We start from the raw sequence: 72,089 nt of genomic DNA, 5'->3' as shown, positions 1-72,089 counted from the left end.
CTTTGGATATGCTTTAATTTTGGGCGCATAGCTTCAAATAAGCTTTGAAAAAGGATGGACAGTGTGGATAGGCTTCACAGACTCACTAGGAAGGTCAGTGGTGGCAAGGTTACCATGCAAACTTCCGCATCCCAAATCGTTCAACCTCAAAGCTGCTTGTAAGTTTAATTCCCGCTGGAATATGGAGAAAGCACAAATACATCAATCTAATCCAAAACTTCTATAGCCCTTAGAAGGATTTAATGCCGGCCGTTCAATCCCCACATTTTTTTCTAGTGTGCTCACTTCAGTTTTCAATCTACCTGATTTTTTTATGTCAACTTCCTGACATGTGCTGGTGCATCGGATGAACGAGATAATGAAGTGAATATAATACAAACATTATATATGGTGGACCCGTAGAGTTTAGGGTTACATAGGATTCCTGTAACGAGGTTACAAGTAAACCATGGTCCTACTCCGGGGTGCCATTTGCAAGAAAATGTTTCCATATATTAGCTTTTATTTGACAAATTTGATATATGGACAGCCTAACTTCCTTTTACTTGGAAGACATGAATTCCTCGACTTAGTTTTCCACAAGCAGCCGTACGTTGAATGAGATCATCCCACTAAAACACTAACTTCCTTTTTGCAATTTCACCCAGCAATCTCTCTATAAAGCCCCACTCCTCCCTTCTCCCTCTCTCCATCCATTTCCCAACTTAAGCTTCTCATCTCTCTCTCTCTCTCTCAAATACCATAAAGATGATGAAAGTCTTGTTCATGGCAGCAATAGTCATTTCCTTATTCATTACTCTCACTATAGCAACTCCATTGCAGGAAGACGATCTACTGACAGAGGCTCGCAACCCTCTTGGAGGGCCAAACCGCTTCCTGGCCCAACAGAGGTCTAAGGCCAAAATGACATGCGATAACTACCCTAGAATATGCCGCACTACGGGAAGCCCGGGGCCTGATTGCTGCATGAAGCAATGCGTCAATGCGTGGACAGATCCTCTAAACTGCGGCATGTGTGGTAACAAGTGCAAGTACACGGAGACATGCTGCAGCGGTCAATGCGTGAACATGTCCTGGGATGAGAAGCACTGTGGTAGCTGCAACAAGAAGTGCACCAAACGCAGTTCATGCACATATGGGCTATGCAACTATGCTTAGAAAGTGAGATTGGAGCTGCATTTTGAAGGAATAGGTTACTGTTTTGTTTTACGTGCATGTAAGTGTGATTAAGGCGTCCGTGGGCCAATGATTTTATTAACACAAGATCATTAGAGCCACTAGAAAGATTGTCTAGCTATGTCATGCCCTTCAATAATTCAATGAGAAATCGTTTTCCCACACAATGTGGCCCACATGCTGAGATGGTACAATGATTTTCACTATTCATATTCTCTTTATTACATAGATAACCTATTGGTGATTGTAATCTTTGATTTTAGAATTGGATGCTATTAATTTTATTTTATTTTTTCATTTTTTAATTAAATTCATTGGTAGATAACAATGCTTATAATAATCAGATGTGTAGGTTTCTTTTGGTGGCCCGTAACTTATATTGATCCACAAACATAAACTGTTCAGATCATCAAACTACTTAGCACATAGGCTTGTGGGTCGAGACACGTGATCCTAAGTGGTCATGGAGGGGTAGGACAAAGTCAAGGACTGTCTCATGCATGGCTAGGATCGAAAGCAATCGGACTAGAAAGTTCGATTTAAGGGTTCATGCGCATTATAGCTTTTGACAGCCATACTTTTTTGCAACGGTTACTTGTTTTGTGCCTATAATTTATCTTCGGAAAACTGTACACGTTCGTCATTGCCAAAAAGGCCATTAGCCTTCATATGGTTTTTCAAAAATATGTTTTTTTTATAGGTTAATTTAAGTTCTAAGCTAAAATTTACTGATTTTAGTAAGTTATGAAATTTACTAAATTGTTACCGTGTTTTAGGATTAAAAAAATAAATAAATAGAAATATACATCAATTTAAGAATTTGAATCAATCTAAAAGCCATTTTCCAATAGGTTTACCATTGTAGAAACATCTAATATTTGCAAGAAGTTTTGAATCTAGGGTTCAAAGCTTAGGTAAGTTCTATAAAAGGTCTTTGTAAAAAGATTTTTCTTCAATAATATTAATTTTAGTTATTATTTTTAAATATTTTATTTTTATTTTTTTGGATTCAAGGGCTATCCTTGAGTAGAAGATAATGATCTCCTCTTTTCATCACACACCCGAAGTTATTAGGTATCAGAGCCATTGCGTTACAAAACAAACTCTTTTAGTGATATATGATGTCAACAAAACTAAGAAATTGGAATCCAAATTACCCATGTTGGATGATTTCTCATAGGGACTGTTTGTAACAATCAGAGCTGTTCATCCAGTGGATCCCGTGCAAGATTAGCTGATGCCATCAAATCTCTTTGATTGAACGGTTCTTATCATCTAACTAGCGTCCTGTAAATGAACGGTAACAACAAACTATCTGGCATGACACGTTCGACGGGCAAAAGTCCATATACTAGACGTTTAGCATTATCCAATACCACCCGTGAATGGTGGAGATTGGGGAAGACCACCAATTCGGATGGTTTGGAAGACTATATACACCGCTGAATTAAGGAGTCCTGATGCATTATGACGTAATTATTTTATAATTCAGTGATTTCATACTCTTGGAGCCATGTTTCCATGATCTAGACCATTGATATTATGATAAATATATATACCAAAGCGGATGACCAAAATCATTTCTAGATTTGAAGATTCCAGTCATCAATTCTCTCTCTCTCTCTCTCTCTCTCTCTCTCTCTCTCCTGAACCGTTGCCGTATATTTTACCAATCCCTCTAGTTGTGGGCCACTGATCCAGGTGTTATGAACCACCAACATGGGATTCTTTTTTGAAATGTTACATCCACCGTAGGGCCCATACGAGCAACGGTTTGGATACCCGAACAATGACGCTTGAATTTTCCATATTTCTCATTGACCCGTGATATTAGAACAGGATGTAAGTCAACTTTCATTAACGTCAAAAGGGGTTATTTGATACTCTGGCAGAATATCACGGATCATATGCACGCACTTACATGTGTACACGTTGCATTTACGTAACTCGAACTAAACAGTTCCAAACCACCTTGGGCAGGTTATAAACCTAATGTAATATTAAAAGAACCATTTTAATATTTGACTTTTGAAGGTTCATTTGTCTAATTCAAACTGTTAATTAATATTCATATCTACTGTCCATCAAAATCAACTAACTAATCAAGGCACCGAATCGCTATAAATACTTTCACATAAAACCATCTAAATTGGAGTCTACTGTCTGGACAGTTTAATTTAAGTTACAAATATGCTAAAAGTGTGAAACTTTTAACTGCATGCAAATCATATACTCGAAGGGCAAAATATTCATGCATTTAACTTATAGAATTTAAAAGGTATTTAGATAATTTGCAAGTAAAGCAGTAGTCTGTTAAATTTTGTATCTAGAAAACATATTGATGCCCTTTGGCACACATGCACTAAGAAATAGGAAATGATAGAATAAGCCTAAACCGTTATATGATAGAACTTCAACCATAGAAGGACAATTGGTTTTTAAAAAGCATTTTTTTACTATTTTATCTATATTTTTTTTCCTTGAAAAGTGCTTCTATGATGGTTTTGTTTCATAATTTGGGTGTAACTCTACACAAGAATTTGTAATTATGTGAATTAGGGTAGAGCACGAAAGTTAAGACATTTTAGAACATGAGAGAAGAGCTAGGGTTTTGAGAATGGTTTTTTAATTTTGTTTTCACATTTGTAAGTTTATTTTATCTCTTGTAATTGATTTTCATAATAAATTACTCGTCACTTTGTTCCGTGGCTTTTTTATCTAAAGAATTTTTCTACATAAATGTGTGTGTTTTCTGTGGTTACTTTCTTTATGTTTTCCTATTACCTCTATGATTCAACTCTAAAGATGCTTGTGCATCTCCAAAAAGATTATTTTCTTCTTTTTAAGAATAACCCTTAAATCTATTAAGAGAAAAAAATTTTAAAAAATGAGAAATAAAAATGATATTATTGATGATTTGTTTATAAAGCCATCTTATATGAGTCTTGAACTCTAAACCTTAATTTCGAAACTTTTTAAGATAATAAACTTTCCGAAAATAATAAACAACTCTTAAGCTAACTCAAACTCTTTTATATTGCGCAATATTTTACATTCAACTCTACAAATTAATGATCACGATAGTCTTTTACATCATATTTATTGAATGATGTTAGATTGACAATCTCAAATGGAGGGTCAAAATAATCTCTCCGTCTCTACATGTGGGGCCCCATTGGACGATGCATCGTGGCGAGATGAGTCGCAACTCATGGTAAGCAAGCCGGTTGTGGATTTCAAACTCATATTCATTTTTTAATTGGCTTGTTTGGAATGGGAATTTTCTTCAAATCAAAGGGAGATGTTCTGTTCAACGTAATTCATACTGTTCGTCTACACGGGTTCGGTGCAAGTGGCATCCAAGCTGAAATAACGTACAACAAAATGTCTTTAGCTTTTGTGTGGTTTGTACAAATGCCTGTAGAGTAGGAGAGAAATCCGGATCGAGAGAAGTCAGCGCTCGTGAATTACAGAAACGGATTAGCTAGTGATCCTGCCACTAGCCAATTACTAGGTCGGTGCTCTGTGGGCCCATCATGATGTTTGTGTTTCATCCATGCCATCCGTCCATTTTTCCAGATGATGTATGTGTTTTATCCATACCATCCGTCCATTTTTCGAGATCGTTTTATGATACGTGAGGTAGATGACCACACAATGTTGATTGAACGCTTACCATTAAAAACTTCTTGCGAGGCCACAAAAGCTTTGGATCAAGCTGATGTTTCTTTTGTCCCTTCATCCAGGTATTTACGACCTAATCAACAGGTTGGATGTCAAACAAACATTACAGTGGGCCCTAGGAGGTTTTTAATGGTGGAAATTCAATCACTACTATTTTCTGGTGGTGTGGTCGATATGAATTTTAGATCTGCCTCATTTTTGGTTTCAAGCACTAAAATGATCTTTAAAAATTAATACACGGCGTGGATAAAACATATATATTGTGGTGGGGCCCACAGTGCGTCACTAGCTAAACCGCGTCCGTGAATTACAAGCTTTGTTAACGTGCTGTGTACAATTGCAAACGACCAGCGGCCCATTGACCGGGACTCTAACCCGGGGTTACACGGCTACCCTGCAACCCAAAGCTCTGTGGAGCCCACCGTGACGTTTGTGTTATATCCAGTCCGTCCATCCATTTCTTCAGCTCATTTTGAGGACGTAAGCCCAAAGTGAAGCGAGAATAAAAAAATCAAGTGGGACCCACCCCTGTATGGAGCTTATATACAGACCTCAATCCGAATGGAAGTGCTCCTTCACCATGGACGGAGTGGATGTCACATAGACATCGCCGTGGGTTCCACACAGATATGATTTATGGACGCGGTTTGGCTAGTGACGCCGCACCAGCCAGGTAGCTAGTGGTCGGTGCTATGTGGACCCCACCATGATGTATGTGTTTTATCCACTCTGTCCATCCATTTTAAAATATAATTTTATGGATTCATATAAAAAATGAGGTACATATAAATCTCAGGTGGACCACACCATGGGGAAACAGTAGTGATTGAATGTCCACAATTAAAAACCTCCTAGGGCTCACTGTAATAATTATTTGACATATAACCTGTTGATCAGGTCATACAGACTTGGATGAAGGGACAGAATATATATAATCTTGATCCAAAACTTTTGTGGCCCCAAGAAGTTTTTAATGGTGGGAATTTAATCAACACTGTGCGGTCCACTTGAGATTTGGATCGACCTAATTTTTGGGCTTAAACCATAAAATGATCTGGAAGAATAGGTGGACGGCATGGATGAAACACATACATCATGGTGGGGCCCACAGATCACCGACCACTAGCCATTGGCTAGTGGCAGGGGGAGTAGCTAGCCAATCCCTTTCCGATTTACATGGGCTCCCTGTATGTGGGTAACACGCAACTCGCGTCCTTGCTGCACGGGTGCCCTGCAACAAGTGTTGTACTTGCAGGGAGTTGGCGTCTGCTTGCATTTGTCTCTCCATGCGTCGCGGCCACGTACATTAGAATTCTTAAAAGAGACTAATAACACCCTTTTACTTGAATCAACATATTGATATTTACTACAATAAATCATAGAAATGGACGCTTCTCCCGCGTCAACTCTTCCCTTTCAATTCCCCCCTATAAAATCCCAACCATCCGTCCATCTCTCAACCCTCTCACTCCAACACTACTCACACTCCCTCTCTCCTAACCACCATGAAGTTACTCAATTCCATCTTCATCATGTCCACATCCATGGCTCTAGTAATGGCCATCACCATCGCAGCCGTTGAGAATATAGAAGCAGCAGTAGTACCCTTTGATGGGCCATCCAACCCGACGGCATCAAGCCATCCACTGCCTGAAGTCCAACCACATTCTCTCCGGGGGATACGTCGCTTCCTTGTCCAAGACGAGAACCCGAGAGCTGTAACGTGCCACAAGAACGAGAACATTTGCCTAGCGGCCGGCAGCCCTGGCTCACAATGTTGTAAAAGGAAATGCGTCGATGTGGCTACAGATCACATGAATTGTGGGTCATGTGGGAACATTTGCAAGTACACTGAGGCATGTTGCAGGGGGCAATGCGTGAACCTTTCGTTCGATAAGCGGCATTGCGGGCGGTGCAACAACAGGTGCAATAGAGGGGATTTTTGTATATATGGCATGTGCAATTATGTTTAGTAGAGGCCGAGATTCTTCGCTGTTCGATTCTTAAACAATTAGAGGCTACCGTTTGATGTTTGGGTGGATTTCAGTGAGTTCATGTACACGCTTCTCTCTGGGTGGCTGTCTTATAGTGTGATACATTCAACGTGTGATTATAATTTAATTTAATACACATATATTAAGCATTTGTTTTTACATGTTCTTATTCTTCTAGTGGGGCCCATGACATGATGATCTGGACCCTTGATATGATGTGCCCAATGTGGTTTCAGCCTGCCCACCCATTCTTTGGTGCCCTTTTTTCAATCAGTTTTGGCCCCCAAAATAATCTGATCTAATTATCGTAACAAGAAGTTTGAGGACTAATCATGCAAGTTTGATACTGCAAAGACAGCGTCAATCGCTTAGGTTGTGTTTGGTCTGCACTAACTATCATGAAATTTCATGGATATATAGTATAATTTGGTGAAATCTCATGAAATTTAGTTCAACCAAACACCCTTTTAAGTCCTAGTTATAATGGACTAATTTGGCCAGCCTTTGGGCTCTAGGACCTAAACCTTTTAAATATACGTAGAAAATCACACATGAAATTATAGAGATCATGGTCTTGGCATCGACGGAGTAAAAGTAAAAAAAAGACGAGAAAAAGCAGGAGAGGAGAGAGTGAGCTAGAGAGAAAAACCTACTTAATGAATAAGAGAAGAAACTTTTACATTTGTTATGTAATGGCTACCCTTATCTAGGGCTCTCATTTCCTAATCCTATTAACATCATACACTCCAAAAAACAGGGCAACGCCGACGGCTAAAAGCCGTCGGCAATGACCTTCCCCGACGGCTTTTAGCCGTCGCATGGTCCGTCGGTAAAGGATGCGTCGGCAATGCTCGCCAACGGATAAAAACCGTCGGCATTGTCGGCAGCTAAAATTCGTCGGTGTTGTTGGCGGCTATAATCCGTCGGCGTTATCGGCGGCTAACATCCGTCGGCGTTATCGGCGGCTATAATCCGTCGGCGTTATCGGCGGTTATAATCCGTCGGGGTTGTCGGCGGCTAGAATCCATCGGCGTTGTCGGCGGCTATCATCCGTCGGTGTTATCGGCGGCTAAAATCCGTCGGTGATTCTCATAAATTTAAAAAAAATAAAAATTTTGGATGATATATATGATTTTGATTTCTTCTTTTGTGTAGACTTTTCCTACTCAAATGAGTTAGTTCATTGCTTTGGAAAAATTGGCATATCTAGTTATGGATGTGAATTAATCAACACACACATCCAAAACTAAATATACCCATTTCTCCAAAGCTCTGAACGAACCAACCTATTGGAGAAGGCAAGTCTACACAATAATAGAAAAGGAAGAAATCAAAATCAAATATATCATCCAAATTCCAAATATTTGGATTGGATATATGCTTTAAAAAAAAGAAACCACATATCATTTAAGTCTTTGTTTTTTTTGCTACCAGACCTGTGGGGGTTTTCTTGAAGTCTTTGGCTTTAAATCTAGAAATGCAGTCCACATTCAACTGATGGGCCCTAACATGGATGCCACAAAAAACTCACATACGCTTCAATTCTGATACAAAGAGTACAAGTGGGGGGCCCATAATTTTAGGGACGTGCTGTTGATCTGATGGACCCACCATGCATACTGCAAGAACCTTCCAGGCACTTCAACTCTAATGATCTATGCAAGTGGGACAGATGGTTAAGTGATCTGGAGCATTGACATGATGACCACATGGACATCACAAAAACCTCAGGGACAATTAGGCTGTGATGTGTCACAATACATGCATTTTCATTTCTTAAATATTTCTACTAAACTTCGACAACCTGATGGACACTTTGATTCTGATAACCCACATATCTGTTTCTTTTCATATTTCTCATATTTCTATATTTCCACAAAATGTCTCCAGAATAATGCGTATATATTATAAAGCGTCAAAAGCTTATGGACACTTCATCCATTGAGATTTTTTATACCTGTGTCAATATGCATACTTTCTATTTTATCATTCCACTCATCGTGCAAATGACGTGTATGTTGTATCCATGTGGGATGTACCATGTTCTAAATTTGAGGGCAATTTCCTCGCTGTGAGTACTAAATGAAATATTCACAATTCAATTAGCACGTGCATCGAAATGCAGGGTAAGCTAATAAATATAATGAGTATTGAAAGCTCGAGTAGGAATTAGTATCAACAAAAATTACCGTCATGTCCATTTGTGCTGACTGCTTCTGGAATTCTTGCATCACTTTGGCCTGCTTTGCTGGTGCCATTCGCTGAAAACACCAATGTATTTGGAAGGTCATAAGAGAATGTACAAGAAACATTCTACTACCCTAGGGGCCTGTTTGGCCGGCTGGATTACACGGGCTTAGGTGGGATGGAATTGCATCTGGTCACGTGACAATTCCACTCTATGTTTGGGAAGAGTGGAATAGCTTGGAAGTAGGTTAGATGGAATCGTATTGGGTCCCGTGCCAATTTCACTCAATGTTAGCAAGTTGTGTAGGTCCCATCATGATGTGTGGGCTATCCACACCATCCACCCATTTTTCGAGATCATTTTAGAGCATGGGCCAAAACATCAGGTAGATCTAAAGCTCAAGTGGACCCCACTATAGAAAGCAACGGGGATTGAATACTTACCATTGAAAACTTCTTTGGGGCCACATAAGTTTTGGATCTGCCTCATTTTTAAGCCCATGCCATATAATGAGGTTACAAAATAAATGAACGGTTTAGATATAACGCATGTGTGTTCTTCTCAATAGTTTCAAATGATGGTGGGTATATCCTTTCAATGTACCACCCTATTCCAAACAAAGCAGGCAATTAAGCTTATCCAAAACTTGTGGCCCACAAGAATGTTTCTATGGTAGGAATTCGATCCCCACTGTTTCTGGGGTGTGGTCCGCTTGAGCTTTGGATCTGCCTCATTTTTCGATGCATGCCGTAAAATGAGCTGGCAAAACGAATAATGGCATGGATAAAACACAGACATCAGTGGGTCCCACAGAGTCAGGTTGGGTCACTCAGCAATCCCGTCCCTACGAGAGGTGGGACCTGCTTCAATCGGACCTCCCAACCCACGCAGGAGAAGATTGTGGGACCTGGTTCAAGAGAACCTACACACAATCAACTTCCGTACACGATCCAAAGCTGGTGTTATTTGATATAATCACTGGCAGAATGCACTCCCAGCCGTTGTGCATTTACAAGTAATAAATCCAAACCGTTCAGTTGGTGGGACCCAGTATATGCAATTTTGTTCAGATCCTGAGCCCTGGTTGGTTGAAGCTGTTTGTACCATCTGACTGTTGACAGTTTTCCATTTCAACCATCATTACAGCATCCGTGGGGTCCATGACCACTATCAGAAAATTATCTAAAATGCTCCTCAGTCCCTTGAAAAGACAACTTAGAATATTTAAAGAACATGATAAGACATTTTAAAGGAAGTTGAGGTTTGCTCCTGTTGTTTAGATTTCACCTGTAAAAACCCTACAACGGCTTTAGATTTTCCTGCATCTTTTCCTCCTTTGATGTGAGTAGACAAGCCATGATCTTTGCTGCACTAAACCAAAATATAAGCACTTCTCTAATCAATGCTAAAGATCTACATTTTTCAGTAACTGAGTTACTATACATATAAAAAAATAGTCTAGAGATGGCCAATATGAAAAAAAAAAAAAAAAAAAACAAAACAAAAGATATTAAGAATTTTGAAATTGATTCCATGCGTGCTCACATTTATGCTCCAGATAACCAAACTACATCAAAATGTGATTAACCATTGCCTTGATAACCAAGTTGCATCAAAATGTGATCAACTAAAAAAGGAAGCTAATAATTAGAAAAGCTTGATTTTTTTAACTCAAAGTATCAAGATTCAAGAATCACATTTCATTGGTCATGGTTTTTAAAGGTATTGAATACAGTTTTTTTTTTTTCTTTTGAGGAGGGCTTTCATACATTTTCTTTTCTCATGAAAGGGATGACAATTCACAAAATGCAATATAAATGTCTTATCTGAATAGGTAAGGATTCTGCTCAAAGCCGACACTGATTTTGCCATTCCTTCATCCTATAGCCACTTATACATTAAATACCTATGTAACTCAATTGTCTTCGGTAAAATCAAATCACTGTCTTAAAAGAAATGCATATTTACATGAGTGATGACTCTTGTTTCAAACATGACTGCTTGTCTTGGTTTCTACTTTTTAAGCTGAAGTGATTAAGTAATCTTAAACCAAACTCCCGAGAGACTACCTCGAGCAAGAGTAAGGATTCGTCGACAGTGATGTTTAAATGCCATACGTACAGTTCATAACCTCAATTCCATTGAGATGAAATGAGAACACAAATATTACCCTAATTCAAAACTTCTGCAGCCTCATGAATATTTCATCAGCAGACGTTCAATCCTCACATTTTTCAGCCCACTTGAATATTAGATTCTGCTCATTTTTTATCCCATGTCCTAAAATAAGCTAACAAAACAGATGGGCGCATCTCCAACTAGAACAGTAAGCAGCTTTGAGTGGCCACCATGATATATGTGTCCTATCCACACCGTCCATCCATTGTTTAGCATCATTTTAGGATATAAAAACAAAAATCAGCCAGATACAAGGATCAAGCAGACTACACAATGGGGACTAAACTCTCACCGTTGAAAACTCTCAAGCAAACTACACTGGTCTTGTTTGAAGGAAAACATTCTGCTAACATCAATCTTACGATTAAAAAATTGTAGATTTTTGAGAAACTGGGTTGATTACCTTGAAATCTTCATATCCTACCTCCATTGCATCTTCAAGTGCAGAAAGACCAGGTTGCACCTGCAAAAAGGGAACCCAAATAGCATGACAAGGATTTCAATACTCAAAAAAGGGTAGAATTACTCTAGTGATGAAGAGAGACGGCAAAAAATAGATAGCTCAATGCAGGTTAATAACTAGTATTTCTGCTAACAAGGTGTTTCAAATCCCAAATGTGTGTACAACCTAAGCTCCTTCATGCAACCACATATGGCAAATTGACATGAGTTCAAGATTCAGAGAACTTACAACTTAACCTACTGGGAACCGTCATACACTGTAATATCTTACAGCAGAGCGGGTTCTGAGGAGTTACAAGTTGAATTAATACAAATTATACCTGATGAAGCAAGTTCTTATCTGCAGCAAGAGAAGTGAACGTCTAACAAATAAGATTATATTCCTGAAACAAAACAAGCACCATCTTTCAGTTCAAGCTATATCAAAACATCACAGATATATGGTTGATTTGATTAAAATGGCATTTAGCATTCTATGGAAGCATTTAATGCACCACAGAATCCATTACGTTGTCAAAATGCATCATTAATATTTGAAATACGTTGACCACTACACTAAAAAGAAAAGAATTAGGGATGATTTCTTTTTTTTAAAGAAGTTAGCACTAAGAAAACATATTTATCTCAAAAACACCATACACAATCTAACATATTTGTACTTCATGTGTAAGAGCTTCACCTAAATGACCCAAGTCGTGCTATTGTGTATGTAGCTTGCCTAAGCAATCCAGCCGACAACCCCTGTAAAAAATAAAAAATAAAAAATAAAAAATAAAAAAGAAAACCACTACATCTTAGACACCTTAAAACAAAAGGCCTTAAACAAAAATAGGATGTAATACTCTTGGAGGAAGGGTTCTCTCCCTTAGCATGAATTTCTTGAATGAACTTGTTTTTCGGCAATATAAATGTACATGTCATGATTGAAATAAGATTTGATGCCAAAAAGTCCCTCTATGATTTAAGAACCATGCATTTAAATGAGGTCCATTGATATTTTTCCCTTTTACCATCCTACCCAGTGAGAAAGTTTGGATGAATCCCTCTAGCAAAACATTTCCCTTTTAGTTTCAACCAATGCACATGGACTTTAATGAAGGAAAATGGAAAGGGCAAACTAGCCTTTTCTAAGATCACATGTTATTGGTACAATGATTTGAAAACCTCTACTGTGGAAAAGACCCCAAGGGACCCAAGTCAGCCTTCCAAAAGGAAGTAAAATTTTAAATACCAACTGGGGAAAACTGGTTTATCCAAACCTGTTTGGGTAGAGAGAATTCAAAATATGGATGTTGAAAACCCCTATGAAATCTTCAAGAAATAGAAAATTGCAAAATCTATCAATAATTTCATTGTTTGGTTGTTTTCTATGACAGTGTCAAAAGGTCAACTCAAATTATATAACAAGTGAAAATTTACATTTAACAGTTTCCAATACTAATTCCATTGTTTGGTTGTTTTGTATAGAAATGTTAAAAGATCAACTCAAATTGTCCACTTAACAAATCATCCAAGTCTTATTATTGACGAATGTTAAATGGAAATAATCAAATACATGTGTACCATATACCAGAAAAAAGGAGAGCTGTCTGTGTTAACATGTGAACAGATATTAGGAAAACCTTGTTACAATTTCCAAGTATCAAACAAAACCATGATGTCGAAGAATAATTATAACCCCTAAAGGTTTTTGGGTACCATATTTGCATTTTCCTTTCTTGATTTACCTTTTTTCCTTTTTGTAACTCAATATGGGTTCTTATTTGAACCCAAAGAAAAAAAAGCGGCTTGGTCATCCAAGTTGCCCTCTCGTTAACACTGGAAAATTATATTTCTAGAAGTTTTGTTAGCAGAAATTTTTTTTGCCAAGAAAAGAGTCAAACTCTACTAATATGTTGAAGAGAAAGGATAATTCGTTAAACACATCAGGAGAATGATTGAGAACCATCAACTGATTGTAGAAGGTGATTCAAGGAATGCAATTTCCTTGGCATGAAAGAAAAAAGAAGAACAGCCAAAGCAGATTAGAGAATTGTTAGCTTAGGTAAGCACCAAATTTAACCTCATTCCCTGGGAGGCTAATGATCAGGCAAATAGGGTAGCAAAATAAGGTGCATCTCAACTATGTTCATCTAGGCATTCTTCTCCATTTACTTGATGGATGTTGTATGATATTTTTCTTCTTTTTCTTTAAATAAAATTCATGCTAACCATAGAAAAGAATGGATCATGCATGTGTATAGATGTGTGTATGTGTGTATGCATGGATGAATGGATCATGCATGTGTATATATATGTATGTGTCATTGTATGTATGCATGCATGCATGAATGATTGCATGGATGGATGGATTGATCATGAATGTGTGTTTGTATCTATGCATGTGCATGCATCGTTGGATGTATGGATGGATCCACCAATTTTCCCATGTTTCCCCAATGTTTCCTCGAATCAAAGACGCATGCTTTTACTCCCCCCATTAAAGGGAAATTTATCATTTGATCCCTAAATATACAAATTTACTTATTTTTTGCTATTATTCGACTCTTAAATATGCAAATGTGTATGTTAGCATCTCCTAAACTATCATTGAAAAATTCCACCATTTTTTCCATGTTTCCTTGATGTTTCTCTAAGTCAATATGACATTTGAAAATCTACATTTAATGGTTTATTTTTTTCTTTTTTCGCTTGTGTGTGGAAATGATTTTACTCATTTTTTTAAGAAAATCTAGGAAACAAAATTGATTACCCCCCTTTTTTTGGTTTCCCAAATAGGGAAAACTGTCATATCAGGGGAAATTATTTTCTTTTCCATGGTTGTCCACCTTCCTACACAAATGCCATGCTCTGGCTAATGGCTATGTTGTTGCCTACTCAAAAAAATAAAAATAAAAATAAATTTACACATATTCTAAAAAAGATGAACAGTCAAGATTCAGAATCTTTTATATGCCTACCATGTGTGTGGTGATTAAAGGTTGAATAACTAATTCCGTATTCGGCGTTTAACATCTAATACATCCTCATACTGTAGCAATCTAATCCCAAAGGAAAAGACACATGGTTGAAACAACATTAAGATTACAACATTTCTGAAGTGGCAGGCCGAGTGTTGCAAAACTGTTTCAAGTTTTCAGATTGTTGGAGTGCTAAAATGTGGTCCCTAGTTCATTGATCCCAATAGTCGAAATCAGGGGCTGCACTATGGATGCCCCATTCAGCAAATCTCCCAGATTGGAGAAATCCCAACCCTTGTAGTAGTTGCCAACAAATAGGCAGTCAAGAAAGAATTACTACTATCCTTCACATTCAACCACAAAAAGGGCCAAATAACATAGTTCTAGGATCTCCCAATCTGTACGTATTAGGATCTCCCAATCTGTACGGATTTTTATCCCATGGGCCATCCACGGTGAGGCCTGCATATTTTCCTCATTCAACAAACCTCACAGCTATATTTAGCTAATGATAGCAAACTTGGCTGCATACTAGTGAATTACAACATCGGTGCCAGAATCTATTCACAGAATGCAAATATACCAAATGCTAGACACAACAATAAGTGATGACAGAACGTAACCAGCTCAATGAAATGTCACGATCTTAAGCTCCTATGCTTGCCTGCTACTGAATTGATTCTTTGTGCAAATTCTTTGAGGGATCCAATGCCAACAAAATACTGACTTCACTAGTTGCAACCACATCTACAGAGAGACCCAATTTCCCAAAGATGGAAAAGCCCATGTTCCATCAAATCAAAAGTAAAGTAAACAATGGTGCAAAAAGGTGAGGTCACAGAGTTTTGGTTATTCACATAGAAGCTCTGGCCTCTGGGTAAACAAGTTGAGAGAGATTCTGAAGGTTTTTGCAATTTAAATTGCTTTGTACATGGCACCAAAAGTCTAGCAACACTATCCAGGAGCACAAGTGAAGTCACTTACTCTTTCAGATCCAAATCAAGCAACTCAGCAACTAGTTCTGACCGCGCCACAAGTTCAGGGTTCACCAGTTTAGCAGAAGGCAAGATTCACCTGCAAACCAAAATAAAATAACACCAACACATCAGTCAGGTTTCTCAAGTCAGGTCATTGAGGATAAATATTCCTAGCCACAGATTGGCATATGCACAACTATCCCACCCATGCCTACAACAGCACCTACATGTAGTTCCACGCTATTCATCATGCCGGCCCCATGATGAATGTTTAGTAGCTCATATTTTTGCCTGCTGATCATCAAGCAGCATGTGTACAAGACAGTGGATGGTTAAAAGGGGCCAACCAACAGCCTGTTTTCGATGTATATGTGCACCACCCAATTTCAAGTCGACCATCAGGTGGATCCCACAAGATATGATGCCCTCACCCAAATTCAAGGCTAATAGATTGATCATGTGGGCCACAGTTTATGAAACAAATGGAAAGTCACAGGGAAAAAAAAAACTTGGCAAGTTTTTCTACGCTGTCTGCTACTTTCTAACATTTTGGCCCACATGACAGTTTTTTTTTTTTTTTGGAAGGTGACGATTTTATTAGACAACAGCCAAAAGGCAACAAAAAAAAAAACAAAAACAAAAGCAACTGAAAAGAGAAAAGACTACACTAAGCTAGAAATACAGCCAACAAGCTCAAACACAAGCCCTCCATGTCAGGAAGCCCACTTCCTGATGAAATTAGAAACCTATCAAAGAAGTCCATGGGTGAAAAGCAAAAACCTATCGGGGAATCTCATCAGTCCGTGAATCTCCCAGCAACTCCCGCACAGATCCCAGTTTAGATCTTCAATCTTTGATCTAACGCTTCCATTGTTGAGATTTGGATCACATTTGGAAGATAGAAACGCAAGCAGCTCTAAGAGGGACCCGCTCGATGAAAATGGCAAAAAGAGAGCTCTGAGAGGGACCCGCTCGATGCAAATGGCAAAAAGAGAGCTCTGAGAGGGACCCGCTCGATGAAAGCTCGATGAAAATGGCAAAAAGAGAGCTTTGAGAGGGACCCGCTCGATGAAAATGGCAAAAAGAGAGCTCTGAGAGGGACCCGCTCGATGAAAATGGCGAAAAGAGCAGATGAGCGCTCGTTATTTCGGAATTCCTCTTCTAAATCGGATAAACAGTTCAAATCCGATATTCTGTGCGTCTACCACTGTTTATAACAAAACGCCTGTTAATAGTCGTACATGCAAGAGGGACCATTTTCTGGATGCCTAAAATTATATTATATAACAACATTATAAATATTAATCACTTACAACCAAACGGATTATTTGAATGGTCTGGATAACTCTATATAATTACCATTATTTTTATAAAGGAATCACCACTATTTTAAATTCTGCTTAAAACTCACAGTTTTTACAGAAAGCAAAAAACGGTAAACATACCTTTGGAAAGGGGAGGGATCTATGGGCCCCACCATGATGGATATACTTCATCCACGCCGTCCATACATTTCTCAACATCATTTTGGGCTAGACCACCAAAAATGAGAATTAAATAAGTCTCGAGGCGACCACAAAATGGGAAAACGGTAGACGGTTGGACGTCCACCATCCAAAACTGAAGTTTCCCCGACGGATTATCGATTTTCACCGACGGCTAAAAGCCGTCGGTGATACCGACGGATATTAGCCGTAGCCAAAACCCCCCAAAGTCCGTCGGCTTTGCCCCTTTTTTTGGTAGTGATAGTTCTAAAAAAGAAATTCTTAATAAATCATTTTTTTAAAAAAATTGATGTAACAAAACTCGCTTAACAACTAAATATCTAAATTAGGAGTTAGCAATCAAGTTAAAATGGGAAAAGAAAGACGCATTTTGAGACAGTTGCAAGCTGTCTCCAAAATCCTTTGGTTTAAAGATGGTTATAACCCGTCCGTAAAATTTCAGATGGATGTTAACCATCTTTAATAAAAAGGAAAATCGTCTACAAGTTGTGGATTGTGCAGTGACCGTTTCCAACAGTCAAAATCCGTCATTAATTACAGATAAAGGCCACAGTTGGCCTGTCTAGAATAACCAACTGTCATTAACCATCTTATATGCGGACAATAAAGACAGACATACACTGTTTGTATTACAGATGGTCCAACACTCTCTACAATTTCCACCGATTTATGATGCACACATTTTCACTCGTCCCACCCAAAGACTCATGTACACCCCCTATGGATTTCCCTCTCCCTCTCAATTTTCACTCTCCCTCTTGATTTCCCTCCCTCTTGATCTCCCTCTCCCTCTTGATTTACCTCCCTCTCTCGATCTCCCTCTCTAACAAAATACACCCTCTTGATTTCCCTCCCTCTCGATCTCCCTTTGCAACAAAATACAAATACCTTACGCTCTCGATCAAACCTAGCTAGGGTTCCTCTCTCTCTCTCTCTCTCTCTCTCTCTCTCTCTCTCTTGAAGCACTATGGGATGCCATTGCTGTTCGCTGCAACCTAGATCTGGCTATATATATATATATATATATATATATATATATATATAAAATAGTCGTAGACAAAGCTTCATTGTCAATTGTCTTCTCCAGCAAAGGTACGCAGCACCCATCAGAAACTATATTCAGAAGTTTGGTACTAATGCCACTCCATCTCTCGATGCCCTATTCTCGATTTGTATGATTTGATGGCGGATTTAGTGTAGTTAATGTTTGTTTGTTCATGTTTTGTTGATTTCTAGGGTTTTGATGGCCGATTTGGAGGATATGATGTTCATTTGCTCATGTTTTATTGATTTTCAGGGTTTTAATGGCCGATTTGTAGGTTTTGGTGTTTGCTTCTATCTTTTTTTGAACTTCTTGAGTTTTTAGGACCGATTTGGAGGTTTTGATGTTCTTCTTTTTATTTTTTTCTCGATTTCTAGGGTTAATGGTCGTGATACCCGGGGGGTGGTGGGGCCCCATTTGTATTTGTGAACTACTAATTGTCTAGTATTCATGCATTTAGCCGTGTTGGGCACACATGAATCTATGAATGCTTTTGTCTTTAAAAAAAATCTCCTGTTGTGTAGAGAAACTTCTATAGGTTTGGTTTATTTGGAAATGACATATATTGCAATGGGCCCCATGGATCCCCTTAAGAACCGTCGATCTCTTGTAAAGGTCCTAGTGGGGGTAGTAGGTTTTACCTACAGATTAAATTTGTAGCACACTAGCTAAAGTTAATATCCATAGCAAAAAATTTGCATAGTCCATAAACATTACTCCATTTTTTAGTAGTGAAGACCAGATGATATTTTCTATTTTAAACTTGTTGTCGCTGGATTTTAGCCAACCGATGCAATCAATCGTGAAAGTACACCCACTGATTGACCTGCAAAGGACAAGGGAGATGTGAACAATGACGGGTGTTAATGGCCGGCAGTGGACTCCGATGCCTAAGTTAGGCTAATATATTTTGATCAAAGGCTAGAGTCTGGATTTTGAAGCTTACCTTCCTTCGTTTATAATAGCTGTATTTATAGGGTCCTCGCGTCCTAATGAGACATGTTGGAGAGTTCTTTACACACACACACACACACACACACACACACACACACACACACACACACACACATATATATATATATATATATATATATATATATATATATAATTTTAAATACGGGAAACTACTCCTGGAAATATCATCGAACCCACCTCGGTCAGCGTAATCTTTGGCCGAGATCAGGTCGGGCCCTCCTTTTCTGGACCTGGGGTGTAATCCCCTCCGAATTACTTGTACCGCTCTTGCGGTGTGTTCAGTCGGGTCAGCTTGAGGCATTAAGTCTCAATCTCCATCCCACGTGGGTCTCTTACCAATGTTATAGACATTCTAGGTGAAGCGAGTCCCCTCTCACCAAGCTCTGTCCTCGAATGGCTTAGCTCAGTAGCACAACTCCATGTCGGAAGAACTGCTCGTCCTGTCTCCGAGCCCTATGCTCTAACAGCTCAGCTCAAAGGCCATGTTTGGACCTTTGGTTACCCCAGTTCAGATGCACACCTTTTATAGTTAGATGGTCGTTGTTCTCCCCGTATGAGGGACCAATTCTAATTTTCCCACAATAAAATTCTCCAATAAATGTCAACCAATTCGATAGTTAGATAATTAAATAATTAGCTACATATTTGGTTCATGATAGATCTAAAGTCTAAAATAATAAACTTAATCTGAATGGTTTTATTTGAATCACATGCATGCCATGTTTGCAATTCCAAAGTAATTTCTAGTTGCACCTTTAGCTAGCGAGTTGGTTTAGCTATTGCCATATCTAGTTCAACTGACACTGCCTGCAGAGGCATGAAGTTTTCGTGCCTCGTCATCTAACAGGGCTGATCGATTTGAATTTTCAGGTGAAAGAAAAGGTTCGTTTGAGAGAGAGAGAGAGAGAGAGAGAGAGAGAGAGAGAGTTGGAAGGAAGTTAAGTCGTCTGTTAGCCAAGTTGATTAAGCTGCATCCAACGATTGAAATTTCACCTGCGGAAGTCAATTGATGGTTGCAAATGTGAGATGGTGTAGCCCATTTAATGTGTTGATAGGCCTTATCTTTTTTCGCAGCCGATGATCTTCAAATTAGGCCATCCTTTTTGAAGGCTTGGATGTCGGTACACAAAATACCCTTGCGTTTTGTGCTGACGCGGTTTGGATAGTGATCCAACCTAAGCCAGCTTGCTGATGTCAAAGCTCTGCGGGCCCCACCATGATGTATGTGTTTTATCCACGCCGTCCATCCATTTTAACAGCTCATTTTTGGGTGGTAACAATAGTAAGATCCAAATCACTAGTGGACCACACCACAGGAAAAAGTGGGAATTGAATGATTACTATTGAAAACTTTCTTGGGGCCAAAGAAGTTTTGGATCAAGCTGATATTTATGTTTTCCTTTCCTCCAGGTCTTTGTAACCTTATCAACAGGTTGGATGTAAAATAAACATTACAGTGGGCTCTAGGAAGTTTTTAATGGTGGACGTTCAATCAATATTGTTTTCTTTTGGTGTGGTCAACCTGTGATTTTAATCTTCTCATTTTTGGATTCGTATCCTTAAATAAGATGGGAAAATGGATGGACGGCCTGGATAGAACATATACTCATGGTGGGGCCCACAGAGCTTTCTCACCCGATAGCTGGCTGGTGTTGGGGAAACCGCGTCCGTTTTGTGGAAGCACGACGTGCATCGGGACTTCATAGATTCACCGTCCATCTCTCTCGAAAAGCCCTCCAGAGAGATTCCGTATCTGTTGCAAGGAAAGCCATAATATATTGTTCTTATATATAAATTTTAGTGCCTACGTGTACAACATCACATTCTTCCACCGTATCCGATATCCATGCATCAGACTCCACCATGGATTGGCCACTGAACGAATCGCCTTGAGCGGATGATCCTAGCCGTGCGAAGATTTTTCCCGTTGAATGTAAACCGTTGAAGTTTTGTCTTTCTGTCTGTCTACCACCAGTTAGATAAAGTATGGAAGATCTTGGGGTGCGTTTGGTCGCAACGAATATTGATATTTTCTAATTAAAATAAGCGGGCGGATTGCGTACTGAGTAAACTCTGTGGGTCCATCGTGATTTATGTATTTTATCCACTCTGTCCATCCATTTTAACAGATAATTTTAGGTAATGAGCCTAGAAATGAAGTATATCCAAACTCAAGTGGACCTTACAATAGGAAACAGTGTGAATTGAACATCCACTGTTGAAAATTTCTTGGGGGCCACAGAAGTTTTGGATCAAGCTTGTATTTGTTTTTCTCCCTTTATCCATGTCTGTGTGATCTTATGAACAGGTTAGATGAGAAATAAACATTACTGTGGGCCCTAGAAAGGTTTCAAAGGTGAAAGTCATTATTCCATCTGTTTCCAATGGTATGGTCCACTTGATCTTTGGGTATGCTTAAATTTTGGTCTCAACCCCTAAAATAAGATGGAAAAACAGATGGACGGCGTGGATAGACCATATACATTCACGGTGGGCCCAACAGAGTTTACTCAGTACGATAATAGCGTACTGAGTAACTCAGTACGCAATCAGATTTCAAATAAGCGTATTTAGGTGAAAAACTACACGACATTTGGTGCAACCAAACATTGCTATAGATCACCACAACATTTTAACAGAACAGATTACATACAGGCAACGGTACGACATTTTACCGTACTGTACAATCTTTCCCGCCAGCATGCCAGGATATCAGTACCGTGAAAACGGTAGGCCCACTGCGAAGATCACACTTTCTGAGAATCAGGCTCATGTGGCTCATCCGATCAATGAGTGGGCCACACTTGAATGACAAGTCAGTCAGATCATCGGTTGCCCATTGATTCCAATAGCGTGGACCACCTGATAAGTGGGACGGCCTGAATTTTTTTCTCAGGTGAGCTTCATGGCAGGTCCAACCGTTTTCATGGTACTGATGTCCTACTCAAATGGCTTGTCGTAAGGAAAGATGGTGCGGTACCACGAGTTGTGGTACCTTGTCTTAATCTCATTAGTTCTTCTTTCCAAATGGTAGCGTACAAATTCGGTAATCTGGATCATCCAAGCCGTGGAGCCCATTGGGTGGAGGATAACCCAAAAATCACCCACGTGGCCAACAAATGTTTAGTTAAATAGAGAATGGTCTGGTCCAAATTCAACCGGCCAAATCAAACGGTTAAGATCATCTGATCAGTTTGACTTTGAGGTTATGATCCACTCAAATGGCCATGATTTGGATGATATGGATATATGTAGGAATTAAACATATCACACATGCTAAATGGGTAAGCGTGTGGGGTATCGGAGCTGGTAATAAGCTGGCAACAACTGCGAAGATGGTCTAATGCCCAAAATCAGGCTGGTTCAAGTGTGCCATACATTTTCCTTGAATCTGGACCATTCACAAACTCCTTTGAAGCGGATTGCGTACTGAGTAAACTATGTGGGGTCCACCCTGATTTATGTATTTTATCTACTTCGTTAATCTATTTTATCAAATAAATTTAGGGCTTGGAGAAAAAACTTAAGCATATAAAAATCTCAAGTGTACCACACCACATGGAAAAGTGTGAATTGAAGGTTTACCGTTGAAAATTTATTGGGGGCCACGGAAGTTTTGGATCATGCTGATATTTGTATATTCCCTTCATCCATGTCTATGTGATCTTATGAACAGGTTAGGTGACAAATAAACGTCATTGTAGGCCCTAGCAATGTTTCAACGGTGAAAATCATTATTCCCACTGTTTCCTGTGGTGTGGTACATTTAATATTTGTATATGCTTCAAATTTTGTCTCAACCCCTAAAATGATCTGAAAAAAAGGATGGACGGCGTGGATAAGCCACATACACTCAAGGTAAGCCCAACAGAGTTTAGCCAGTACCATAAAAGTGTACCGAATAACTCAGTACGCAATCCGGTTTCCTCGCATGGGGGATGGCCCATTTAATCAGTGGAACATCCTCAGGATGGATTATGATCATTTTCAAAGTGGGGCGACCTTATGCACTTCTCAGATATCCCAAACACCATCCAAGTTGACATGCGTGTCTACCGGACTAGAATAACTCACAAATATAAAATGCTTGACCAGATTCAATAAACCAGAACTCGTGCAACCACGTTCCTACAAAATTCCAAAAGACGATGAAAAGAAAGCAAGGGTCGTGGGCACCACATACACCAAAGCATAGACCTTCACCTCTCCTTTTAAGCTATCTTCCGTTGCAACCATAGCCCTTCACCTGCGCCATGGCTACACTCACCTTTCATTTGATCCTCTCTTGTGTGCTCGTATGGTGGGCCTTTCAGGCCTACTCACTGGACTTACCCAAGACTTCAACCTACTATGGAAGCAACCTGTGGCCCACCTATGGGACGAAAGTCATGAACAAGATCGATGGTTGTTGGCGGTCGGACCCCAACTGGGCATCGAACCGTCGTGCCTTGGCTGACTGTGCTGTGGGCTTCGGCAAGGATGTGCTGGGTGGGAAATACGGAGCGATCTACGTCGTGACCGACCCATCTGATGATCCCATTAATCCCAAGCCTGGGACGCTTCGCTATGGCGCCATCCAAACACAGCCATTGTGGATAATATTCAAGAAGAACATGCTCATTACACTTGAGAACGAGCTCATGGTGAACAGTTTCAAGACAATAGATGGACGTGGGGCCAACGTGGAGATTGCTTATGGACCGTGCATTACAGTGGCAGGTGTGAGCCATGTCATCATCCATGGGCTGAATATTCATGATTGCAAGCCTGGAAAACCTGGCCTTGTTCGTAGCACCCCGACGCACTTGGGCCGTCGGCAAGGGTCTGATGGGGATGCAATCAGCATCTTCGCATCATCACATATTTGGGTGGACCATTGTTCTCTGTCCCACTCAACCGATGGCCTGATCGACGTCATCCACGCTTCCACTGCCCTGACCATCTCTAACAACTACTTCTCCAACCATGACAAGGTATGACCATGATCATCTTCTTCGCCCCACATGCCCATGTACAGATGATCCAGGCCTTTCATTGGATGTGCCCCACCATCAACGGAAGACTGTAGAAAATTGCACTGAATGTAGAAAATTAATCGCATCGAACAGACAATCCTGGTTACATTGGACATGCTATTCTAGACCATCCATTTTGAAAGTTTTTAATCCCATAAGATTTCCCAACCGATGCTATTTTCACACATCGCCCATCTACTGAAGGTTCCATGTGATGTATGGTTCAGATCATCTGTTCATACAGCTCAGTGAGCTCCATTCATCGATCAATTGATCGATCAAGCAAAGGATCGAAGTGGGCCACCCTTCTTAATATTTGATTAGAGAGTGCTTAAGGTTTTAACGGTCACATTTGCAGGTGATGTTGCTAGGGCATAACGACAATTACGCGGCCGACAAAGTTATGAAAATTACAGTCGTCTTCAATCATTTTGGTCCAGGTTGCATAGAGAGAATGCCAAGGTTAGAGTGCATTGATTTAAAACTCAGAGACTCGAGCTGACTCATCCAGTCTCGAGTTGAGTCATGACTCAACTGTCAGTGGTGAATCAGCCCGACTCACTGAAGTGTCTGGTGACTCGCCTTGTTTTTACTCTTTCATGCATGCATTGCATTCTTATATTTCTTCTATTCTAATCAAATGCATGCAGAGTTCGGTTCGGGTATGCGCATGTCGCAAACAATCGCTACGACGAGTGGGAGATGTATGCCATAGGTGGGAGCGCTAATCCGACCATCTTAAGCGAAGGCAATTACTTTGATGCTTCTAACAATCGTTCCTCGAAGGAGGTAAAATCAGCCTACATTTCAACCTTCATATGTTTGCAATATCTCAGCCATTAATATGGAGGGTGCTTTGGTACATAGTCATTGGGGTGCATACAAACCGGTAGAACCGGTTAATCGGACCTGAACCGACTAGACTGCACGGTTTGGTCTGGTCTAAAGTGCATCGGTTCCGGTTTTAGTTTCGACAATCAAAGAACCAATTAGTTTGGTTCAGTTCTCGGTTTGGAGTTATATAGAACCGAACCTGACCGTAAAACCCGAACCCCTTGGTCCATAAATATTAAAATTTTTTTTTAAAAAAAAACATAAAAAAAACTAAACCATTCATTAAATGAATCACGACACAAATAGACATTGGCTGCAAAAATCATTTTGGGAACACGAAAGTGTCATAAAAACAAACCATGACTAGATTACTCTTTGTGAAAATTTCCAGTAGAGGAGCTTGGGCTGCATTATAAAAAAATAAAATAAAATCATAAAATTGGACTGTATTATAAAAACAAACTATGCCATTAGGCTAGATTATAAAAAGTCCATAATCATAGAACCAAACTGTTTTTTTACGGTCTGGTTCCAATTCGGTTCTAAGGTGCAAATGGTCCAGCTCCAGTTCTAGTTTTTCCGAAAATATTGGGAATGGTTCAGTTCCAGTTTCACCCCAGAATCGGACTGAACTGAACTGAACCATGTGCACCCCTAATTAATAGCCATGATGCCTCACCAGATGACTGGCTTAGATTACTGAAAGATGGGCCCCAACAGTAGCATTGCTGCAGGGTCCATCCTCTTCTATGAATTCACATTCTCTGCTCCATGTGTCAAGGTAACTAAGCGGGAGAGCAGCGGGTGGAAGAACTGGAAATGGAGATCTTCGATGGACATGTTCTTAAACGGCGCCTACTTCATTCAATCTGGTTGGGGGAGCGCAGCCCCGGGCTACTCCTCGTCTCAATCATTCACTGCTGCACAAGGGTCGATGGCGCCTACTCTCACAGCCGATGCCGGCACACTCCAATGTTGGGCTACAAGACCTTGTATAAGTTAGTATTTTGTTGCAATCTTGTATAATCATGCAAGCTGAACTTCTCATGAGCATTACGTGCTATTTTCTTCTTCATACGCGGCCGTCATTAGTCAATAATAATGAGATTGGCATGTCTTTAATTTGCATTTTAATCTTGTTAAGAGAGAATAACGTGTAATTAAAACCGTAATATGTGATCAAGGAAAATAACTCAATGCTTTCAGCGCACTCTAATTAGTGAGCATTGTTGCATTGGGACATGGTCCAGTCACCCTATTTTGCATTAATTGGGACATGGTCCAATCAATCCATAAATAAGAGTCTATTTTTAAATATCTATTTATAAATCAGAATCTACTTTTAAAATATTTTAAAATATTTTTTTACTTTTTTTTTGGTCATCTTAGTCATATTCTTACTCTATAGTCTATGGTAGGAATACATATGAGATAATATATTTTGTAATTTTTTTTTAAAAATGCTCTTTTCTTTTTCTCTTTAAAACCCCTTTCAACATTTTCTCTCATCCTCGATCTCCTTGGAAACTCTCTCATTCCTCTTGAAGGTTCTCTTGCTCTCTCCTCTCTACCCTTCTCTTTTTACTTGTGCGCAGCTATGCATGATGGTGTGGTTGGTGGTTGTGCAGCTGATGTGAGAAGATGCGCTAGCTTGCGCTTGTGTCATCTTTCTTGTTGCATTTGTGCTTGTGTGCATCTATGCTTGTGTCCTCTTCTTTGTGTCTCCTCTCCCCTTGTTGTTCTCTCCCTCTCTCCTCCGTCGGTGCATACTCTCCATTCCGTCATTATCTCATAGATTGTTTTATTTGTGAGTTTTTTTCTTTTTCAGTGCGGAGATGTTAGAAGCAGGCCTCTACACAATCATCTATAATAGAGATCTTCTCACTGGATAACATAAAGAAGCTTTTGCAAAATCTAGAAAAACAAATTACGCCAACATCTGTAATAGAGATTTTCTCATACAAACTTTCCAAAAGAAAGGAGACAAATTAACTCATATCCTTATTGTACCATTATGAAAATCTTCCATCTAACCAAACAAGAACCCATGCTACAATTATAAAGAAGACTAAATGTCCAAATACAAGCACCAGAGATTTGTTTTGAGAGTGCTTCTTGATAAGGGAGAATCGAATGATTCTCCATGATATTTCCAAATATCATGGAGAATCATTCGATTCTCCCTTATCACTACTTATCTCCATAATCAGCCGAATGCACTTTAAAAGTTGACCTAAAACCTTTTTTTGCCCAACTTTTTGTAATAAAAGGAACACCATTTCGGGCAGCCCCTGGCTTCAAAAGGGGCCAAGGGCCGCCTATCATGTACCCCAGCTCGGAAATGCCTACAACACCACCCCACCAAGCCCTAACTCTCTCTAATGGCTCCCAGCCCCACGCAATCTAGAAAGAGGTTCCCCTAGCGACGTGGGGGAGATCCAAAGGCGACAGAAAAATCTGATGCCCTTGGGTCTTGTTACTCAAACGAGTCAGGCCATCTGCTATCTTGTTGGCTTCCCTTAGAATGTTGACTATAGTGGCCTGGGCCTCCTGCTTGAGCGAATATACCTTGGCCCACCAATACCAAATTATCTTCATCTAGAGGGGGATTCTTTGTTTAGAATCTTCATAACTACTTTTTTCTTTATATATATATATATATATATAATTTATTATTATTACTTTTATACACGCACACACACCACCGCACACTCACGCCGTTAGAGGTGGGCATCGAGCCGAGTCGAGTCAAGGTGGGCCAAGCTTAGCTTGGCTTGTCCATGATGTACTCGAGTTTGAGCTCGTGCTCAAGCTTGGCCTCGAGCTCAACATTGAAGCTTGGATTGTTTGCCAAAGCTGTCGAGTCGAGTTCGAGTCGAGCTAGTGGTTCGAGTCGAGTTGAGTTTACCTCGAGTCGAGCTCGAGCTTGTTGGGTGAGAGAGTAATGGATTCTGTTCTTGATCCTCCTCCATTGATGAAAAATTCAAAAATCTTAAAAGAATCAAAGCAAAAACCCATGAAAAAACCAAATAAAGCTTCGAATTGGATGAGGAAACCTGTAAGAACCAATCTGTTCTTGATCTTCTTCCACCGGCATAAATCCAAGTACTAGAAACGAAACAGAGTAGAACACAGATTAGAAATCCAAGTAAAGAGCTCTAGTCATTTAGATCATTAGATTTTCGTAAAGCTCTAACAAACCTGAGAAGAACCCATCTCGAATTTCTTGGGTTTCTTGCCTAAGAAGTAGATGTCAAGAGATTGAAATTATATTATTGTGGAGCTGAAATGAAAACTGGTGGTGGTTGGGGCAGGCGTGCGGTTGGCAGTGGGTAGAGAAAGAGAAGAAAGGGAAAGGAAAGGGGGTGCGTGCGGTCAGGTAAAGACTCTAGGGTTTGTTTTTTATTTTTTTATTTTTAAGTTTAAACTTAAAACTTATATTAATATAATATATATATATATATATATATATATATATATATATAATATTTAATGTTTAATATATTTATTAATCGAGTCGAGTCGAGTTCAAGTCGAGTCAAGTTGAAATGCCCCCTGGTTGAACTTGGCTTGAACTCACCTCGAGTTTCAAATAATTAGCTTGGCTCGGATCGAATCAGTCATTCAAGCCGAGTCAATCCGAACTGACTTGAGCCGAGTCGAGCGAGCTTTTCGAGCTAGCTTGACTCGTGAACAGCCCCTACACACCGTAGTGGAATTTCACCACCTATGGGTACTTGAACCCTCGACAAAGTGTTGAAACCACCGGAGTAAGAGTAAGGACCTGAATCTTCATAACTACATGTGAATCACTGATTAGAATCTTCGATTGCATGCCATGAGTTGTTTGGATTGAGGTAATGTAAGGGCTGTTTCGATTAGGGTAAATTAAGGGCCTGTTTGATTTACCGGTTCAACTGTAATTACCATGTAAATGGGTAATAATTATTTACCTATGAATTATCCATCTTTACCAACTTGCTTTTTAACACTTAAATGGAGAAATTTATGAAATCAATGTAGGGCCCATCATGATATATGCGACTTATCCACACCACTCATTTGTTATGTCGGCTGAATTTAGGACATGAGATAAAAATTGAGGCAGATCAAAATCTCAGGTAGACCACACCACGGGAAATAGTAGGAATCGAATGCCTACCATTAAAAACTTGTTAGGGCCCTTAAAAGTTTTGGATCAAGCTGATATTTGTGTTTTCCCTTTGTCCATGTCTGTGTAACCCTATGAATGGGTTAGATGATGAAAAAACTTCAATGTGGGCCTAGCGAAGGAAATAGCTTTAAACGTCGCATGAATTAAGGCCAATGTTTCCTTTCGTGTGGGCCATTTGGGCATTGGATCTGCCTCACTTTTTGGCTCATGCCTCAAAAGGTTCTAATAAAATAGATGGACGGTGCGGATATATAATATACATTTCGGTGGGGACCACAGAATTAAGTCAACACTTTTGTATCAATTTTCGAGGTGGAATTACTCTCACATTTTCAAACAAGGGGAAAAGGTAATAATTACTTATTTACCATGATTTACATGTATCATGGAAAATCAAATTTCCAATGGAGACTTCTTTGATTGAGAGCTTCTTCGATTAAGGTAATTTAAGGGTTATTTCAATTGCGGTAATTTAAGGGTTGTTGAATTTGGGGGTTGTTTTCATTGGGGGTAATTGTAGGGCTCTTTTAATTGGAGTTTCTTTTGATTGGAGTAATTTAAGAGCTTTCTGTATTGGGATAATGTAAAGGCTGATCTGATTGAGGACTATTTCGATTAGGATTTAGATTAAAGGCTATTTTGATTAGGGTAATAATGTATGAGCCATGTAAAGGTCGTTTAAAATTTTAAAGGCTTTTAGGATTGGGAGTTGTTTTGATTGGAGTAATTTAAGAGCCTTTTGAATTGGGATAATGTAAGAGTTGATTTGATTGGGGGTTGTTTGGATTACAGTAATTTAAGGGCTGTCTGGATTAGGGTAATGTTAGGGTTGTTTCTATGGGAGTAATGTAAGTGTTGTTTTGATTAGGGTATATATAAATATTATGGTTGTTAAAATAATTATGGGTTGTTTGGATTAGGATAATATATAGGATGTTTCTATATGCGGATGGTTTAGATTGTGGGTTGTTTGGATTTTGGAAATAGTGTTTTGTGTGTGTGTGTGTGTGTGTGTGTGTTATAAAATGTTTGAAACACAAATTTTAACCGGTGAGTAAAGCATGCTACCTTTCCGGCATAAATAGTTCATCCACATTTTTCTAGATAAATACCAACTGAATAGCCATGAATATTGTATTTAAGTACTGTAATATTGTTAACATGTAAATACAATTGATGAAAAAAATTATTAATGAATGTTTGTTTAATACTAAGTGTGTTAGTTTTGGTATTAGCTAGTTTTAGAGTTAGTATCCAGAAATACCAATCTACACCTTGATCCATTGGCCAGTGGATGTGATGGATTCGATCACAGTTGTTGATCTTAATGACCTTGGGTCCTTTTGGACATGTGTTATATGTCTCGGATTGATAGATATAGTGTTACCTTAACTTTATTCTTTATGGGTTGTATTAAGATAACACAATATACTATCCTCTAGTCCTTAAGAATGTGAGATTGGACACGGAGGTCACTATTGATGACAAAATTTGGACCACCCTCCACTCCACCCGATGTACCTCTGAGGAATCCTGGTCCTGCGCAGAAAGGTTAGCAAAGGAGACCCTGGCTAAGCCGAGGGACCCTCCGATGCCTAAGTCAGGACAGAGGAATCTGGGTCTAAGTTGAAACGTAGCAAGAAGTGCAAGATGTTCCATCCCTGTAGCAATAGGGTCTCACCGTATTTATACCTGACAGTAGGATGATCTGAGCCCCTTATAATCCCGAGGGCTAACGTCATGCTGACTCGATCGGGCGGATGACTACCAGCTCAACTCAGACTATAAGTGCGGACACTGTTCGACGAAGGCTTATAACCACTCTGATTGAGACCTTATCTGCCAGAAGGTCCAAGCCGAGGCTAGGGAGAAACGTGGGCTGAACTTAGAAACTACTATAAGGGGACGTGACCGATTACTCCGCCCGCAGATACGCATGATGCAATGCACGATCGTTGGATCGCGCATGATATCCCCACGATCCGAAAATCTTCCTGATTGAGCGAATCGTGCCGAGATTAACGGACCTAGACCATCCTACTGTCAGGTATAAATACGGTGAGACCCTATTGCTACAGGGACGGAACATCTTGCATTCTCCTGCTACTCTTCAACTTAGACCCAGATTCCCCTGTCCTGACTTAGGTATCGGCCCCGGCTTAGCCAGGGTCTCCTTTGCTAACCTTTCTACGCAGGACCAGGGTTCCTTGGAGGTACATCAGGCGGAGTGGAGGGTGGTCCAAATTTTGTCATTAACATTTTTGGCGCCGTCTGTGGGAAACTGATACAAAAGGTCAGGTTCCTATTCTCAAGGACAATGGCTAGAGGGAAGAAGAAAGCGGTAGCTGCCGAACCGAAGCCGAATGAGCAAACTCGTTCCTCCTCACTATTTCATGCAGAATCAGCCCCGAGGCCTTCCCAGCGTTCTCGCAATCGGGCAAGTAAATATCGCACCATGCAGGGCGAGATACAAGCCCTACGTGACGAGGTGAATAGGATGAAGCAACAACAGGAGCCACAACCACGCCCAGCTCAGGAGAATCCTATTCCTGAAGCAGTCGATCTGGTCGTGGAAACTCACTCTGTGCCGAGAAGTATGATACCCGAGGCACCTCAGCACCCTCAGATGCCTGTTTCAGGGCAGAATCCCCTTCCGACCCAAATCCGAGACTCGGTTCGGAACGATGCCACTCGAGCTCCAACCAACGCTTCAGTCACTTCAGCCCTGGCGTTGACGAATCTCCGCCATCGGCTAGAATGAAAGAGGGGAAAGAGAACTCCGGAGACAGAAAACACCCAAGAAATCATAGCAGAAAACAAGGACCCATGAGAGAAACGGTTCGTGGAGCTCAACAAAAAATTCTTAGCCCTCGAAAAGAAACAACATCTGACGTCAGTCCCTGCCACCGTTCAGGCAATGATGGAAGAGACCGAGCCTCCCTTCACCTCCGAAATCATGAGTGAGGTGATGCCCTAGAGGTTCCGTATACCTCCCGTTATCCAATATTCTGGGCCTGGAGACTCATCCGAGTATGTGGAAGCTTATCGCTCATGGATGCAGATCCAGACAGCAACGGACGCCATGATGTGCCAGGGGTTCTTGATCACGCTTACAGGTTCCGCTCGGAGTTGGTACCGGCAACTCAAACCAAATTCCATCAGTTCTTTCGCGGAGTTGAGTCGACTATTCCTTACCCAATTCATAAGTGGTAAGAGAAGTCAGAAGCCCAACACCCATCTGTTCACTATCAAACAAGATCCGAAGGAGTCATTGAAAGACTCCAACGCCCGTTTTAATGAGGAAGCACTGTTGATAGAAGATTACGATGACAAAATGGCGCTCACTGCTGTGTTCAGCGGGTTAAGAGAAGGAAAATTCACTTTCTCCATTGGGAAGAACCCGCCGAAGACGCTGGTTGAACTAGTCGCCCGAGCTCAAAAATACACCAACGCGGAAGAATTCTCCAATGCCCGTAAAAATGTCTTAGTGCCAGAGATAAATGATAAAGGGAAGAGGCCTAAGAATGGGGAAGCCCAGCCGTCTAATAAGGGGACCGACGACCGCGCCCCTCGCGATCGTCGTCCGAATAGAAGGCCGGAAGAAAATTTTCGTTCCTATACCCCCCTTAACACGTCTGCCAAGTAGATTCTACTAGACATCAGGGGAGAAAAACTGCTAAATTGGCCTGTTTGTATGAGGGCCGACCTGGATCACCGAGACAAGTGTAAGTACTGCTGGTTCCACCGAGATCATGACCACAATACGACCAATTGTGTGGATCTCAAGGATGAGATCGAAACCCTTATTCGGAAGGGACACCTGCGTCGATACACCAAAGAGGGAAAAGCCTCTCGGAAAGAAGGAAGAGAGCGAGAGCAGCCAAATAATATCACGGAAGAGCCCGCTGAAATCCGTACCATCTTCGGAGGTTCGTCTGGTGGAGGAGACTCGAATAGGGCGCGGAAAGCTCATTCCCGGAAGCCTAACCTGGAACGTTACGTTCATTTAACCGAGCCACCCAGTAAGGAACTCTGCGTCAGCCCATGCACTCTAACCTTCACGGAAGAAGACACACACGGAATCCAGCACCCACACGACGATGCCCTGATGGTTACTATGACCATAGCGAACCGTAAGGTATACTGCATCTTGGTTGACACCGGGAGCTCAGCCGACGTGATTTATTTCGAAGCCTTTAAAAGAATAGGGATTTCGAGGTCTCATCTTAGGCCTGTAAAGACCCCACTGCACGGCTTTACCGGGGAAAGAGTGATCTCCGAAGGAGCCATCTCCCTCCTAGTGACTGCGGGAGAAAGACAACATCAAGTCACACTCATGGTAGACTTCCTAGTTGTCAATGTACCATCAGTACACAACGTCATTCTAGGCAGACCTTCTCTCAACGCAATGAGAGCAGTCGTCTCCACGTATCATCTGATGATGAAATTCCCAACCAAGGGCGGAATAGGCTACCTCCGAGGCGATCAGCAAGAAGCTCGGAGATGTTATGCAATGGCAGTAAAGAAATGTTCAATTAAACAAGCACTCACCATCAATATACTGGACCCCAGAGGGCCTGCGGAAGGCTCGTCCATGGAAGACATAGAGAAGGTATCGCTTGACGAAGCCAATCCGAGCAGAACCGTTTAACTCGGGACAGCGTTGAACTCTGAACAATGGCTCAGAATACTAGCCTTCCTACGACAACATAGGGATGTCTTCGCATGGTTCCACCAAGATATGTCCGAAATTTCTCCGGATGTCATAATGCACAGCCTGAACGTGGATCCGGATTAGACCTGTCAAGAAGAAGAGAAGGTCGTTTAACGCCGAATGATATGAAGCAATAGCTGACGAGGTCTCTGTTCTGCTCGATGCCGGATTCATAGTAGAAGTACATTATCCTGACTGGATCGCGAATGTGGTCCTTGTGAAGAAAGCCAACGGAAAGTGGCGGGTCTGCGTGGATTACTCAGACCTGAACAAAGCTTGTCTGAAAGATAGTTTCTCGTTGACTCGGATCGATCAACTAGTGGACAATATGGCCGGTCATGAATTACTCTCATTTTTGGATGCATACTCCAAGTATAACCAGATTGCGATGCATCCCCCAGACAGGCAGAAAACTACCTTTGTCACAAACAAAGGACTCTACTGTTACCGGGTCATGTCATTTGGCCTAAAAAATGTTGGGGCCACATATCAAAGACTGGTCAATCAAATGTTCTCTAAACAGATCGGGCACACAATGGAAGTGTACGTTGATGATATGTTGGTAAAAAGCATTAAGGCAGCCGATCACCTAATGGATCTCGGAGAAACGTTCGCCGTCCTCCGAGAATACCAGATGAAGCTGAATCCCACGAAGTGCACTTTCAGAGTCGACTCAGGAAGATTCCTTGGGTTTCAAGTCAGTCAGAGAGGCATTGAGGCGAACCCCGATAAGATCAAGGCGCTCCTCAACATGAGTTCACGTCGGACTCTAAAGGAAATACAATGCCTCACAGGGCGAGTCGCGGCGCTCGGACGCTTCATATCCAGAGCTATAGATAAATGCCTCCCCTTCTTCCAACAGTTGAGGGGTAATAAGAAGGCAGAGTGAACATCGGGGTGCGAACAAGCCTTCCAACAACTAAAGCAGCATCTGAGATCACTCCCCTTGCTATCCAAACCCAAAGAAGGTGAACCACTGTTCCTCTACCTCGCAGTCTCGGCCTCGGTCATCAGTTCGGCCCTGATCAGGGAGGTCGGGGGTAAGCAACACCCTGTATATTACTTGAGCAAGGCTATGATACCTGCAGAGACGAGATATTCACCCCTGAAAAAGTTGGCACTCTGCCTCATTGTTTCAGCTCGGAGGTTACGTCCATATTTCCGAGCTCATTCCGTAGTTGTGTTGACAGACTCCCCTCTCAGACAAGTTCTTCAGAGGCCCGAGGTGTCAGGTCGGATGACCAAGTGGGCCATGGAACTTGGTGAGTTCAACATCCAGTTTCGTCTGAAGAAAACAATCAAGGACCAAGCGGTGGCCGACTTCATTGCCAAATTCACCACTCCGAGCATGGGAGAGATCAATGCGAAGGTCGAAATAAGTCCACATATCCACCCAGGAGACCAAAAGGAGGTATCGGACCCGGAATGGGTCCTCTATGTGCACGGGTCGTCCAATATCAAAGGGGCCGGCGCCGGAATCGTCCTGATCGCGCCTGATTCCATGATTATCCAATATGCGATCGGGCTTGGATTCAAGGCAAACAATGTGGCTGAATACGAGGCTTTGCTAGCCGGACTCAGGCTGACAGCGAGTCTAGGTGTTCAATCTCTTCAGGTCCGATGCGACTCTCAATTGGTGGTAAACCATATTTCTACCGAGTATGAAGCTAAGGAAACAAGGATAATCGCTTATCTTGACGAGGTGAAGAAATTGATCGAAAGATTTTGGAGTTCCACTGTCCATTAAATTCTGAGAGCGAAAAATTCATGGGCCGATGCCCTAGCATGGCTCGCCTCGACCGCGGAAAGGAAGATTCCATGAGTCATCCCCGTTGAATTTATAGAGCACCCAAGCATCGACAAGGCTGAGAAAGAGGTCAATTTGAGTCATGCCAATCCGAGCTGGATGGACCCGATCTTTAACTACCTCCGGACTGGTGAAGTCCCCTCAGACAAGTTGGAAGCCAAGCGACTGAGGGTCGAGCAGCTCGATATACCATCCTGGATGGTATCCTATACAAAAAAGGGCATTCTCAATCCTACCTCAGGTGTCTCCGGCCTGATGAGGCTGAATATATCATTCGAGAGGTTTACAAAGGAACTGCGGGAACCATTTTGGCAGCTGAGCCTTGGCTCTGAAAATACTCCGATAAGGATATTTTTAGCTGACCATCAAAGAGGACACTAAAGACTATGTTCATAAATGTGACAAATGCCAGCGTTTTGCAGCCGTACTGAGACAACCCGCAGAAGAAATGACTCCCATGAGCAGTCCCTGGCCATTTGCCCAGTGGGGAGTCGACATCATCGGCCCTTTGCCCATAGGGAAAGGATAAGTCAAGTTCGTCATCGTTGTGGTCGACTACTTCACCAAGTGGGCCAAGGCCGAGCTTGTCGCCAAGATCACAAAACAGAAGGTGATTAACTTCGTCTAGAAAAACATTGCCAGTTCAAAATTTCGTGCATCATCGTATCAGACAATGGCCGGCAGTTTGACAACGATAAATTTCGAAGCATGTGTCAAGGACTCGGCATCACAAATGCATACTCTTCTCCTCGACATCCCCAGTCTAATGGACAGGTGGAAGTAATTAATAAAGTTATCAAGCACTATCTCAAGACAAAGTTGGAGAAAGCGAAAGGCAACTGGGCCGAGGAACTTCCATTCGTTCTCTGAGCCTACAGGACTATGGCTTAGTCCTTAATAGGAAAAACTCCGTTCTCACTCTCTTATGGCTCAGAGGCGATGGTGCCAGTCGAAATCGGTCTCCCTACGGCTCAGGTTAAGAATTATCATGAAAATCAGAACTCTGAGCAGATCGCGACCAAGCTGGATTTGCTCGAAGAAATCAAAGATATCTCAAGGCTCCAAGTCGCAGCTCGTCATCAACAAGTCGCGCGATTCTATAATTCAAAAGTCAAGACCAGGCGTTTCCATCCAGGGGACTTGGTCCTTCGCCGGGTGTTCCAGAACACCGCTGAGTCGGGGGATGGAACACTCGGGCCTAACTGGAAAGGGCCTTACCATGTTATCCGATTGACCAAACCAGGTTCTTATCACTTAGAAGATCTCGAGGGTCGTCCGCTCTCCCGCCCCTGGAATGCCGAGCATCTGAAGATTTACTACCCGTGACAAGATAGCCTTCAAGGCCTTTAATAAATATGAGCTTCTAAGCGACAAGCCTTTAAGACTCTCAACAAGTGTACGCCTTCGAGCGACTAGCCCTTAAGGCTCTTAATGAAATTCACCGTTTCCTCTCTACTTAATTAGACTAAGGAAAAGCTGCCTCTCACATGCAGAGGCAGACTCAACGGGCCGATCCCTTAGAGAAGGGGTTAGAGTATGATCTCATGAAAACTCGGCAAGGCATCCCCTCTTAAGTCAAGGGAAAAGCCAAAAGATGACCCGACTCCCCAGGCGTTTGGACTCCAATGATCATGTCATAAAGGCTTAAAAATTCTACGAGATGACATTGGAAGGGGCTAACCGTCAAAGGGTCGGCCATGCCCAGAAGTAAATCGACCTGTCAGCGAATCAGGTCGGTAATCAACAAACAGCAGTCATCATCCGAACACCCTTTCCAAAGGGTAAAAAATTATCATCATCCAAAAAAATTCATACATAGGAAAAAGTTTCAAGTCCACGAAAAAAATACTAAAGATTATACAATCGGAGGTGCTTGGGAGTCGAGGGCTTAGTCCGGGCGGACATCTTCAGAAGGTACCTTTCCGGTGTCTTCAGACAATAAGGGTTCGAGGTTGAGGTCTGGGTATAAACCATGTACCGCCTCAATATAAGCATCGAAACCACAGTTGTAAAACTTGGTGGCTTCGGCGTTCCTTTCCTCTGAGGTCTTGAAGGCATCTACCGCTGCAGCCACTGCTTCAGCCAGGGAGACCTCATCCTGGGCCCGCTGGGCCTCCATTACTTGGGAGACAACTCGGCTTCGTTCTTCTGTCGCTTTAGATCTGGTCCGATCTAGGACTTCGCCTAGTCGAGTAATCTCCTTAGCTAATGAATCCATATGAGCCCTAGCTCGTGCCAGCTCAGCCACTGTCGCACCGCAACGGGCCTCGAGATCACTTACAACCCCTTGCAGCTGGACTCTAGCCTGCCCATCCCGCTCTCTAGCCTTCCCTTCCTCAAGCTGCCGATGCAGCTCGCCCTGCTTAAGTTGGAGGAAATTGGCTTCATCCCGCAAAATCCCTACTTCGGTCTTGAGGGCCTCTGCCTCGGCCTCTCTTTTCCAACTCTTGTGCCCTCTCCCGAGCCGAAAGGAGCTTTGGGACAGACTGAATGAAAATAAAGATAAGCATACGGGTGCAAAAGAAATGGAAACTAAGAAGTAGAAAGGCGACGAAAAATACCATGTAAAAAATGGAAGTCATGTCATTCAAAAAGGAGCTATCCGATCTGTTGAGAAGGCGGGCTATATCCTCCTCTGGGGCATGTTTGGCGGCCCAAGGCATTAGGTAAGACAGGTAGTAGCCTGGTTCAAACCTTCCGCCGCTCGTCCCCACCTGGGCCAAGCCCATGGCTTCCTCAGCCCCGGTTCGACTGCCTACCCAGACTTGGACCTCTGCCCTGAGATCATTCCTGTCGTCAGGAGGAGAAAGCATGTCGTCAGCTATCCGGATAGCCTCCTCTCACTCGGAGGAAGAAGGGACAGTAATACAAAGCTCGGGGGCTAGAAGAGGAACCTCCACGGTAGGGGGGCTGCGGTAGGTGGAGGAGGAAGGGAATGAGTTATAGTCGCAGGAGTCGGAACAATGATTGCTGGAACTTGGGGCCCAGTAGATGTTGCGACTGGTGTCGCAGTAAGAATTGAAGCAGCAGCTGGAGCTGCAAAAATGGGAGCGGGGCCAGAGGGAGGAATGGCCTGCCACTTTCGAGCAGTGGTCTTCGCTTGGGGCTCGGCTTTCAACATTTCTTCAGCCGTAGGAGTGGCTTTCCTCCTCCGAGAACCAGATGCCTTAGCCATACCTGTTAAAAGTGACAGGTCAAATAATCAGGTCTGAGAGTTCAATCCTTGTTGAAAAAAAAACTTACTGAAAGACGTCGGAAGAGGTTGGGACTTGCACAGCCCGCAACAGTGAAGGTTGGTGGCGGTAATCAGGTCCGACCAGGAACGGAGCTCTCCCGATCGCGCCCTGGCCTTAGCTATGCGATTTTTCTGGGCCGAATTAAGGAGAGGTGTGCCCCTTGGGAAATCTACAAAGATAAATATAGCTTCAGTCTGACCAGCATAATAAAGAAGAGTATGAAGAAAGGAGAGAATAATTGGTCAGACCTGGTTTTGAAAATCGGGTGGGAACCCGTGTTGTCAAGGTTCTGAGCTCAGAAACCGGCGCCTCCCATTCGCCCACAGCCTAGAACCATTTACTCTTCCAGTCCTTATTGGAGGACGGAAGATTTGTCACGAGCCTCAACCCCATGTTGTCTTGGGTCGCGAAGTAGTACCATGGTTCTTGACTGTCGTGCTTGACCAAGTATAAACTTATCAACTCCTTAGGGGTCAGCTCCGGGCTCCCGACTTAATGCCAGATAATATAAGAAGAAATTAACACCCTCCAAGCATTGAGGGTGAATTGCCCAGCAGTTAAGCAGAGGTAGGCTGTCACGGCTTGAATGAAGGGATGCAGAAGAAGTCGGAGCCCGCATTGTAGCGCACAGAGGAAAATGACAACCTCTCCCTCAACAGGCGCACCAGCGGTGCCGAGGGGCCCTGGGGCTCTTATCTGGATGGAGTCGGGGATCTGAAACTCCGAGCGGATCCATTCCATCTAAGACTCAGAGAGCACGGAACCTCGTAGGACTACCTCCGAGGCCCGTCCACTTGCTGGCATCCCTGTGGCCTCGGTAGTTGTAACCCAGGGGGATCGAGCAGCCTTCTTAACAACCCTTCGAGTCTGATCCCCTACTTCTTTCTGTCTTCGGGACGGAGGGAATAGGGGTACAGCTTCATAGGGACCTTCAGAGGCCCCTCTCCTGTCATCAAAACTCTCCGACTCGGAATCGTCATCATAATTCCAAACGGTCTCCAGATCGGACGACATCTTAAAAGGAAGGTACGCAAAGAAGCACAAGGAAGGAGACTCACCAGACGATCACCGGGAATCGCTTTTGCAAGAAATGCCTGATCGATCGGAATCGCCTGTCAGAAAACCTTGACCGATCGGAATCGCCCTCGCCGAAAATCGCCTCCTCCAGTCACAACTCAAACACAAAGCGCAGAAGTAAAACAGAGGTCTCCAAAGGAGACTTATATAGACCTTGCCAAATCTCTACATTAATGACAAGAAATGATGGCCGCAGCCGAATCATCGGGAGCCGACTTCGGAGCTTACGTGGTCGCACACTATTGGCCCAGGCTCTGTCGAGCAGTACGCCTCTGACATCGAGCATCATGCTCCGGATAAACGAAACGATGCCCGAGCAACGAAAGCTTCGTCCGAAACATTGATCAGGGGTACGTGGCAATATGCCATAGGCAGACGACGATTCGAAATCTTAACCGTCGCCACGCGATCACTGAATATTGGCCAGTGAGCGAGAAACCCTGAGGGCGCGTCGCTTCAAAATTTTGAAATCAGGATAACACACACACCTGAATCTAAGTTGAGTTTGATTAGTTCGAGCCCGATTGAGTTCATACTGTTATGGGAAGATCCGAGCCCCTTATAATCCCGAGGGCTAACGTCATGCTAACTCGATCAGGCGAATGACTACTAGCTTGACTCGGACTATAAGTGCGGACACTGTTCGACGAAGGCTTATAACCACTCTGATTGAAACCTTATCTGCCAAAAGGTCCAAGCCGAGGTTAGGGAGAAATGTGGGCTGAACTTAGAAAATACTATAAGGGGACGTAACCGATTACTCTGCTCGCAGATACGCATGATGCGAGTGGAGGGTGGTCAAAATTTTGTCATCAACAGTCACTAATCGAGGAGAGTTGTGTTCCATGGATCTCAACACCTTAATGAGCCCTGACTAGCATAGATGCATGGGACACATCAATGAACATCATATATTCTTTGAGGTGTGTGGTCATCTTATGTGAGGGGAATAACTTAGGTCAAGATGGAATGTCTTTACTAGCAGGAACCAATTTAGTCTCGGTTGTGCCTCTAGCCTTTACCTTACATAAGAATGTGAGTGTGTTATAGATATGGAATCCTGGAATGGACCTTTTAGACACTTACATTGGAGGATCAAAGTTCAATTTGATAGTTTGGGGGCCCATTAGCATGGACTAGACTGTGACCATATGATCAATGATTTGATGGTCACATTAGTTTACCAATCTTTAGACTTGAGAATATGTGAGAGTCTTAGATATTGACTGGTCGACTTTGGCTCCCTTCATGGTATTTTTTAAAGGCCACTAAAAGTAGGTGATGTTAGGTATATCTATTAAGATTCATTTATTCATGCACATGTAAATAAGGGATTCACTAGGTTTACCATGAGACTTGTTTAGGGTAAGATATGATTATATTAGTGACTCATCAAGTGATTTTTCTCCTAGTTCGAAGACTTGAAATGTTTTAATTGACTTTAAAGGGATTTTCAACCATTAAAGTTTTGTTTTAACCATTAAAATTGTTTCGATTGCACTTAATGATCTAATAACCTAAATTTAATGGTCCACTTCATGATCAGTTACAAAATCTAGATTATAGGTGAATGACCTTGATAGTGGAAGGATTAATCATAAGCATATGCATGTGAGAGGTAGATTAATGGGCTTCCTTACAAAAAGGTACACCAGAATCCGTAGGGCGGCCAAAAACTATGATAAGTGTATTCCTAAAACCATATCCCCTCCTTTATTTAAGTATCTATGACTCCCCATCTTGAGTATTGGATGTCTTTGGTCATCACTAGTAGATTCTTCCAATTTATTGCACGCTCACACGTGCATTCGCACGTGCTTGGAGCTAGAAACCTAGAGAATTAGTTAGACCTCGACCTCTAGGAACCCTGAGTATGGTTGACCTGAAAACCCTGATTATGTCGCGTCAAGTGTCGACTAACCCAACTTCTCGGTATCGACTATGGGACGTGGATTATCGGATCATCGGCTTTTAGGACCTTGAAAGTAGCTATCTTAATTTGTGCCTGAAGCCTGTCTAACTAAACCATAGATTCCTACATAACCCACTAAGCCTGGCTTGTCCCGTAGACAGCCACGCGTGAGAATTCACATCAAAACCTTGTGCTTGAACTTTATGTCAACCTCGGAAACCCAATCAAACTATTTTCTAAATATTAGTATAGTGAATGACCCTATTGGAGCAGAATTTTGGTTCTGTCAGGCTGACCGATTGGGTTATCGGTCTAACCTATCTGAGAAGCTCAGGGAACCTGAGAATCAAAGGTCAGTCAGTCCGACTTGTATTTTTATCAATTTTTACCGGTTCGACTGAATGGTGCATTTTTGTTCTTTTAAGTCACTTAGCAATTCATCCAACTGATAGAGATGCAAAACCATATCCTAAAGTCTCAAAGGGGGTCCAACTTCTTTTTCAAGCCATTTTTATTCAAATAAAAAACTTCCAACCCCATCCAAACTTTTAAGGTAGATGATGAAGTAAAATTATTAGCATTGGAAGAAGAATAATTCCAACTCTCCTTGAAACGTAGTATGAAAGAGGCTTTTAGACATCAATGATGTTCTTTAAGACAACATATTGTCGAAACATGATGAAGCCGTACGAGCAAAAAGAAGAAGAGTAACAAACCATCCAAATTACTCTCAAGTCTCGATGCATTTTACGGGGTGTTGGGAACTCCACATAAATTTGCCCATAAAGAAATTTTGAACAATCTAATTCAAACTTTACAAGAACGCAATGAAAAACTCTTTCCACCTTTCAATTTAGGAGAGGTGAACGAGTATATATATGAAAAATTAGATAGCAACTCGACCTTGTCGAACGAATCTCCTCTTCTGTAGTAAATAACGATAGAAAAGAAATGCATATAATATTGTTGTAAGTTTGTAATTGTAATATTTTTACTTTTCAATTTGTAAGTTGTTTTCGATTTTCAATTCTACTCTGTTATTGATTTAATGTTATGTACAACCTTGAACTTGAAAGCTCAACATCGAACTCGAACAGTCAAATTCAACTCGAAAATTCAAACTCTAACTCAGCTTGAAAGTTTGAGATCAAATTCGGCCCGATCTGGCCCAAAATAATGACTAAGCCATGTCAAGTTGGTCAATCAAGCTCGATCACTGAGCCAAGCCGAACTTAAGTGGGGTTGGTTGCTGACCGAACTCAACCGAGCTGGGCCAAGCTTAACTTGGTTCGACTAGGTGTCTAGCTCTAATCACATCACATCAGGCTCCAGGGAGAATTTAAAAAAAAAAAATTAAAATAAAATAAAAAATCCTTCGGGCCTTCTATATAAACTGTTGGCCCCGCATATCAATCTTTGCAGATAGGTCTCATATTGCATGGACCAGCCTTGGTGGTGTCTTGACATGGCAAAGTTCTATGGGTCCTGCCATGATATATGTGGCACATCCACACTGTCTATACATTTTGTGAGTCATTTAGGGTATGAGCACGAAAATGAGGTAGATCCAAAGCTCAAGTGAACCACACCACAATAAGCAGTGATGATTAAACGTGTACCATTGAAAACTTCTTGGGGGATGATATTTGTGTTTCCCCTTCATGTGAGTGTGACCTTTTGAACAGGTTGGATGACAAATAAACATTATGGTGGGCCCTAAGAAGGTTTCAAAGGTTGGCATCATTATCCCCACTGCTTTGCTTTATGTGACATGGTTTGATATGCATCATTTCTAGGCCTATAACTTAAAATGATCATATAAATGTATGGATAGTGTGGATATAACACATACATTATAGTAGGGCTTGCAAAACTTTACATTGTCAACGAAGCACATAGACAAAATATATGGGAGAAACATTTTCTCATAATGAAATGAAAATGAATCATCAGAGTTAAATGCGTCATCATCTATCTTTAATCGCTTCACATGTGTCAATGCACCATGTGAGCCACTTTCCATCTTTTGTTAGCCACTCTACCACATGCACCAACATGCTACTATCAATCTTCTCTCACACCCAACATGTGTAATGTGTCCCACGTGCTGATATTGCACTATCTTCTTTTGTGCTCCACATGTGCTAATGTGTCATATGTACCACCATCATTCTTCTCATGTGCCACATGTATAAAGTACCCTGCATGCACTAATGTGCCACATGTGTCATCATTCACATTCAATCGTTCAAAGTACACCGTGTGCCGATGCTGTCAACGTGCATAAGTTTTGTGGTCTTGCTTCAAGTGTCTACATTAGCCAAATGTACTTATACATGTCTTGAATCATATATATTAGTCCACCTTAATTTAAGCACCTTATATGTACTACATGTGCTACAATCAACTTCAAGCGCTCACGTATATGCTGTGATTCTCACATGTATACTATTCATCTTCGAGCATCCCGCATATATTACATTTATTATTTTGACATATGTTACTGAATATCTAAAGAAAAAAAAAAAACTTTTTCTTTAAATATTATTTAACAATAAATTTAAAAATAGGTCCTTATTTTTAAAACTTTTTATTGAATTCTTTTACCCGCGGTTCTAAAATATTAAAGTTTTTAGAGAAATATAATTTCCTTTCCTATACTTTTAACCAATCATGAAGAGTCCTAAAGCAACCAGCAACCTAGCTCGTGTGTGCCAGAATAAATCCACTCGTCCAGGTGTGCTCCCGCCCATAAGGCAAGTAGTGGATTGGGTTTTGTGTCACACACATGGCATTGGTAATGAGTTGATGTTACCAAGTTCCATGGAGCCTACAATGATGTATGTGTTATACCCATTTCATCCATCCATTTTGCAAGCTCATTTTAGAGCATGATTTCATAAATGAAGCAGATCACATGTTCTAAGTAGACCATGCCACAAAAAGGTACAGGGATTGAATACCTATCATTGAAAAGCTCTTAGGGCCCAGGAGTTTTGGATAAAGCTGATATTTGTGTTTTCCCATCTTTCATCTCTTTGTAACCTTATACATGGTTTGGATGGCAAATAAACATCATGGTACGCCTTAGGAAGGTTTCAATGACGGTCTTTCTCCAGCGTGGTCCACTTGGAGTTTTGCATAGGGTTCATTTTATATTTTTGGGCTCACGCCCTAAAATTATCTCGCCAAATGGACGGACCATTTGGATATAGCACATACGTCATGGTGGGCCCACAGAATTCGGTGACGTCAACCCACCACGGAGGTCAGTGGTGTGTGGCACACCACGCAATCCGCTTCCCTGTACAAAATCATGTAACCGGTGGGGATAGTTGGCACGTGACTCGCCAACTGCTTTCCCCATCGTTTGAGTGCCATATGACTGAGATAGGCCAAAGGATCCATTTATATTATATATAGACTATAGGGGATACGATGGGATTACTGGTAGCAGCTAAAACCCTTGCATTCGTCCGCCCACGCCCGTTCCTATCTGCAGTCTCTGCTCGTCATCGGACGATCTCCACCGTTCGTTCCATGGCTGATTCTGCGTCTTCCCAATTCAAGAAAGTCCAGATCCACAGAGACGATACCGTGAGTTCCTGCATTCCATCATCATCCCTTTTAGTAAAAGAAATCTGAAGAATCATACACAATCTACAAATCTGCGTGGCATTTCTGTAATTTACTGAAATTGGAATTCCATCTCGATTATTTTTGTAGCTTGACAATTCAAACAGCCAATTTCCCATTTTTATGACTTCGATCCGACTGTCGGACAATGATTCTGAGATAGGAATTCTGATCCTAATCTTGCCTTGCATGCCGGCATTTGTGCGGTATCTTGGGGACCGTTCATCCGGCGGTCCCCTCTTTATATGTGGTGAAAAAAAAAAAAAAAAAAATCGAAAATGGGAAACGAATGGAGAAGATGATTACTTAATTTCTCTGTGTATATTTCATTACAATACAGTGTGTTTATATAGGATGGAGAGTATCAAAATCTCTAAAACCTAATCAAACCTGTAAGGGGTTGTTTGGGTGCCTGTAAATGGTTTAGGTTGTAAATGATTTCCAGAAGAAAATCATTTAGGGCGTGTTTGATTTTCAGTGGCTGTGTAAATACCCATGAAATGAATAATTATTACCATTTCACCCGTTTGAAAATCATCTGAAAATCCACCATACTTTTTACCTCGGAAACCGGTTTAAAAGAGTTATTTAAAATTTTTGGATCCCAAGGTAATGTATATGATAAATCCATTCCGTCCAGTCGGTTTAACACAATATTTTAAGGCATGAGCCGAAAAATGAGGCAGGTTGAACACTCAAATGGCCCACACCAAAAGAAACAGTGGGCCTGAGAGGTTTTTAATGGTAAGTATTTGATTCCCTTTTTCTAGTGGCATGGTACACTTCAGCTTTCGATATCCCTCGTTTTTTGGCTCATGCCATAAATTTATCAGGCATAATAGATTAACGGTGTGGATAAGCGATACGCATTACGGTGGGACCCACAAATATGTTGTGGTTTTATCGATTTTTTTGTCAAAATTGCATGTCGTCAAATCAAACATTGGCAAAAGTGAGGTAAATACAGGAGAAATAATTATTACATATTTTCACGGTATTTCCTTGTGAATTGAAAAATCAAACAGGCCCTTAAAGCCTGTCCTGTTTGGCTTTAAGCTGTAAATGATTGTCTGTGCTTGGATATCTTGTAAATTGTTTATATCCTGTAATTGGGTATTCAAAAGGAGGTAAAAGCTGTAAATGAAATCCCAGCTTTTTGCTGGGAAATCAAAAGGGGGTAAAAGCTGTAAATGATTTCCCCGAAAATCATTTACAACTAGCCCTTATAGGCATCCAAATGACCTCTAAACAAATCAAACAAATAAAGAAAAATTATAGAATGCAAGTCGAGTTTCCTAATGTTGCACCCTAAGTTGGTGCATGGAGATCGGTAACATCCAACTTGCCAAGAATAAGATGAAAATGATTTTGATCAAGTGCCTTTGTGAAAATGTTTGCGAGTTGATGTTGAGCAGGCACCTAAGAGGTGGTGAGATTGCCAAACAATAATTTTTTCCTAAATAATGTGACAATCAATTTTTATATGTTTGGAACGTTCATGGAAAACTAGATTGTTGACAATCTAAAGAGTAGATTGTTAGAATAAAGTCCCATGGGTTGGGAATGTTGGACTCCTAAATATCGAAAAAGAGCTTTTAGCCAAACAAGTTCACAGGTTCTTTTGGCCATAGCATGGTATTCAGACTGAGTAAATGATAGTGAAATGGTACTTTATTTTTGTTTTTTGTTTTTGTTTTTGTTTTTGTTTTTCTTCTCTAATAGAGAGGGCTTTCGCCAAGTATGGTCATATAACCGTAGTAGATCGCCTTGTCTTGGAACAATTGGCCCAATTGGAGTTGCAATAAGATGAGATTTGAAGACAACTATTGGAGGACAAAAAATAAAAAATAAAAAATGCCCTTGTCAGAGGAGGACTTGAGATATCTTAACACTCAAATGGCAACATCATAATGAGTTTGGCAAGGCTCGTGCATGAACTAACCTAGAATATTGATCGAATAAGCAATGTCTGGTTTAGTGATGGTTAAATATATGAAACGTCCAACAAGCCGTTGATACATAGTGGTATCTGGAAGAAGAGCACTTTGTTCATCAATCAAATGCAATTTTGTTCCATAGGAAAAGCAATAGGTCGACCTCCTACACGATCATTGTCCTTGAAAATGCCAAGGGCATTTTTTTTGTTGAATTAAGAAAATTCCCGCAACATCTAAGAAGTATTTTAGGGACCTGAGATTTTTAATGTGAAGCTTAGAATAAAGAAATTTCTTTAAGGTAGTAATGATAGATGGATCATTCTCTGTCAGAATAATATCATCAACATAAATAAAAACCACAAAGAAGGTAGTTCCCTTGGAATGAGTGAAAAGGGAATAATATGCTACGGATTAGTGAGCGCCAACTTCTTTGAGTGCAAAAGAAAACTTGGTAAACCAGTTTCTTGATGCTTGTTTGAGGCTATGGAGGACTTGTTAAGGCGGCAAATACGTTGCTCATCCCATTTTGCAAAACTAGGGGAAATTGTCATATAAGCTTCTTCATGAAGGTCCAAGGTGTACCATTGCGGTAACCGTGGGCATAATGGTGCCCACCGTTATCGATACGGTTGCACCAATTATCATGAAATTTTGTTAAATTTCATTATAAATCAGTCTAATATGATGCAAAATATCATGAATTGGTGCAACCAAGCACAACCTAGATTAAAAATCTAGGAATAGTGCGTAGCTTATGTTAGCGTGCCTCATGCTTCAAAGGGGTGAACTATACGCTATTCGCTATTTAAAACATTGGTTGACATCTAGTTGACGGATGGTTCAATGATGAATAATAGCTATAGCCAAGAGAGAACGTACAATAACAAGTTTGGCAATTGGTGTAAACATCTCATTTTAATCTAACCTCTCAATTTGATTATATCCTTTCACCATCAGTGTTCGGCAGTACCATCAACATGGCGTTTAACTTTGTACAACTATTTACAGTCATATATATATATATATATTATATTATATTCTGGTTGTAGGTGTTGTAAGGTCAAGGTGTGGTTATGATTGAATGCTTGGATTTGTGCTGTCATTGCTTCATGTCAATGGGAATGTTTAACAGCTTGAGAAAAAGATGTTGGCTCATCATGAGAAGAGATGGCATAGCGTAGGTGAGATGGTCAGTGGAAAACCAGATGTGTGAAAGAAAAATTAGATAAGGGATATAGAGTACCTGGCTACCTGCAGAGGGCTGTGAAGGTGGTGAAGTAGCAGATGATGTGTTTGGAAAAGTGGGACAAACATAGTCTTTGAGGTGGGTAGTCCAAGAGATGGTTCGATGGGAATGATAGGGCCCCAGTGGTGGCGAGGCATTAGATAGTGTAGGAGAAGTGAGTTGTGGATGCCAAGTTTTTGGGTGGTTAGGTGATCATCATGATGTGGTTTAGGGATTGGCATAGGGATGATGGGAGAGGATGCATAAGACTGGTCTAGTTATTTCCTAATATATGTTGTGGCTAAAAAATCAAAATGGTCCAGTTGTTAGGTGGGCTACACGGGTAAATTGGCTTTGTACCGTTGGTCCTTTTTTTTGTCGGACCAACTAGATTTTTGGGCCATGAAACGCACATGGTAGGGTCCACTTGATGAATGTCTTGGATCTTGTGTATGTGTGGTAAACATGGGAATGGGAATTCTACTCTTGTAGACTTTCACACGTAGGCGATTCTTCTCGATGGTGGCTACTGGTCCTTGTCGATTGGTGTGGTTATGCATGCAGTTCTGTGGATTGGATTCTTTATTTATAAGCATGATTTTTATTTTTTTATTTTTAAAATTTTTTGTAATAGGAGGTACAGTTTGTTGTATTTTGTGGGTTTTGGGTTGCTAGGAGGTTGTTCATCGGATCAGGGAATGGCTTTAGTGGTATTGTACACTCCACATGCATGTGAAAAATGTTTTAAAACTCAAACTCGACTTAATATGCTGCGGGGCCAGATTGACTGTAAGACTTGGTTTGACTCAACTTGATATTTAATAATTACATTGGTAATAACATTGCACTTACAAGTTACAATAGATACTTATAAAGTACTAGTATAAAAGAAGACGAGGTAAATAACAAAACCAGCATGTGCCTTTCGATAGACGCTGTTGTTGCCTTTGTTTTTGGCCATGAGTTTGAATCCCAGAAAAACCTTGCATCTTTTTGTTTAAAAAACGAGTTAACTTAGTAAGTGACTCTGTTGGATTCATGACAAGTTGTTTTGAGTCAACCCAGTAGGCGGGAACTTGATTAGTCACGCCGAGTTTGAACTAAATCAAGCTCATTAACATCTTTCACATTGACTCGGTTCAATTTCTTGTTGAGTCAAGTTTTGAGTTAATCACTGGGTTTAAATCTATGATGTGAAAGCGTTGCGTTGATGCAGGACATGAAAATTAAATATGATATGCGAGATTTCAGGCTTAAGATCACATTAGTTTAGAAACAATTACACAAATTCCATATCCCACATGAAAGTCCAAACATTCGGCCTACACATGATAGGGCTGGATCAATAAAAATTATGAACCAAACGATACTCAAAGATAAGAAATAATCATCCACACATGCATAGTAATCAGTCCCTAATCCAAGGGATTTAAAAATTCCAATTTGGGGAACCTTAGGGTAAGAAAAGAGACATAAAATTGGAGATTTGAGTAATTTAAGGTTAGGTTTAGGGATTTTGGGTGAAAGCGGAGTGAAAGAGAGGAGAGAGACGAACCAGAGAAGTACTGCATGCGTAGACAACAACAATGGCCCAGACGCACGTGCATGTGATCCCGGCCGCACGTGTGTGGGGCCTACTATTTAGAAAAAGGCCACTTTGGCCCTGGTCGGCCAAGGGTGAACTCCAAAACCCCCAAATCTCAACTCAATTCGATCTACGGTTTGTGCGTGGTGCTTAGCCGAAGTTTCAGCCTCCCTGTAAAGCCAAATTCTAAAATTCTGCTGTGGGGAGGAGAATTGCTGAAATAAATGATTGATTCGAAGTGTAGATGATGGGGTGAGATGAGAAGAAGGATGGTAGAAGATGGGTAGTAGAGATGACGATGGATGAGGGCGAATCGGGATAGACGTGGTTTTGCACCACGGTAATTAACCCTTCGATGAAGGGAGGGCTTCGCACGCAATTAGGCTTCACAACTCAGAGAGTAGGAAAACGCAGAATTTTTATTAATATTCAATGAATGAAAAAAAGCTACAAGGGGGTGCATATTTATAGGAAAACCTTATACCCCAAAACTCGCGCCATGTGCGCAACCTATTACTTGGTGATAAAGTAAACCAAAATAAAAACTAATTAAAGAAATCTAAAGCATCCATGATGTTCTAAATAACATTAATAAGTAAAACCTAAAATACGAAATCAATCTAACTAGTAGGCCACGATCATGAGATCCCATGGTAGGCTTTTCTTGACTTTTAGGCCCGCTCTTTTGAATCAAAACTTCATCTCCTAACTAGGAGGCCCTCCTCGGACGTCGTTATAGATCCAGATCGATGGTGGGGTCCTCCTTATAGTGTACGTGCGTTAAGGGGCGGCGTGCGTGCGCGTGTGAGCATGATGTCCCCATCAATTCTCCCCGGCTACGAAGATTTCGCCACTGACGAAATAAAACTCCTGAACCGCTTTAGGATGTTAGGATCAAGTCTCTGAAGCTCCTCAGTGAGCCACGTGCTGTTTGAAGCTGGGCGTGACTTCCATTTAACCAGGTACTTCTGAGACCCGCCGTCCGATGTTGAAACTATCTGATAGTTCAGGATATCCTCTATTTCCTCTCTGAGTGTGTGAAAGTTAGGTATGAGAGGCAGAGGCTGGGAAGAAAGGTCAGGAAGAGTAAGTATGTGAGGTAGATGCTGGGAAAATGGGTCGGGACGGGTAGGTATGGGATGTAGAAGCTGGAAAAATGGGTTGGGAAGGGTAAATATGAGAGGTAGAGGTTAGAAAAATGGGTCGGGAGGGGGCCATGGATCAAGGGATAGATCTGAAGAATCAGGATGGGTGGGCGAAGGGTCGAACAAAGTATCAGTGGTCCCCTGAAAAGTAACTAGATCCTCCACATCGAATGTGTAACTAATTCCCATGAAAGGTGTAAGATCTACCTCATACACATCGAGATCGTTTCCTTTTATAATTTTGAAGGGTCCAGCGTTACACAATTGTAACTTACGAACGACCCTTGGAGGGTACCGCTCGGGCCTGATGCGGACTATCACAGAGTCCTCAATATTGAATTCTTTGAAACGTTTATGCTGATTTGCAGAAAATTTGCAATGTTCATTACTAGTTATGATCTTCTGGCTGATTTCTTGATGCCATGAATGAATGTGAAGCGCAAAAGACTCTGCAGGCTCTGATGCCCTATGGGACAGTGACATGGGGATGAGATCAATAGGTTTCCAAGGTTTATAAGCAGTAACGACTTCATAAGGATTGAGACCTGTGAATATATCGACAGAACTATTAAACGCAAACTCGGCTGTAGGTATTACGGTGTTCCATGTTCTGGTGTGCTTTATATCCATCTTAGGAGGAGACTCATCCGGTAGATCATCAGGAAAGACATCACGTAACTCATCCATTACCGGAATGACCTTAGTGGGTAACTCTACACTAGCTTCTAGTGTATTTTCTCCAGCCACAAGGCCGCACATGTTTTACCCTTCAAAATAGTGGTCTTGATGTCTCTCATGGGGTGGGTGCACGCCCATAATTGATTCCTTGACAAATTCCATTTATTGGTCTATCCTACAGGCCACTTGCTTGAGATTGGACATCTATCCTAATGGTGGAGTTTGTCTTGGCGATGGTCTTTAGTTGAGTAATGCGCACATCAAGCTGTTCAAAGCATTGGTACATTTATAAGCGCTTATCCAAAGACTCGATCTGCTGGGATAACTTGTTTAGTGACTCTAGTAGTTGTTCCATGTTTAGTATAGGGTGTAAACCAAAATTCAGCAATAGAGTTGTCAAAATATAAGGGTTTTTTTTTTAGGGTTCAACCTAGTTTTTAAAAACAAAAAAGGAAAGTTTTTGAAAACAAATTAGGAAAGTTTCTAAAAAAGCAACCTATTTTCTAAAAACGAAAAAAGGAAAGTTTCTAAAAAAAAAAAAACAAATTAGGAAAGTTTCTAAGAAAGCAACCTAGTTTCTAAAAACGAAAAAAAAGGAAAGTTTCGAAGAACAAATTAGGAAAGTTTCTAAAAAGACAAATTAGGAAAGTTTCTAAAAAAACAAATTAGGAAAGTTTCTAAAAAAAGAAAAAGGAAAGCTTCTAAGAATAGAAAGTAAGTTTCTAAAAAGAAAAGGGAAAGTAAACTAGTTTCTAAAAAAGAAAAAAGGAAAGGAAATTAGTTTCTAAAAACAGATTAAGAAAGTATCTAAACCTAGAAATAAAAAGCTAAGTTAATTTCTAAAATAATTCAAATAAGGGGATAACAGAAAATTTCAGCAGCTTATGTCAAGGTTTATGGACTTCTAAACAACCATATATGATGAGAATTGATGCGTAATAGACATAAACAACTAACCCTAAACATGTAATGCATTCCCTTATAAGAACACTAAGCTTCGATATCAAATTTGATGCAGGACATGAAAATTAAATATGATATGCGAGATTTCAGGCTTAAGATCATGTTAGTTCAAAAACAATTACACAAATTCCATATCCCACATGAAAGTCCAAACATTCAATTAAGGGGAATCTATGCGGGTCCAGGCCTACGCATGATAGGGCTGGATCAATAAAAATTATGAACCAAACGATACTCAAAGATAAGAAATAATCATCCACACATGCATAGTAATCAGTCCCTAATCCAAGGGATTTAGAAATTCCAATTCGGAGAACCCTAGGGTAAGAAAAGGGGCATAAAATTGGAGATTTGAGTAATTTAGGGTTAGGTTTAGGGATTTTGGGTGAAAGCAGAGTGAAAGAGAGGAGAGAGACGAACCAGAGAAGTACCGCACGCATGGACAACAACAATAGCCCAGACGCACGTGCATATGATCCCGGCCGCACGTGTGTGGGGCCCACTATTTAGAAAAAGGCCACCTTGGCCCTGGTCGGCTAGGGATGGAATCCAAAATCCCCAAATCTCAGCTCAATCCGATGTACGGTTTGTGCGTGGTGGTCTGCCGAAGTTTCAGCCCTCCTGTAGGGCCAGATTCTGAAATTTTGCTGTGGGGAGGAGAATTGCTACAATAAATGATTGATTCGAAGTGTAGATGATGGGGTGAGATGAGAAGAAGGGATGGTAGAAGATGGGTAGTAGAGATGAGGATGGATGAGGGCGAATCGGGATAGACGTGGTTTTGCACCACGGTAATTAACCCTTCGATGAAGGGAGGGCTTCGCACCCAATTAGGCTTTACAACTCAGAGAGTAGGAAAATGCAGAATTTTTATTAATCTTTAATGAATGAAAAAAAGCTACAAGGGGTGCCTATTTATAAGAAAACTTTATACCCCAAAACTCGCGCCATATGCGCAACCTATGACTTGGCGATGAAGTAAACCAAAATAAAAACTAATCAAAGAAATCTAAAGTGTCCATGATGTTCTAAATAACATTAATAAGCAAAACCTAAAATATGAAATCAATCTGACTAGTGGGCCACGATCATGAGATCCCATGGTGGGCTTTTCTTTACTGTTGGGCCCACTCTTTTGAATCAAAACTTCGTCTCCTAACTAGGAGGCCCTCCCCGAATGTTGTCATCGATTCAGATCGACGGTGGAGTCCTCCTTCTTCTGGCGTACGTGCATAAGGGGCGGCGTGCGTGCGCATGTGCGCGTGATGTTCCCATCATGCATTTGGTATTTGGATATGTAGTTGTTCCAATGTAGTAGCCAAGGGATATATCTAGGATAGGCCATTCAAGAACATCTCCCAATCAGATGATTAGCCCAATGTTTTAAAACTGGGTCAGTTTGGACCCAAATTCGGTAGGATAATTGGTTGGGCTACTATTATAGGCTTGCACTAGGGTTCGATGTTGAGCCTGTATGTTTTTGAATTAGCCATAGATGAGTTAAAAAGGCATTAACATGATGAGATCTAAAGGGGTCAATGCAATTGATGTAGGATGGATGACCTAGCCTAGAATGATGCAATAAGATCATCAACGGATTAACTAGAATAATTTAAAGCACAAAATAATGCTAATCAATCACAAGCTTAATGAATTCAAGCATTTAACTATGTTTCAATTCAAGACTAAATCACAACCCAACAGTTAGATGTTATAAAACATTATTAGATAAGACCTATGGAAGGTTGGACTTCCATCTAGCATAGGTACTAATCATCATTTAAAGGAAGTACTTGTCTTTGTTAGGGTTGATAGGCTAGGGCTGATTTAGAGGTTTAAGGAATTGGAAAATAGGTTCAGATTTTTAGATTTTGGGAATATAGCGTTCGAGGATTTTGGATTTGGGAATTAGGATTTGAGGTTTTAGGGATTTAGGGTTAGGGTTTTAGGAATTTAGGGATTACGGTTTGAATAGAGTAAACAAAGGATGAAAGGAAAGCGGAGGTTGACCATACGGACAACCCTACAAGTATGTCCTTACGGTTGTACGGACATGTGGGTACAACCTGGTATGGCCGTATGGTTGTACGGTCAGGTGAGGTGGGATGGGTTAGGTTGTGGGTGTATGGGTTAGGAGAAAGAAGAATAAGGATAGATGTGGAGATTGTTTGTTGATGGGGAAAGAATAGAAGAAAGCTAGAAAGAAAGAAAAAGAGAAATGATAAGAAATACTTTTTGATAGAAGAGAATGCAAGAGAATGATAACTAGGAATTACTTCATGGCATCACACCAAATCGCTCCAATCATAAGGGGTTTTACTTCATCACAAAGCAAAGAGAAAGGGATTTATTATTATTATTATTATTATTATTTTAAATTTCATATGCAATACGGCTAGGGTGGGGACATCCAACCCTTATATAGTCTTATGAAAGATTTTTTACAAAAAGACGCTCTCAGATAAAAAGTTTCATATAAAGACGCTTAATAAAATAAAATTTGTTTCTAACTCCCTAAACTCAACAAAAATATAAGCTAATTAAGAAATAACAAATATATAAACAACTGAATAAGCTAAACTATTTCATGGCCCACGATCAAGATATCCAATGACGATGATCCAGTAGTTGGAATGGTTCAACTAAGTAGCCCACATGCATCTTCCCAGTGTGGGGCCTTCAAAGATGCATAATCATGCATGTGGGGTTTTCAACGGACTAGGCACTCGAATTGGGTCCATGGGGCCCCATATATGCATCACCTAGCTATAAAGAAATGGGAGCTCTCCTCCTCCTTTGGTATACTTTGACTGGTGGTCAGATCTCCTCAAAGCTATGGAGAGGGGTTTTAAAATCTAAATGTTTATAAATCAGCCAAAGTAAAAAAATAGCACATGTATCTCTCAAGAAAAAGAAAAAAGAAGAAGCACATGGAATGTAATTTTAGTAAAAATAGGCGTGGAAACTGTAAATGTTAAAATTGTTGATCAAGAAGTACCCGAAGTGACCATTTTCAATATCTTTAGTTGATAAATCATGAGAGCAGGGAGACTGAGAAGGATGTTTCTCACAGATTTAGTGTAAGTGGATGTTTTTCATAGATTTAGAGTAGATGGATGAAGTTGAGATATGCCTTTAGAATTTTATGTGATCGTTGCATACCATCGAACTAAAGGGGAGATTTTATAAGATAACCATAAGACTTTATCTTGCAGAATGTTGGGCAGTCAAGGAGCAACATTTTCATAGAATTAGGGTAAGCTGAAATGTCGATGTTGAGATTGATGAGTGGCAAGATGAAAAAGGATAGGAATAGAAATGAATGCATCTGAGGGAATTTAAGAATAGCACCACTAGGCAACAAGATGAGAGAGTGGACTTAGATGGTTTGGCCATCTGCATTAGAGACTAATCACTGCATCCGTTAGGAGTAAGTTGGTTCAAGTTGAAGGCTCTAAAAGGGAAAAGGGAAGGCCCAAAAGGACATGAGGTAGAGGTACTAAGAAAAGACTTGATGATGGTTTAATTGCAGATATGGTCCTTTATAGAGTGAAATGGTGGAACAAGAGATACAAATGAGTTGCAAATGGCAGAACATGGTTCTTGCAGCCAACCCCAATTAGTTGGGATAAGGCTTAGATGATGAAGAAGAAGAAAAAGTAGCTGAGTTTGCCTTTCAGAATAAAGAAAAAAGAAAAAGAAAAAAAAAAAGATCACTAGAGTTGGGTAGAGTTGAATTAGTGAACTCCTGCTTAGGAAATCAGGATTTTTACTACTTTAAATGATGCTTTTGTTGTATGATTAATTACCATTCTATATACTTCTAGATGTCATCAGCCAGATCAAGTGGACCTGCAGTTGGACAATTTGCGAGTAGGTTTGTACCAGGTTTCAAAATGTTCCCTAGCCATCTGATGGAAATGGATAATAATCCATGGCAAGCAATCGGATGATTAGGTGACACATAAAAGAAGATTTTCAGGTATCTCCCATATGCCACTGGAATTACTATGTGAATGAATTTCAATAGACAAAAGGTAGGCCCACCTGTACAGTTGGCTGGGCCAAGCATATGCTTAATCGAACGCAGTATTTCCTTGTGTCAAAGCTTGCAATGCACTTGTTTACTTCAAATACTGAAAGTAAATCCTGCATTTGCTTTGGTTTCCGATCATGAACTTTACCTTGTGATTTGTCTTGCTCACCTTCAGACCTTTGATGCATATGTTGTTGGAAAAGAAGATGCTCCTGGGATAGTGGTCTTGCAGGAGTGGTGGGGGGTTGATTTTGAGGTCAAGAACCACGCTTTACACATTTCCAAACTCAATCCTGGATATAAAGCACTCATCCCAGAGTAAGACTCGTATGCTTTTCTAAATATTCATGGTATTCTTTTATGTTCTAGATTATAGGTTCTGCGTTATCCATTTCTTCACAAATTCGGCGTCATATTTACCAAAACAGGGTGTGGTGCTGGAGGTTCTAAGATCTTCCCTATGCTTTGCACTTCCCAGCATTGAAAATGTTTTTGTATTTATAACGATTTGGCTTGTACATTTTTCTTATCGTTTTGTTTGTATTTTTTCCAGTTTGTATCGTGGAAAAGTTGGTTTAGATGTTGCTGAAGCACAACATTTGATGGAAGGTCTTGATTGGCCAGGCGCCGTTAAGGATATAGGTGCTTCTGTCAACTGGCTCAAGGAAAATGGTTCAAAGAAGGTGTATTGGTTACCATTATTTTCTATTTATCTGATTGTACATGGCTGAGTTTTGTTATTTGTAGTGTTTGAAGAAGCAATTCTTGAAGTAGTAGTTCGCAAGAAAATGCCAGTTTATCCTTTACCAGTATTATCATTTACCATTTTATCCAATTGAGGGATTACGTAGTATTACACAGGTATGAAGAAAAGCCCCATCAGATATCTAGACCACTGGCCTATTACAACTTAATGTAGATAGATGGATCATGCCCCATCATCTCCTCAGTGACATAATCAAGACCTTTCTATTTGTAACCTTCAAATAGATGGTTAAGAATAGAAATACTGCAATGATCCACATACAAGCGAAGAAAGTCCAGAGATTGTTGGTTAGGATCTCCCAGTCTGGGATATTTTTAGAGGCATGGTCCATCTACCATGAGATGCAAGCAGCTCACCTGATGACTGGATAGGCCTGATTTTTAGACCATCATAAGGTACATAGTGGAGCCACCCGATGAACGGCTTGGATCTCTTACATGTGCCCGGTTGGCACACACTTTCAGGGAGGCTAGATTCAAAATACTGGTATCATGAATAGCCATTGCATTTCTTTTCCTCCACTTATTCCCAGTTATTGGAACAAGGACCCTTAGAAAAGATTAATTCCGGCATGTCAAATTTAAATTTTTGCAGTTTTTTTAGAGGATAAACTTTATTAAAAAGGCGCTAAGCCAGCAGAAAAACAAAAAACAGCAGAGAAGCAGAACAGAAAATTAAAAATATGACAGAACAGTTCTTTGGTCAAGGATCCCTGATGCAGGACAATTAACCACTTGCTCTAAAAGCTCGAACTGAGAGAGCATGACGAATTAATTCCTTTATCTCATAGCCCAGGCCCCCCTTGCATTAATCACCCCCGGTGAAGAATCTCGAACACGAGATCTCCCGCTCCGATACTAATTTAATGCAGAACAATTAACCACTTGCTCTAAAAGCTCGAATTGATAGAGCATGGCAAATTAATTCATTTATCTCATAGCCCAGCCCCCACATCCATGGGTTAGGTCCTTGGCTGAACCCTCCTCGTGGGCTCCAAATCACATGAGTTCCGCCTCACACGGGCCCCAAATCACATGAGTTCCACGGGCCGCCCACCCTGAGTGTGCCCCTGCATCCCATTGGCCACCCCACTCAAGCCCAGTGTGAAAATGCTCCTGCATTAATCCCACTCCTTAAGCACCGAAGAGACTTGCAGTTATTATTTATTCATTTTAACTAATTGATTCATTTTAGCTGAATTTATTGAAGTGCTTGTTATGCTTAACCTTCTAGCCTTCATGTCAGGTGGGCGTGACAGGATTTTGCATGGGTGGTGCTCTGTCAATTGCTAGTGCTGTTTTGGTCCCTCAAGTTGATGCTGTTGTTGCCTTCTATGGAGTTCCTTCATCAGAACTTGCAGACCCCTCGAAGGTTAAGGCACCCGTGCAGGCTCATTTTGGGGAGATTGATAACTTCGTTGGTTTTTCGGATGTCACGGTATAATCATCTTGTTCTGCTTTTCAGTTTTAAATTAGAAAGGTTATGTTTTGTTCAATTTTCGTACATTTGAATTATTCAATTTCTGTGATGACCTGGAGTTTATAAGATACCCTAGAATTGAAGTATGCACATGAAATTAAACCAACTTGGATGCTCATTCTGACAGTGTCTAGGGAAGAATATTTTGCCAATTGCTCCTTTTGGCAATGCTAACACTGCTCCAAATGTTTAATTTAATACCTTTGCTATGCCTGCATGCACCTTTAAATGTGGCCACACTGCCTACTTGCCACGTGTGTGGGACATCAGATCCGTGCATCAGGTTGGCCTTACCCTGTTAGATGACCTGGCCCAAAAAATAATCCAGTCAACTCATCAGGTGGGTCACACCTGAATGCTGATTTTTCCAGATTAAAAATGCTGCCAGCAGCCCATGTTCAGCCTTCAGTGTCCATGGGTGGTCACTGATGATTAGACCAACCTGATTTCTGGGTCAGGTCATCTACATGGCATAGCCCATCTGATGTCTGGATGTTCTGCAGATTTGCCAGGTTGGCGTGCATGCGCCTAGCAGATCTCTTAATTTCATGTTTGTAATCCGTTATTTTTCTTATGTAGTTCAATACAGTGCACTTGTTTTCCAAAGAGACGGAAGACATTGAAAAAAATAAAAACCAAAAATCAAATCTACTTGATGCACCAGATCAGGTCTATCATTCCACTGGTGGTTACGCGTGTTTACTGGAATTGATTATTAGTGACCTTATTGCAGGGAATGTAAAATATTGTAAAATGGACATATTAACTATGAGCTGGCAAAAGAAATATATTGCCTTGCATAGGGTTCAAAGAATCCATAAGGGTTTATACGTTAATAATAACTAAATAATTTTGTTAATAAAATTCACTTATGTAGGAAACCTGAACATCTGGGAGTTTTATGCTGTCCATCGAGGAATTACTTTTGTAGTGTGACATGCAATCCCAACATGGAAGTAGGATCATGCCTAATGTGAGGAATGTTAAAGGTTGCCTGTCTGAAGCGCCTCAGAGATAGTGTCATCTATCATTCAAACAGAGGGAGGGAGGGAGGCCAGTCCTCCCAGCAGATGTGCCTCGAAATGTATGTTCCTTGGCCCAGAATTAGACTGGTTTGGTCATAAAGTGGGCCACTTGTATGCTGAATGTGGACCATTTGTCATTTTTTTAAACGGTAAATTGATTTGGGCACATACATGGTGGGGCCCACCTCAACATGTATGTTCCTTGGCCCCGAATCAGACTGGTGTGGTCATAAGAATTGGCCACTTGTACGCTGGATGTGAGCCATTTGGCACTTGTTTTAAATGGTAGATAGATTTCTCTCACGTCTGCAGCCCACACTGGGGCAGCCTGCTTTCTGGGCCAGGGCATATATAGGGTGGGCCCCAGTGAATTAATGAACTGGATGTTGCGCACATGCCAGCTTGGCATGTGGGGAGAGAGGACTTGAAGTACTACTATTGTGTGCGGCCATAACATGTCTTTCATGAAAGACAGATTGATGTAGAATCCATGTAGCTCAAGGAATTCTAAGGCTTGAGTGGGGTGGCCTGTGTGAAGCAGGGGCACACTCGGGCGGGTGGCTCGTGTGAGGCAAGACCCATGTGCAGTGGGGCCCACGATGGGGGTTTGACCAAGGGCTTGACCTGGGCTATGAGATGAAGAGATTGATTTGCCATGCTCTATCAGTTTGGGCTTTTAGAGCAAGTGGTTAGTTGTCCTGCATCAAAAGTGGTATTAGAGTGGGAGCCAGGAGGTCTTGTGTTCGAGAATCGATCTAGTCATTGAACTTAATGCCACAAAGAGCCCATATCTGATAATTGTTTGCTGTCTTTGATGTTTAGGCCTAAGGGTCTCCACAAACAGTTTGAAACAGCTCAATCATCATACGCTAATACAGAACACTTGTATTATCCTTGCTAGATTGGTACACTAATCAACTTAATAAAATGCCCTAAATATGCACTTTGTTGGTACCTCATCTCTGCCTAGTACAGTGCGATGAAATGCCCTATGGACAATTAGACATGGTCTGGCATTTTCTTCCACAGATCCATCTCTTCTATAAAATCATCGGATTTTATTATTATTATTATTTTTTTTGGTTGGGGTTGGGTTTCATTCTAATAAGGAGATGAATTACCCTTTTACAGGTGCATGTGGCAAAACAACAAGTAATATGACAACAAGAGATTTGGATTTCAAACCTTGAGTTTAATCAAGAGAAAATTACAAAAGCTAGTGAGATTCATTGTGATGAAGTATCCCTCAAATTGCAGTTAGGTTCCTTTTGGGTGCAACTTGAAAGTAATTTCTGTTTGGAGCCAAATCCCAAAAATATTAATCCCAAGGAAATTACAATTTGGTTGTTCCCACTTTCATCTCATTGTCATTGCCTTGTCCTGGCTATTTGGGGTAGGGGGCTTTTTAAGGAAATCTCATTATTGTTTTGCGGTTCTATGACTAGTTGCCCACCTGACGTTAACGCTACTCCTTTTCATGGGTGTGGGACCGGCTTGTAAATCGTTTCCAAGCAAAGTTTTCACTTTATTAGACTAATAAGAGCAATCAGTTCGATGGTGCATACAAACACACCCTTATATAGGCATGTCTGTATGCATGTTAATGTTGCTTTTCGAAAAGAATGCTGATGTTTACTTGCAGCTGCATCTGGTTTATGGGATGCAATTCCTCCTCAGTGAGGTAGCAATCACAAAGTGGTAGTGGGTTGAATGCCGGCAAATGGTGTTTTCTTGTTTGTTACCATGTTATAATAGCATGCGCCCTCCTAACCTTTTACTATGCAAATCTTTGATGTCTATATTTATTGCCATGCATTAGCCTATGTTTTCAGTTTTTAGGGATTTAAACAAATTCAATTTCTATATTATCTTTTCAGGCTGCCAAGTCCCTGAAGGAAAAACTGAAATCTTCGGGAGTTCCGTATGAGGTACACCTTTATCCTGGCATTGGACATGCATTTATGAACATGTCCACTGACGGCCTCAAGAGGAGGAGGGAAATGGGACTGAAAGACGAGGACAAGGAAGCTGTGGATTTGGCATGGTCTCGCTTCAGCTCTTGGATGAGTTGCTACCTGTCTACTTGACTCGCTTGAACCTTCATTTATTGTATCTAGAGCCTCCACAGCGATAAGATCAGTTAAAAGAACAGTTTTCTATGGTTTGTAGGCTTTCTGTGAAGATTTTATGATATTGGGAGCTGAACATAATACTCAACAACATTGATAAACTTGAATTTGATGGTTGTATATGTTTGTGTTAGATGGTAAGCAATCTTTGCATCTCTAGCTTGGATTTGCAGTTTTTGTCATGCAGAAAAAATTCCTCACTACCCCACAGTATCATTAGTTATGATGATCATGCCATTGATTATTACTATTAAATAAGAGTCATGTAAGAAGTATTCACTGTGTCATTCTCAGTTGTTGTTAATGGCAACAACAACACCCTGTTTGGGGTATATTTTGGTCCTTCTGAGAAAAATGAATCAATGGGATCCTCTATTGCCCTTTTTATTCTCAGCAGTGGCAGAAGGCTTTTGGAAGGTGGTTCTTGGGAGCTGATCAATTGGTTTTCATTTCAGGTGGGTTGCTCAAGGATGTCAATTTTCCATATCCCATTTGCCGATAACATGATATTCACACAATAGACCTGGAAAGGTGTATATCTGGTTTGGAAAGTTTGGTTTGGAAAAGCATCATTTTCATGGGTGGCTAAGCTTCTTCTTCTTCTTTTAAATTTTATATTTTTAACACACCCACATCACACATGCTCACACGCACACACCCACACGACATGGGCACTCGATCCCTTGAACTCGGTGTTGAAACAGTCTATCTACCACTGAGCCATGGAGTTGGACCCGTGGGTGGCGAATCTGATGTACAGGCAAGGCTCTACACGATGTTATAAGGTTTCTAGTTAACAAAGGTGCTGATGTTCAACCGAAGGCTCAGCCCATGGTGGTGGAATTGTTGTGGTCGGCTGTGCAAGAAAATATCCTAACAGATGATTACTTGAGGGATGTTTGGGAGCTTGTATTTGGAATGCATTGGAATCCAAATTACCATTACATTGGAATCAAGGTGATTATGTATTCTCAGTTGTGTTTGATAATGTAATGCCCTGGAAATCGGGGGTCGTGCATACTCTCGACTCCCGAGTTCCCGGGTATCACTTATAACCGATTTTTCTTATTAAAATACGATTAATCAGGTTTAAATACGCAGCCTGGAATTTCCTGGAACATGAAGCACAACCACACATGTCTACTGAAATGAAAGAGATCAAGTATATATATACAGGTCCAAAAATATACATGGGTCGCACCAGGCGTGCCCAACAAAATCACAAAAGAATAATATGTCCAAAAGAATAAAGCTGAGTTTGCTACTCAGCGATCCAACGTTCTATCTACTAAGCCGATGAAGATCCACTCATTAACTGGAAGTAGGAGAACTCGTCCTCCTCCTCGAGGCTCGCATCGCCGGGCTTCTCATACTTTACATCACCTGCATCTACGGGCGAGTCTAATTGGTGTTTTAAAACACCGTCCCAGAGTTGGAGTAAGTGATCAACTCAGTGAGTGCTACTAATTTTAAGTTGTAACAGACATCAATTACATTATGAACTTAATGAAAAGCAATCATTCATAAATACCTAACTAATTTTATTAATGCATATGCATAATAGATGATATGATGCATGCTCTCGCCACAACACTCCCTCGAGCGACTCCATCTAACGATCGTGTATGACCAACACTCCCTCAGAGTGACCTCGACTGCCGAGTCGCCAACCTAGCTAGTGCGATGCAATGATAATGTTAGTCAAGTTCTTAGTTAATTCCATTTATCCAATAGGTTGAGAAAAATGATACACCCTACGTATCAATGCCCTCAACTAGTTGCAATGTTAAAGCCCTTCAATGCGCGAGGCCAGGGCACCGCGATCCTTGATCCCGTCGGGTTCCCCATCCCCGACTTCAAGCACATGGGGAGTGCTAAGAACTGGGATCGCTCGCGGTCACTACGAGGAGGTTCGTCACCCCAGCGTAGGCCGACAGCTCGGAAACAGTGTCCCATTCCACCATGCCCGGCTCACGAGTCGGTGGATCGGCTTCAATTTGGTTATCGATGGGCTACAACGGTTGTAGGGTGTTCTAGATTCCATACATAAGTGAGCAGACAAAGTTAACAAACAAGGTGGGTCAGTAAGTGGGCTAGACCGCACGGGTTCAGGCAAGCACGTGACAGACGACATCGGGTACGAGCGACCCATGTAGTCTAACTACTGTTGCCCACACGCACCCGCCCAAATCCATGGGTTTAGCCTCAGGATAGCCCTACCAATGGGGCCACCTTCACTCTCCTCATTTTCCTGACCAACCCAAGGGTTGAGGGTAATTTCATAACATGCCACAATCAGGATTATCATCCGATACAAGTAGAAACATACGCTCATTTTCTCCAACATAGAATCTCGAATTTCTCTACCAAGCAAAGCTAATCATGGTGTGAATTAAGGGTGCAAGTGTGTGGTGTGGGTTAGTGACGAAGCTAAGCACTTCCCACACTTCATGGAATCAATTAGCACAAGAATTAAGGAATTGTACATGTTATAAAGCAATACCTTATGAGAAAAACAACAAGACATGAACATGTAATCAACCAATGTAGCAATTCATGTGAGAGGTAAGAACAACATCATGTGAGTACTAAACAAAACATACCATTCCGTGCAATTCTAAGCAAAACATACAATTCCTAGGTTTTCTCTAGAATTTCCAAATACGTCATTCAAGCAATCAAAATCATTAGGCTCATAGTATAGTTGGTGCTAGGCCACCTAAGGATAATAGTCCACACCTATGGATCGTTGAAGACTTGAAAAATGACCTAGGAGCGTGGATTTTGGGTCGATCGGCCGGAATCCCTAAAGCAAGCACTTGCATGTTAGAACTCCATGCCAATCCCTTCTCAACACAAGGGTTTTCAAGAAAAGGATGAGGGATTTACCTACCCAATCGGCGGAGAGGGTTCTTCCCGGTTGTGGATGATGGATTGGTTGAAGAAGAGGTGAGGAGTTGCAAGAATCGGTCTCCTTTGGGCCCCACTAGAGCTATGGCCCACCTTCCCTCTTCTTCACTCTCCCTTCCTCTCTTCTTCCTTTCTTCTTTCTCCTTCTTTCTCCTCTTTCTCTTCTCCCTTTTCCCCCTTTCCTCATAGGGCAAATTCGTATGGGGAGAGGGGTGCCCCAAAGAAGCCCCTTTTATAATGCCAGATTCGGTGCAAATGGCCCCAAGTGTTGGGTTTTTACTATACTAACCCTATGGGAGGATTTTTTATCCTCTAGAGGCCACTATAGGGTGTATAAGTCGATATACACTGTGGGATAGTTAGCCCTAATGATGATTTACGTATGTATATGATCGATCTGCCATTTGGATGCATCGATCGACAGATATGATTAAAAGTCTGATCAACGGTCACCGATAATTGATCGGGGCCGCGGCTATACGGATATGAGTAGCGAAACATCCTTACTCCACGGGTTAAGTTTGGTCATAAACTGACGGTCCAAAATCCTCAACTTTGCATAAGATTGGATGACCCAATTCACTTAAGTTCTAGCTCCTTTCTTTAGGGTATATGCATTTCTCATGCACTCATTCTTCGGCTCAAGTTGAGAAATTTTGGGCAGTACTCAGGTCCGACTCCCCCGATGGACGTTAAGCCTAGTAAGACGGACATTATTCTATAGTTTTGGAACCAGTGGCCCACCAACAAGCGGTTTAGAGCTCGTTCGGAGAATTGAGGCATTTCTGGAATGAATTTGGTAGTGAGTTTCTCATGGGCAATGATTAGGGTTTGGATTAACTATGTTCATAGTGTGGCCTATTTATAACTAGTGAAAGTGGAGATTAGGTCATGATTACTCTAAACCATCGGTTTTGGGCTAAAGGAGTAACGAGGTTGATTTAGTCTATTAGTCAAGATCCGGGCGGATTCGTTAGTTTCCTACGGTTGATTAATCGGACTTGTGCGGTTCTTTACTGGTACCACCCCTGTATAAACTAGCATTGAGTGTTAATGGTCATTAAGTAATATTATAAGTTAATTAATAGAAAAATTTTCAAAAATTTTTGAAAATCCAAAACAGTGAAAATTCAGGACATTACAGATAATTTGTAATTAGAAAGCATTGAAATCCAAAACTTGTGTTTAGATGCTTATAATTGGAATGCACTAAGAATTCTTTAATATATTCATAGAACCTTAATTTGATTAACTAAATCATTTTTAATATCCCAAATTAGTGTTTTATGTGATATTTGACAAAATGGTTGTCATAAGCCCATTGAAAAATATACAGTGGGCCACAAACGTAAGGATCACAAATGAGTGACTGGTCAACACTTTTAAACCAACCATTTAGATGGCTAACATTTGGACGATTTGGGTCATTCTATTGGTGTGATTTTTTTATACAATAATTGATTTATTTTTTGTTACACCCACTCACACACCCACCTACACCACATGGGCACTCAATCCCTAGTCTTAGTATTGAAACAGAGTTTGTCTACCACTAAGCCATGGAGCCGGACCTTGCCAATAGTCGAATTGTTTGGGGTTATTATCAGCATACTATGTGTAGTGTTACATGTTCAACTCCAAAGAGTTTAAAATGAACTTCACTCCAATTATACTAAAATTATAACAAAATTGTGAGATTTCAAAATACATCAAAATTGTGTATTTCGTTTACCTTCAACTTTATGTTACTAAACTTTGGATTTCTTTTAGGGGGGCACAAAATGCCCTCAAATCCTCTCAAATTCTGTCAAATACACTCAAATACAAGGTGCCAAAATGGTTATGAGGAACAAGGTAAATACTCATTGCGATGTTTATCGGTTTGGGCAGCAATCCATTCGAGGAAGAGAGTAGAATCATGTGACGACCACTTACACCAAGGATATGTGGAAAGAAGGAAATAATTGCATTTTTAGAGATTGACAGGATTCTTTGGACAAATTTCAGGATAAAATGAAAGGTTGTATCATTGAGTGGTCTCTCATTTCTCCCAAATCCAAAGATTGCTCAAGTGTCCTATTTGTGCATGGATTGGAGATATTCGGCAATGCCTCCAAACCTGAGTTGCTATTGAGGATGGATGGTCAGCTCCTTTGGCCATCCGGAAGATGGAATTTGATGAGGCTTCGACAGGTAACTATTAGAGCGATTCGTAGAGTCCGTTTGGATACCACCAAATAAGTTATTTTTCTACTTACTGCAGTAGATAAGCAGCTTATTTGAAATAAGTTTGGTTTATGATCAAATTATTAGTTTTTTTTTTTCTTTTCTTTTTAAGTTACTTAATTACTTCAGTTTAATAAGTAAAAAATTAAGATATACTACTTAAGGCATAAGTAGCTCAAGTAACTTAAGATCCAAATGCCCCCTCAGTGATGTGGAGGCTCTTTTATGGGGAGTCCATCTTCTATTAGATAGAAGCTCTTGCAATAAGGTCACTGAGGCGCTGCTATATTTTCCCCAAGGCCATGTTTGAAAACCATGGATTCAATGCCTTCACATATTACTTTTAGCTGGATGTGGTAAGTGGTTTTTAAAATTTTGTTATAAGTGTTGATGAAATTAACCCTATTAACATTTTGAAAAGACAATACTACTCTCTTCAGTTTTGAAATGTATTACTTAATAATGTGAAAATTTTCTTCGGCCCTTATATTCATATTATCCATCCATTTTTCCGAATCATTTCAAGGCATCAGCTAAAATTTTTTGAGGCAGGTCCAATGCTCATGTGGACAACACAAAGCAACGGGGACTATGACGCCTAGTGTTGAAACCTTCTTAGTGCTCACTGTGATATTTATTTACCATCGAACTTGTTCATGAGGTCACACAAACCTAGATAAAGTAAAACACAATTATCAACTTATGTGGCCCTAGGAAAGTTTTCAGTGGTAGGCATTGGATCCCCCTATTTTTCTGTGGTTGGGTCCAATTGAGCTTTGGATCTGCCTTATTTCTGGGGTCTTGTGAAAGCCTTTTCAAGTAACTGCCTGCAATGGGAAAAGCTAGGTGGGGCCTACTGTAATGTCTGTGAGAATCCACACTTTTCATCCATTTTACCAAATCACATTCAGACATGGTTCCAAAAATGTGGCAGATCTAAAACCCAAGCAAATCCTACTATACAAAAAGGTGGATAGAGAAATGGCTATTGTTAAAACCTCCTCGGGTCCACTGTGATGTTCATATGACATCCACACCGTTTGTAAGGTCATTTGTACTTGGATGAATTGAAAATATAAAAATGTTAGCTTGATCCAAAACTATTGTGCCCTAATTGTGGCCCCACAAATGTTTCAATGATGGACATTCAATTCTCACTGTTTCCTGTCATGCAGTCTACTTGAGTTATGGATCCGCCTCATTTTTTAGCGCATGCATTAACATGATCTTTAAGATTTAGAGAAATGGATGGACGAGATTGATTTCTCGCAAACAGGCCCACCTCTATTTATGTTGTGTATGTCCAAGTGGTCCATCAATTTTTTCTGATTATTAGAGTGTATGGTCCTAAAAATGAAGCAAATCTAAATCTCGAGTAGCTCACACCAAGAAAACAATGGTGATTGAACGCCCGCCGTTAAAAATCCGGTAGGGCCCATTATGATGTTTATCTGCCATCCAACCTATTCATTATGTCACACATACCTGGACTAAGTGGAAACGTAGATATCAGTTTGATCCAGAACTTTTGCTGACTAAGAAATTTTTAATGGTAGGTATTTAATTACTATAGTTTTTGTGTGGTGTGGTCCACCTGAGATTTGGATTTGCCTCTTTTGGACTCATACCCCGGCAAAATGGTGGGGTCGCGTGAATTGCACGTGGACATAAAATGTTAGCCACTCTTTCTTTTTCTTCTTTTTATCATTATATTATTATTATTTTATTATTTTATGGCTAAGATGCTTGGAAGCGGATTGGCTGGGTGGGCACGTGTCGTGCGTAGACGAGCGCTGACGCTCCTCGAGCTCGAGTTGTACGAACAGTTCAAAAGAAATCTACGTAAGCCTTAAAATGATGTATTTATTATATCAACACCGTTCATCCATTTTTCTATATTATTTTAGAGCATGTGAAAAAAATTGAATCATATCCAAATCTCAACTGGACCACACAACAAATAGCAGTGGGATAATGATTTTCACCGTTAAAACAATTGTAGAGCCCACCGTAGCGTTTATTTTCCATCCAATCTGTTAATAAGGTCAAAAAGACTTGGATGATGAGAAAAAAACAAATATCATATTGATCCGAGGCTTCTGTGACCCCAAAATGATTTCGACGGTAAACGTTCAATCCCCCACTGTCTTTTACAGTGTGGTCCACTTGATCTTTAGATCTATCTTATTTTTCGGCTCAATCCTAGACAAGCTAGCCAAATAGATGAACGGTTTGGATATAACACATACCTAATCATAGGACCCACAGAACTTGCTGACGTCAACACACCAGCCAGATCGCTGATGTGTGGTACACCAGCCAATCCGCTTCCAAGATGCTTATGCAATACTGACCGGATTCCATCCTGACGCCAGATTGGCAATGTATGGCAATGGACGGTGCTCTGCGACCCCACCCTGATGTATGCATGGGATGGTGCTCTGTGAACCCCACGTGTTTTATCCACGCTGTCATTCCATTTTTTCATAGAGTCCTATTTTAATGTCACGAGCCACCATCCTAGGCACTTTTTGCAGTTGATTGTGGACCGTTGCTGTATTTCAAGCCACGGTATAAGGGTTAGGATTATCCCTTTGTAGAGATTTATGGGAGACGGTTCATCCATGTTGAGGGCCCCCCAAATCAATGGTTTAGATTGTTGAATTGTGGACCCCACTTATAAGGGGTCAAATCCTGAGTCTTCCGAGAGTGGATCTCCTCCAAACGCAGACAGGTACCGGACGCTTAAAAAAAAGCCTATTTTACCCGGCGTGTAAAACACCCAAGCTTGCGGAACTCTCCATGTTGTATATGTAAAATCCAGTCCGTCCATTTTTTATTTTTTATTTTACACAAGCACACACACCACCACACACTCACGCCTTAGCGGGATTTCACCACCTATGGGTATTCGAACCCTTATAACCAGTCGTTGAAACTCTTGAGAGTCTACCACTGGAGTAAGAGCAAGGACGTTCAGTCCGTCCATCAGGTTGCGTAAAAGATTCTAAGGACATTGACCAAAAAGCAGCAAGATAAACAATTGAGGTGGGCCACAACGCAGGGAACAGTGGAGATGGGATGCCAACCGTAGGTTTGTGTGTGGGGCCAACCTAGTTTATATCTTTCATCAGACCGGTTAATCAGGTTTAACTAGCGAGGATGAAGTGAAAAACGAAAATCAGAGCAGTTTTACATTGCTCCCTTTGGCGTGGTACAGAGTCGTTTATTGGCCTGATCTTTTGCATGAATGGTTCAAAATTTGCTTCTCATATGATGGACGGTGTGGATTACTTATAAAACATGGTGGGCGTTTTACACCATTCCAGTCCCACCAAATGGGTGTATGCACACCCGAGTCAAGATCGGAGTATGCAAATCTAATCGCTACTCAACCAGATCTGGTGATTACTTCAGCTCTAGGACTTTGGTTTTTTTTGGTTCCTACGAGCTGGGCCCCATGGTTCAGTGATCCGTACCAATGGTCTGTTGGGACCCACCATCGATGGACCATGCCCGAAAAATCTTCTAAACGAGTAGTTCCCAACCTATCGATCGATGGCCTTGGCCTACAAGTAATCGTGTGTTTGAATTTTCCCTATAAATATAAATATATAAAAATAACTCATTATTACTTCCTTGCCAAGATTGGAAATCAGCGAGCGACTTAAATTTGTGGACCCACCGTGATGTATATTAATTATCCACGCCGTCCATCCATTTTACGAGAACATTTTAGAAAAATATATTAAAAATGAGGAAAATCTGAAGCTCAATTGAACCACACCACATGAATTAGTGATTGAAAAAAGGTCCACCATCGAAAGATCTTTCCTTTTTTGGGCCAACATTGATGTTTGTTTATCATCTAACCTGTTCATAAGGTCATGGAGACATAGATAAAGGGAAAACAAAAATACAGCTTGATCCAAAACTTCTAAGCCACCCAAGAAGTTTTCAACAGTAGGCATCCATAATCCACTATTTCCTCCAGAGTGGTAAACTTGAACTTACGATCTATCTCATTTTTGGGCTCGAGCCCTAAAATAAGATTTTGGAAGATATGGACGGCGTAGATTAGTGACATACATCACGGTAGGTCCCATAATCTTTTGTGCTCCCCGAGACAAATATCTGTTGCCGGTCACGTTGGGCAGTATTTAGAATCAAACACCCAATGAAAAGACAAATGAATCGAGAGTCCTCATTCACCTAAAAATACAAAAAAAAATTCAATCCGAAGATTGCTTATAGAATCTTTGGCATGTGGTTGTCTATGTCGGTTCTCATGTCCATGCCATCTTACATCATACCAATGATCTCGATCACTGCAACCATGGCCCCCACTTGAAATATTGCAGTACACATTCCTTATTTCTCTATATTATCTAATAGACAAGTACCCCAGAGCTTCAAGTTCCCATGCATTTCATACAGGT

The 72,089-nt window shown here is 41.0% G+C and overlaps 4 protein-coding genes across 4 annotated transcripts; all 4 read left to right on the top strand.

Annotated features, from left to right (window-relative positions):
* Positions 1-23,394: 23,394 nt before the first annotated feature.
* On the top strand, positions 23,395-25,993 carry LOC131246980 (putative pectate lyase 2). Its single transcript, XM_058247432.1, has 4 exons — positions 23,395-24,114; positions 24,515-24,618; positions 24,807-24,945; positions 25,772-25,993. The coding sequence occupies exons 1-4, from the start codon at positions 23,395-23,397 to the stop codon at positions 25,991-25,993; spliced, it is 1,185 nt and encodes a 394-aa protein (XP_058103415.1).
* A 6,226-nt stretch (positions 25,994-32,219) lies between these two features.
* On the top strand, positions 32,220-32,810 carry LOC131246979 (uncharacterized). Its single transcript, XM_058247431.1, has one exon. The coding sequence runs from the start codon at positions 32,220-32,222 to the stop codon at positions 32,808-32,810; it is 591 nt and encodes a 196-aa protein (XP_058103414.1).
* A 48-nt stretch (positions 32,811-32,858) lies between these two features.
* LOC131246978 (uncharacterized) lies at positions 32,859-33,815 on the top strand. The gene has a single exon (XM_058247430.1). The coding sequence runs from the start codon at positions 32,859-32,861 to the stop codon at positions 33,813-33,815; it is 957 nt and encodes a 318-aa protein (XP_058103413.1).
* An 11,503-nt stretch (positions 33,816-45,318) lies between these two features.
* On the top strand, positions 45,319-62,673 carry LOC131245675 (uncharacterized). The gene is made up of 5 exons (XM_058245277.1): positions 45,319-45,507; positions 57,291-57,433; positions 57,669-57,798; positions 59,127-59,318; positions 62,263-62,673. Exons 1-5 carry the CDS (start codon positions 45,349-45,351, stop codon positions 62,470-62,472), a joined length of 834 nt encoding a protein of 277 aa, XP_058101260.1. The 5' UTR covers positions 45,319-45,348; the 3' UTR covers positions 62,473-62,673.
* Positions 62,674-72,089: the final 9,416 nt, after the last annotated feature.

This window comes from Magnolia sinica, chromosome 5, assembly GCF_029962835.1.
Source record: "Magnolia sinica isolate HGM2019 chromosome 5, MsV1, whole genome shotgun sequence".
Taxonomy (NCBI): Eukaryota; Viridiplantae; Streptophyta; class Magnoliopsida; order Magnoliales; family Magnoliaceae; genus Magnolia; species Magnolia sinica.
Note: the sequence above shows the minus strand (reverse complement) of the source record. Positions and strands in the feature narration are given on the sequence as shown.

Coding starts and splice junctions, on each gene's coding strand:
- LOC131246980 (XM_058247432.1), top strand. CDS start 23,395: ATGGCTACACTCACCTTTCATTTGATCCTCTCTTGTGTGCTCGTATGG. Junction 24,115..24,514: donor ACTTCTCCAACCATGACAAG/GTATGACCATGA, acceptor TCACATTTGCAG/GTGATGTTGCTAGGGCATAA. Junction 24,619..24,806: donor TGCATAGAGAGAATGCCAAG/GTTAGAGTGCAT, acceptor AAATGCATGCAG/AGTTCGGTTCGGGTATGCGC.
- LOC131246979 (XM_058247431.1), top strand. CDS start 32,220: ATGCAGATCCAGACAGCAACGGACGCCATGATGTGCCAGGGGTTCTTG.
- LOC131246978 (XM_058247430.1), top strand. CDS start 32,859: ATGAGGGCCGACCTGGATCACCGAGACAAGTGTAAGTACTGCTGGTTC.
- LOC131245675 (XM_058245277.1), top strand. CDS start 45,349: ATGGGATTACTGGTAGCAGCTAAAACCCTTGCATTCGTCCGCCCACGC. Junction 57,799..59,126: donor AGGAAAATGGTTCAAAGAAG/GTGTATTGGTTA, acceptor CCTTCATGTCAG/GTGGGCGTGACAGGATTTTG. Junction 59,319..62,262: donor TTGGTTTTTCGGATGTCACG/GTATAATCATCT, acceptor TTATCTTTTCAG/GCTGCCAAGTCCCTGAAGGA.